Genomic DNA, 72,089 nt, shown 5'->3' on the forward strand with positions numbered 1-72,089 from the left:
TCTTTTTGTGTAGATGTGGAGAGAAAACCTAATTTTGATATTGCCACAGATTATCCACACCACTGATTATAGGAATCAAGATGTTTTGAATATCTGAGGTGTGGAGTAGACTCTCAAACAATAGGTATCTCTATGTACATAGGTTTGCAAACATTGATGATGATGTAAATGCGAGACTGTAGGATCATACAAGAGAAACCATCAAGAACGCCATACCACAAAAACAATTCCCCATTATACAACAACCAAGACATGCGAGATATAGGATGATCAGGGAAGCCCTGAACAAGTATAGTCCTAAGACACAAGATGAAAATCAAAGTGACAAGCTCAATCATGACATCTCTTGCCAAGAGTGGGACATCGATTTGGTTGGGCTGCCAGACATGGGAAGGATACATCTCAATGGGTAGGAAGATGGATTTGGATAAACTTCCAGACATGGGAAGGATGCATCTTGATGGGCAGGGTACAATAGATTGATAGATGCAAGAGACATGATGGTATGTGAGATCTCTAGGTGAGAGGATTGCTACTTGGATTTTATTAACACAATATGGATGGGTGTTTGGATTACGTGCGAGTTAGCATAAGCTTAGGTAGATGGGAAAATCTCAGTGTGATGGGAGTCATAAATGGATCGGATAAAATGGGAAGGGGATAAATGATTGAATGGGAATGGATGGGATGGGGAATATGATATGATATGATGGGATTGGTTTGTGGATATAGGATAAATGGAGGGGTACCAATGACAAGATCAAGACCAAAGATATGAATGAGGGATGAATTTGGATAAGATGAGGGATATGAGATGGAGGATATGGATAGGATAGTCAAGACCAAAGATAGGAAAGGAGGATGGACTTAGATAGGATGTGGGTAGAGGATAATGGATATGGATAATGCAGATGGTAGGATAGCAAGGATGAAGCTTGCCCCCAAGTGTAGAGTGCAAGAAGATGGGGGGACTACACATGATGCTTGTTTTAGGTATCTAGTTTTGTGGATAGTATATATGCTATAATAGAGCGAGAAGGATAAGAGATGTGAGATGAACTGGGATTGACTTGGTAAATGGGCTAGGATGGGAGACATGGATAGGTGGAAGTTGGATAATTTTGAGGGATGTATGAGCTAGTTGTGGATAATTGATAGGGTGATCCATGAACTTCCATGAGCATTTCTCATACCAAGCTTTGAAGTTTGGATGTGGATTTGGGTAGTCATGTGACCTCAAAATGTTGAGAATGGGAGGTATAAGTTGGGATTGGATAGACTTGATCGAAAAAAAGTAATGAGATGATGTTTGACGAAGATGAGGACTAGGACTTAGCAACTTTAGATTGTATTGATGGATTGATTTAATTTGATTTGATTTGCTTGGATCGAGTTGAATTTGATTAGATTGGATTGGTCCTTGGGTTAGGACAAGATTGATTTGGATTAAAATGAAACCTTAGCCCTTGGATTAGGACTTAAGTGAGGTGTTAAAGGATTCAAATGATTAACCTTCTTCTACTTAGGGTGGACCTGTGTGCCTAAGAAAAATAGGGAAAAAGGATCCAAATGATTAAGCCTTCTTCTACTTAGGGTGGATGTTCATGCCTAAGTAAAATAGGGCAAAGGATCCAAATGATTAAGCCTTCTTCTACTTAGGGTGGACTTGCGTGCCTAAGAAAAATAGGGCAAAAGGATCCAAATGATTAAGCCTTCTTCTACTTAGGGTGGACTTGCATGCCTAAGAAAAAATAGGGCAAAATGATCCAAATGATTAAGCCTTCTTCTACTTAGGGTGGACTTACATGCCTAAGAAAAGTAGGGCAAAATTATCCAAATGATTAAGCCTTCTTCTACTTAGGGTGGACTTGTGTGCCTAAGAAAAATAGGGCAAAAGGATCTAAATGATTTAGTCTTCTTCTACTTAGGGTGGAATTGTGTGCCTAAGAAAAATAGGGCAAAGGATTTAGGGTTTTGATCAACCCAAATGATTAAGCAAAGGTACTTGGGGAGATTCTTTCCCAAGCACAAAAATCTAATTGATGATTGATTAAAGATAAAGGTCTAAATCAAACTTTCACAAAGTGTTGACTTTGGATTAGGACTGATGATTAATGATTGGATTAAAGGAATATTGATTGATTGCTTGGGATTTTTGAAGATTTTATTAGGTTGATGTGCTAAGTCCTTGAAGGTGAGAAGAAAAATATTATGGATTGATGGAAGGAAGAATAAGGGGAAGACTACCTGGGAATGAATTGATGATGGGATAAAGATATTTGGTCAGGGGTTGATGGTCATTTGGATGGATGAAAACTAATTGGGAAGTTTGACTTGAACGGTGGTAGTGAAATAGGGGTTTGATAGTGATAAAGTGAAGATTGAATGGTTTGGTCAAATGTTAGGTCAAATTTGGGAATATTTTGGATGTTATCTACTCTTGGCAAGAGAAATCAAACAATGACAAGCACATTGGCCAAGGAAACTCTTTATGACAAGCGTGAAAGTGAAGGGGGCCTAGATTAGCCCAAACAAATTTTACAGGTTTTGTACAAATGAAAACACGCTTGAAGACATACAACTTAGGTTGGAAAGTGGAAACCATTCGATAGGCCTCTCGCACAAGCGATACCTCAAACAAGTGGATAGATATTCTAGTAGCACTGGCTCCCCCTTACAGCACACTCACTTCTCGGGCATACCAGATTCTCTTACCCCAAATATCCAAGGATCTATTACATGGGGAATTCCTATCTCATCTTGAGTGGGTACATGAGAGGTAACTTTGGGGTATGACCCGCATCCCCTACACTATGAATGTGAGATTTTGGGCTACTAAAACAAGGTTCTTAGTGAAATTTTTGAGGGATCACCAATCCAATGATGGATTCTCAAAGCAAGCCACTTAAGGCTCTAACTGAGATTATCATTGCAAGGAAGGCCCACACATATGTCGACTTCACTCAGCACTCCAGCCGCTTGACCATCTTATTTATATAGCGGCTCAGAAAACCCACTCGAGATTGCGTTGGGAGAGTCGATATCCCCAACATGTCCCAATTCAAGATACTCTTGTGGGGTGATGAAATCTCCAATCAAGAAATATTGCTCAACTACTAAAATGAAAAAGAGGGTGTTGTTGATCACTCGTTCTTTTACACCCAAGATCCACGAAGGCGAGGGGAGAGGATACTAGAGTGCAACGGTGGGGTCCACACAACACTAAATGTGTCAATGCATAAGACACAAAAGATAATTGTTTATTTTAGTCCCACATATATATGATTTTCTAACTATAAATCCAACAAAACAATCTACTTTAGTGGAAAAAGATGTCCTGGACAAGCGTGCTGCAGGAAAACGGGTTAGTAGTTTGGAGATTATGCCTTGGATAAGCAAAAGTACTTGCAACCACTCAAAATTTGATCAATAATAAAAAATTCCTAAGGACACAACGTAGGCACTGATCCATAGGCAGATGCGTTGAAGTGTCTATGTATGCATTAGAGCAGATCTGCACACCTAACAAAACAAAAAGCAAGACCCTTTGAAATTTGAAAATTTACAGAACTTAAATTCAAATTTTACCTAACTCACACATGTTGAACTATATCACAGGTGTTGATGCGCATGCACAAGCGCTGCTCAACAAAAAATTAGTTAACTGAATTTGAAAATTAGAAATTTGAAAAATGGTGGGCTTGTTGGCTCAACGGAGGCGCTGAACCAGAGCACAGGCATTGATTCGCCTGTGCAAGCGTTGATTTGCTTGTAAACCCAAGATTTTAACTAATAGCCTAAAGTTAGTGAAAAATAGACTAAAAATCTAATCGAGAATTGTTTTTAAGTTCTTTTTAGATCCTTTTTTTACTTTTTTCTGATTTTTGTGTGATTTTTTATTAGTATAAGACAAAAAATTGAAAATTTAAGTTTAAAACTAAGTGTCAAAAGACACTGGGGGGGACGCGTTAATGCAGGGGCAAACGCACTGATCTGTAGAACCTGCAAAAATTGGCAGTCAGAAAATTCAAATTTTAAATCAAAGGCGTTGAACCATGATGGACACGCTGAAGCAGTGGGGTGGACACGTTGAAGTGCAAACTGATGCACTGAAGCGGTAATCTACAAGCTAAAAACACTAAAAACTCACAAAAAGGTTAGAAATAGGACATGGGTCCTACCGGGCGTGCCAAAATGAAGCAAGAAAAAAACAATGCAAGGTTAGATGGTTAGGCTAAACCCAAATAAAGTATAAAACAAGCTTCTTATACCTTGCAATTGAGAGTTCTCTCTTATTCCTCTAATTGAGCTATTGGTGAAGCCAAGGATGCGTCCCTCCTTAACTTGTTTGGATTAGCTCCTTGATTGGGATGTGGATTTCTCTCCACACACAACAAGATTGGTTGGATTTGGATTGGATTTGAACTATGATGGATATGGATTAGATGAGAGAAGATTTGGGCATTATGATGGCGTGATGGATAATTTTGGATTCCAAATTAACAACATAAGATTAGATGAGAAGTGGATCAAGGGATGAAATGGACAACATAAGAATGTATGAAAAGTGGATGATTTGTGAGGAGAGGAGACTCCAATTTATAAATTGGAGGAGGCCAAAATGAAAGACCAAGATTGATTTTGGGATGAAGGGTTGAGATCGATTTGAGAGGGAGCACATGGATTGAGAGGACAAGGTGTGGGATTCAAGAGATATTCCATAAAGGTATTTCTTGTCCCCACACCTCTCAAGGTTCATGGGGAATATCTCCCAAACAAATTGGGAAGAGAAAAAGGAATATAAAATTCCTTGGGGGGAGGGAGGAGGAATTAAAAATTCCAAAATAAGAGGATGTTTGGGGAGATTCAAAGAATTTGAATTTCTTTGAAATGATCAAGGTGATTAGGGATGTGCAAATGATTAAGGGGATTGATTAGGTGTCTTAATGAGTGATTAGAGTGCAAGTGGGAAAGTTTGGAGGATGTGACATGAGGAGAGAAAATGCGGGGAGGAATATAAAATTGAGGAATGATGATAATCATACTTCTAGAAGAATTAATTAGGCTAAGTGAGGATTAGAAGAAGTGATTTATAGGAATTGCTTTAGTTAGGTAATTAACTAAGTGGGTTTTAGAAGAAATAATGGTTGAGGTGACTTTAGAAGAATGGGGAAGTAATTAATTTATTGATAAATTAATTATTGGAGTATAGTGATAAGATTGATTAAATTTGATTTAATTAACCTTTAGAAGAAGGAAATTAACACAATTAAACTGGTTAATTATGTTGACATGTTAAAATTAATTAAATATTAATTTAATTAATTTTAGGTGTCTACACTTGGTTCCATGATAGTTTCTTCAATGTCTATGGATGTGATAGATACATTGTCATTGTTATTGTTGTTTTCATTGTCTGGTATAGTACTGCAATTCTCAAATGGATAGTAAAATTTATCACCATCAAACTCATAGGTACTCATGTTGAGAGATCTTAGAGCTTCTTTGGCTTCTCTTCTAGATCTTTGGAAATGAGTTTCAACCATGATCTAATCCTTGGATAAAATGAGAGATGGAAGAAAATATGAAGACTATGGAAGATCAAGAAGGAGTATGAAATGGAAAGAATCTAGGGTTTTCTTGCAATGTCCAAAAGTATAAGTCCAAGATATGTGGGGCTAAAGTAAGGTGTGGCTTCCAAAGAGATGATAGATCTCTTGATGAGGTAAGTTGACCTTGACTAAAGAGGACCGAGTGGGAATCTAAGATGATAGATCTGATGTGGGAACCACCAAGTAATATGTTGTAGTAAGTTTGCAAGATATGATGAGGACAACAAAGCAACCTTTTGACCCTAGTTTGAAAAATGTGTATGAGGGATTGCAAATGAAGGCAAATGATGGACAAATATGTGACCAAGACTGGTTGACTAAAAATGATGAATCCCTATGAGAAATGCCTTAGAAGCTCTTTAAATCTCAAAATTTAAGTCCATTTCTCTTTTCAAGTATTTGCAAAATTTTGTTTTGAAACACCGACGCGGAGCTATTTTGCACAGATGCAGTTTCCCAACCTAGATGTATTTTAAAGAAGCATAGACGTAGTTTAGTGTCACAGACATGATTATGTAAGTCGCAGATGCAATTATTGACAATGTTTTGCTCTTATTACACAAAAATGTGATTCTTCCCTACGCAAACATGAGTTCCCAACCTAGACATGGTTTAAACTGACATAGACGTGATTTCTGAGAAAAATTATGTCTGTCCAAATATGAAAGTTGTTGAATGTGACCAAATCTTGATGTTGAATGTATTGTGGCAAGAAAACACAACAAATAATGAAGATACAATGTCTAAAGATGTTTTTGTGTATGTTCAAAGGATTTCCACTGGTATAGCACAAATTGAAGACACTTGAAAACATGCACAACCTAGGCTAGAAAGAGAAACCATTCATTGGGGGCCCCACAATAATAAAATACCTCAAACAAGAGGGCAGCTAGAGATTCTGGTAGCACTGGCTTCCCCACAATGACACTCACTTCTGGGGCATACTGGATTCTCTTACCTCAAAAGACTAAAGATCAAATGAGGAATTACTTCCTCAACATGAAAGGGTACATGAGGGGTATCTATGAGGTACGATCCGCACTCCCTGGACCATCAAATGTAAGGATTTTTGGCCTCTACAAAAAAAGGTATTTAGTGGGGGAACTTGTTTGAATTAGGGATCACTGAGAGGGGGGGGGCGGTGAATCAGTGATCTACGAGTTACCATATTTTCAAACTTAACTTTAAGCCACCGGAAAAAAATACTTGAAACTGAAATGCAGAGACATAAAACAAACAACCACAAGATCATAACACCAAATTTTTACGTGGAAATCCAAATGGGAAAAACCACGGTGGGATTTGAACCCACAATATTATTCCACTATGGATAGTAGAAAAACAATATTACAATATGGGAATGCACAAGAATTCAGGCACATTGCCTAGAGCTCACTGGTCAAATACAATAACCCGCAAGGCTACAACCCTCAAGGAAGTCTCACTAACTTACAAGATAGTTACAGTGATGAATTATAATGAATGAACTCTGAAATAGCATCTACAATACTTGGATGAGTTCTAGTTGAGTGCAAAATATACTGACTGAATTCCTTCTGTTGATTTGCTCTGTTCTGCCTTGTTCTATGTCTCAGTCAGCTACCGAATCAAGAAAGTGCATGTGAAACTGTGCCAAAATGGATTCTTGATCACCTCTTGCTCCCATACAATCACACCATCCACCAAAAAGATCATCCTCACCAAAATTATATACTATTAATCACAAAATAGATCATACATCAGTGTAACGTGTAGTCACATGTCGGCTTGATCGGATCACCTAAAATAACCAAAAAAATAATAAAATGATGTGTCGAAGTCGGCCCAATCATCCCAAACATGATTCAATGTACCACAATCATCGAAAATATTCTGGACCCAAAAATGCTCTATTCTTGCTAAAATACCGATTAACACCTACTTTTGGATACGAAGAATTATGATCACCGAATTGAATCTCCATGAAGAGTTGTCATAAATTACAACCCTAAACCAATAATCATCCACTGGATGAGTGTCAATTGCCAACAATCTCCCCCCTTGGCATTGATGGAAACACTCGTGAAAAATGATTAAGTGTTGGGCATTGTACACCGAATCAAAAGAATCAAAAGAATTTCTAAGGCTCCCTCCTAGACAAAGAATTCCACTCTTCACTACTATACATTTTTCACTATACCTCTCTCCCTTTGATAGTAATTCCAAAGATGGGGTGTTGTCCAACAGAGATATTCACCAAAAATTTACAAGTACTTGAAGAGGTCAGCATAAATAGTCTTCAAAAATCCTAGGCGAGTATCCCACCCACTCTTCAAGTTATCCAAAACCATGATGAATACACTAAATACTGTGGCATGAATTTCTCATTCTTTTAGATCAAATGACACAGGCCAGGCCATTTCCTCCATACAATCTACCTTATTACTCAACATGATGTCCAATAAGGGGCAATCAAGTTCTGGAGTTCACCAACCTTTCTCAAAATTTTGTCCTTGTCCGCTTGGAGGCTTGAGATCTGATCATTTAGAGCTATAATCTTCCCTTCAAGACTGCTTATTAGAGCTACATTTGGATCAAAGGACTATGAAATATGTACAAGCTTGCCTTGACAAACACCCATCTGCTTGTTTATGTCTACAGTGAATGTAGGAAAAATTAAACAAGACTTGTACAATTTACCGCCTTCTGGCAATGTATCAGAAATAATCTGCAGTCTATTATTTAGCCTCACTCTATCATACTCAATCATCTTCTAGAATTTCTGCATCCTAACATCCTTAAATATATCCAAAACTTTTTGAGTAGAAGACTTCTCTAAAGAATCAAAACTGGTATTTACACTATTAATTAATTGCAACAGTTTACTGGAGAGGATATTATTGGAATCCAACTATACATCTAGAGCCACCTTCTGCAAAACATCAACTGACATTAAAATAAGCTTCTTGTCTTTAGATTCAGACTTCACCATATCCTGGCTAGCTTGAGCTTGCATAGCAGCTGCGAGCATGAGCTTTTTCGTAGGAGACATCTGTCTAAGGTTCAGTGGGCCATCTATATTTATAGGGATCTGAGGTGGGGTCCCTATAACTGGAGGAGTGATAATCGTCAGATCAGCTACACCTTTGCCTTGCAATCTCAACATCCTTATTCTCTCCCTCATCCCCTTTATCATTTGCATCAGTGTTGTCACTTGGTATAGTATCAGCTTGTTGGATCTTAGGGGTTGCAGAGTTGTCCACCACTGGAGGTGTATCACCAGTCTCAACATCAAGTGTAGTGTTATCTTGATCTTTCGGATGATCCTCAGTCTAAGTTTCATCCTACTGACCACCAAAAATACCTTACTTTACTTCTAGCTAAGAGGACTTAAATGCGTATTTGTACAAGGGATCATGTTGAATTATTTTTCTCCATATATCCTCTGTCTCTTTCCTCACCTATTCCACATTTCCAATCATTAGTCTGTTAACCCTGTTCTTGCTTCCAAATTCTTTCTTATTAGCCTCCTCAATTAGCATCTTGGCTTCATCATGAGTTATATAGGTACATACATTTATTGGCTCTCTCTCTTTCATCTCCTTATCTATTGTGCTTGTACATTCATTCTCCTTGCATCTATAAGGTTGTACAAGTCCTTGGGAATGGTCTTCTCCAATTCAATTAATGTCTTACTGAAATTATGCATGTATAATACAATAGCTTCTTCAACTTTTCTCTGATCAACTTCATTTAATTTCTCATAGAAGGCTCTAAGATTCTTCAAATTCCCATCTACAATTATTTCATCAATTAAATGTTTTGCCGTCAAATTTGGATCCAGTGTTGGCTATCACCATGTCATTCGATCCTTTTCTCAAGCTGGGTATATCACTGGTTTCAACTAGGCTTGTCACGACTCAGATTTCCTGTTTGGTGATATTGTGTGGCCTATCAAGCCATATGAACTCAACATGAACACGGCTAAGAATGTATCGGATCCACTCATCTTCATTGAACAATGGAAAATGAATGAATTGTGAGAAACCCTTATCATGATTAACTTTGTATTCAGGTTTGAGATTTCCCAAACCATCCACCAAATGGTTTTTGTACAGGTCTAGCATGTTTGCATTTCCAAGCTCCTCGAGATCACATTGTATGTAAGCCCTAATATCTTCATTGTGAAGCACACCATAGGGTACCGATGAAAATGCACCTTTTGGATTATCCTCAACTGGCTTAAAAGGATGTTTCTTAAATACAAGTTGGGCCATGTCCTTAATCTTGACCACCAAAGGGGTAGCAACACTAGAAACTGAAGCCATTTTGAATGTTAAGGGTTTGTGAAAACTGAAAGCTTGAACAGATAAATACCTTGATTCACAACCGAGCACTGAAATTTGCTTTGGAATAGCTAAACTCGATGTTGAAATTGCCAAATTGCTTTTCTCTTCTTCTCTACACTATTCGCTTGATCACATTGTGACAAATGAAACTTAGAAATGCACTTTTATCCTTTGAAAACCTAATTTTCCACTGTAATAAACGCAACTGATTACCTTGAGTTTCATGAAGTCGCATATCGGAGCATCAAATCCTTTTTGAAGCTTCCAGATAACATCTGCATATATGATCAAAGCCTTATGCAACCTTCTAAAATTGATTGCAAACCATCAAAAAGGGGGTTCTTATAATCTGCATGAAAAGTTCCCCTAAGGCATAAAGCCCTAGTTAGCGGATGAAGATCATGCATCAAATTCGGGTGTAGATCCATTTTTTTCTTTAGATTCATCTTTTCTAGCCCACATCTTCTCATGTTTGTCTCTAATCTCTTCTACCTTCTCTTTTCCCTTCTCATCTGATTCTCTCTTGTCTACTAGAACACTGGTCTTGCTTCTGTAGAACTTTGCAATGTGATCGGTTTTGTTGCATGCATGACAAACAACATTATTCTGCATAGGTCTGAAGTTCATCCGATTTGGTCTCATCTTTCACTGGTTATAGATATGTCCAAACATTCTACAAGCATAGCATCTTTTTTCTAGAAGTTATTCATTTCTGCTCTACACATATTTGACTTGTGTCCAAAATTATTGTATTTGAAACACTGACCGGTAAAGGTTGGAGCTTTATTCATTTTGGTCATTCCATTATTCATCCTACTTTTGCATTGATTCACCATATGACCTAATTTATTGCAAGTAAAACATCTACCATGGAATTTATGAGCATTAGGTTTTCTTACTAGAGGATTCTAACTCTTCTTCTGATCAAGTTTTGCATTGCCTTGTCCAGATCCGGAGGATTCACCTTTCTCAAATCCAAGTCCTCACAAGTCCTTTCCAAGTCTCTGACTTTCCAGCATCTCATCAAGCCTTGCTAAGCTAGCTTTGAATTTGTCTTTGTATTCATTAGTAGTAGCAAGGTCATCACTTAAGGTAGCAATTTGTCTTTCAAGCTCTTGACCATTATTCCTTGATTGTGTCAACTCAAGCTTCAACTAATCATTCTCATAGGTAAGCCTGGAGCATTCATCAGCTCTTTCCTTCAATGATTGTGTCAGATTCTCTTCATTCTTCTTCCGATCCTCAATCTCCTTAGTTAGCCTCATCACAATGGATTGCATCTTATTCTTCAAAGCAACATTCTCTCTTTCAAGATTGTCACATTCATCAGCTTTACCCTAGTACTCCATGATATGATCTTCTTTCTCCTTCAGCTTGTCCATCAATTCTTTCCTCTTGTCTCTAGAAGTGCTCACTTGATCCTTCAAGTCATTAATGAAATCATTAGCAGCATTTAGGTTCTTCTTCAAGGTACAAATCTCATTTCTAATTGCATCATGATACTCAAGTGCCACACTAAGTTGCCTCTGAAAATCAAAATCCATTGATTTAACCTCCCGGACCTTCCTCAAGCAGTTAAGCTTCCTCAGAGGACCTAGGCTCTGATACCAATTGTTGGAATCAAGGATCACTGAGAGGGGGGTGAATCAGTGATCTATGGGTTACTAGATTTTTAAACTTAACTTTAAGCCACCAGAAGCAAATACTTGAAATTGAAATGTAGAGACATAAAACAAACAACCAGGAGATCATAACACCATATTTTTACGTGGAAACCAAAATGAGAAAAACCACAGTGGGATTTAAACCCACAATATTATTCCACTATGGCCAATAGAAAAACAATATTACAATATGGGAATACATATGCATTCATGCACACTACCCAGAGCTCACTGCTCAATTATAATAACCCAGAAGGCTACGACCCTCAAGGAAGTCTCACTGACTTACAAGATAGTTACAGTGATGAATTACAATGAATGAACCAAATATATTGATTGACTCCCTTCTACTAATCTGCTCTATTATGCCCTATTCTCTATCTCAGTCAGCTACCAGATCAAGAATGTGCACGTGAAAGTGTGCCAAAATGAATTCTCGATCACCTCTTGCTCGCATACAATCACACTATCCACCAAAAGGATCATCTACACCAAACTTATATATTGGTAATCACAAAATAGATCATACATTATGTCGCCCTACAAGTGTAACATGTAGTCACATGTTGGCATGACCGAATCACCAAAAATAAATGTAGATCACCAAAACAATAATAAAATTATGTGTCTAAGTCAACCCAATCATCCCAAACACAATTCAATGCACCAAAATCACCAGAAAGCTTCTGAACCCAAAAATGCTTTGTTCTTCCTAAAATACTGGTTAATTAGCTACTGGTTAACACCTGCTTCCAGATACGAAGAATTATGATCACCAGATCGAATCTCCATGAATAGTTTCAATCAATGACAACCCTAAACCAATAATCAACCACTGGATACCACCGGATGAGTGTCAATTGCCAACCCTAAATCATCAAAAATCTACGGTCCTTGGTGTCTACCCATGCGGTGGTGGCTCATTTAAGAACCCACTCCTACTCCCCAAAGAGGATTTTAACGCATCCAACACAAGTGTGGATACTAGGGAGAACTTTCGGTGTAGATACACGTCACCAAGTCGTCGCGACTTTCACCTAACATATTAATTTATATAGTGGGAAGAAGAAGTATCGCTTGGGTCGTGCTCTCACACTTGGCCTTATAGGCTACCCGGGAGAGAGGCCCTCCTACCTAAATAGAATATGATAACAATTTCTCTTACACAAAAGGTCCAATGGAAGGCGAGGGGAGAGGACACTTTTGTTATCACCTCCAGGGTTATTTACATAAAATGTGCAAAGCGCACCAAATACTTCAAACAAGTTCTTTAACCCCAAATGAAAAAGATGTGACCCTAATTAAGCTAAAAATCAAAGACACGCCTAAATTACCCCTGCAACAAATGATTAGTAGTTTTGATAAATTACCCCCACCTGCAAGCACACTTGTTAGATAAATTTTAGGAAATCTAAATCCAAATGTGAAAGGGGGGCCTTCGACAATACGGTGCTTTCTCCTTTTCAAGACAACTGCTCTACTTTATTAGTCCAAGCAAGGGGTTAGGCCAAAACCAAATCCAAAAACCCTAAAATGAAAAAGATAATGAACACTAAAAAACAAAAAATGCAGTTATACCGAACGTAGACGCACTTTCCAAACATAGACGCCCAAATATCCGACACATATGCGACTTTAAGATCTAGAACCTGGCAAAACAAGATCATAACACAAACACGACAATAGGATATGCAGACACACTTTCTGAGAATAAATGCGGTATGCTGATCCACAAACACGATTTCTAGCAAATTTGCACCCGCAACAGACAAAAAAGCTAAAACGCGGAAATATCCAACACAAACATGATTTTTTAATCATAAACACGATAGTATAATGCACAAATGCGAATTCAAAATCTGAGACTTGCAAAACTGATAGAAAAATGCATACACCAAAATAGAGATCGCAACACATACGCAAAAAGAACAGTCTCATACGCGTAATAAATCGGAATCGTCGCAAATCCAACTTGCAACTTTGCAAAAAAACAAATCTGCAAACAAAATGTTAGAAACAAAAGAGAAAGGAGTCCCACCAGGTGTGCCAAAATGTATACGGTGAAAAATGATGATGATAAACTATTGTAAAACCTCAAAGATTCAACCACAAACAATCTAAGTCTTACAATGAAATATTCACCATACACCAATAGAGATACCTAAGATCATGCAAATCAACAAAATAAAACAATATTACCATTCTCATGTCAAGTAGGATTTCAATCTCCATTGTCTCCTATATCCATTGATCTTGTTTGATATATTTGCTCTAGGATTTTGTATTGTGTAGAAGAGCTCAACAAAGAATAGATTGTGGTTGTGAAGTCGCTTGATTGTAAGAAGGCTTGATTGACACAGTCGTTAGGGTTGATAATGAAGGAGAGTATCCTCTTATATAGAAGACACTTTAGAAAATGGAGGGATAAGATTAAAACATGAAAAGATAAATGGTCAACTAGGATTAAAGAGTGGGTAGAAGAAATAATAAAATAGTAAGTGGGTAGGTAGAGAAAAATTAAGAGATAAATGGCGTGTGTCATAGAAGGAAAAAGCTAATGAATTAATTAAATAAATAAATACTTATTTAACTAATAGAGGAAGTGGGACCAATTAAATAAATTTCAACATGTTATATCTAATGGTAAATTGTGACTCTATAACCGAACATATAAGGCATTGGTCCTAGAATTTAGCGATCCATCATATAATACAAATAAAAAACATTGTTACAAATAATTTTAGGAGTAGGTTAGTATTTTGTATGCAACTTATGATTTAGTATCTCATTATGGAAAAAAAAATAGTGTTCCTTAAGGTTTCTTATCCTAAAGACTCATGTTTTCTACACTTTCATATTTTGTGAAATGATGCCTATATCAACTTACAGAGGTTGAGGTTTTATGTGTACAGGACCTCAGTATTTAGTCTAGTAACACCTTTTGGGATAGAGCATACATTAGAAAAGACTATAAAAAAGTTGTTTTCCCTATCTTTAGTTGTGATTAATCTTGTTGAGGATACCTCTAATAATACCAAGTATTGAGTTTAGTTGAGCTCAAAGTGAAGGGGATATTATCCTCTCTTAAGGATCCTCCTTTAAGACAAAATTTACTTGACCTAGACATGGATTGGCTTCTTAGGAGTGTGAGCAATGATTTTGGGATATTGCAAGCACTAACCTTGGGATAGGAAGACTTGAGTGTTCTAGCTAGGAGCAAACTATTTAGAAGAAAGAAATTGCTAGACTTATAGATATAGTGTTGTGTTTTGGTTGAAGTGTGTGGCTTACTAGATCTAATGGTTTTTAAGGGTGAGGATTTATTTGGCGTACTATATTTTGATCCTCATCCTTAGGAAATGACATTGAGGCTTCTAGATAAATCTTAGCAATCAACCATGGCATGATGATAGTCCTTTCTTTTGTAATCAAGAGATTGTTACCTAATTCAAGTATTAGAAAGATTGATGTGGGTCACCTTTTTGCAAAAGAAGAAGGGACCTAATCCAAATCTCCTCATACTCCTTAAGGTTACAGGTGAGCTTCACCTCAACACAAACTCATTAATGGCGACAAGTGGAATAGATTCTTTTTGGATTATGAGAATTAAAATACCTAAGATGTTGAATAATTTACTCCAAGATAGCCAAAAAGGAATAGAAAGACCTCAAAGTTTGATTAAAACAAAGACCTTAAGCAAGGCTTTCTCTAAAACCTTAAATTGTGAGAATAACCAAATAACAGCTAAATGATTTTTCACATGAACTAGCGACTAGAGCAATTTGAAAATATAAGAACTTATTGCAGGGCTTGTAATGAAAATTTAAAAAAGCCTTTAGTAAAGTTACAAACTCAATAAGCTTGTTGTCACAAGGTTCCCTAATATCCTTTATGATAGTCAAAGACTATTCTAATAGAATATGAGCAATATAATAAGTAATATACTTGAATATAAATTTTCAGATTATTTTTTATTTGCATCATTTTTCTTTTTCTACAATCAAAATTATGAAAAATAAATCAAAATAAACTTAATCCACCCTAAAAAAATATTATTAATAATAATATAAAAATAAAAAACAACAAATCCTAAACCATATCAAGACGTGGCTAAACTAGTTCCAAAATTGTGATATCGTACTATGCAAAACCTTCACGTTATGCGCACAGAAAAATTACAGAAAAGATTCAAAATGACTATAAAACTCCGCACAAACGCTTATAATCAGAAACTTTTTGAAACTAATTTAACCACAACCACCACATCAAAACCGAACCATTTACAATAGGAAATTCTCAAGCTAGTTGGTATATCACTAAGTTGCATTCCACCCAAAACTTGTAGAAGGTTTCTAAAATTTGTCAAGGTGTAGTTTTGGTAGCATTAACTACCCCCATTGAAAATTATATCATAATTTATCTAAACCTTGTCGAGGTGTGGTGGGCGTGGCTGCATTTACATGACCCCACCTCCTATTCAAACAAAAATCACATGTATTGAGTCACGGATTTAAATTTAAGAATGTGAAGTTGAGGACAACTGGGTTAATCAAAGCATGAGTTGAATTATGTCATAATGTTCAGACATACGGTCTTTTGAGTCAATATAGAGTTGTGGTTTCCACTCAGATATTTACGCCCAAATTGAACCGATACGTCCGTCCATTCTTTTTAACCTATTTTCCCGGTTTCCGACTATTTCGCCCGCGATATGAGGGTCCGTCAATATCCTGGCCTGTTCGTTGGTTTCGTTTTGTGCGCACATTATTGAATGGACTGCCTAAACGGAGTTTAAAGCGCACGGCAAAAAAAAAAAACTTAATTCTGTGGCTGATGCCCTTTGAAAGTACGAAATGTCATGTGACATGTTCTTTCGTCCTTTATTTTTCTTATGGCAATTATCTTTAATAATTATAAACGACTTGCCCCTTTCACATAGCATGGAGAAGTGATTGTTTACATTTCCAGCAATATACATACTTCCAACCCTATTTGAATCTTTATGATAACATAAAACATAACTCTAATTAAACCTTAATCTCAATCTTAAAATCAAACTTTATTCTACAATCCTAACACTAAATCTAACTGTAATACTAACCCTAATCCTAATTAAACCTTAATCCCAACCTTAAAATCAAACTAACCCTAACTCAAATATTTCCCCTAATTAAACTCCAACCCTAACCTAATCTCAACCCTAACCATCATTGTGCATGAACCATAACCCAAATTGAACTCTAACCATAATTTAATGCTAGGTTTATCTCTAATCCTAATCCTAAGCATGATGTAAACTTAATCATAATCATATTTCTAATCCTAACCTTAACCTAACCATAACCATGAACCCTAACCCTAACTATAATAATCTATCATAACCCTAAAATGTAACCCTGACCCTAAACCTTGTTACACTAACCATAATCCAAAACCTAACCCTAAAATAACCATAATTCTAAGCCTAATCCTAAATCCTAACCCTAAATCCTAACTCTAAACCCTAACCCTAAACATGATGTAAACCTACCCCTAACCATTTCTCTATTCATAATCCTGGGCCCCAACCCTAACCATAATCCTAACCCTAGCCCTAGCCCTAACCTCAACCATGAATTAAAACCTAACCCTAACCCTCACCATAACCCTAAACCTAACCCTAACCCTAACCATAATGTAAATCCTTACCATAACCCTAACCCTAACCCTTAACCCTAATATTAATCATTATCCTAACTATGATGTAAATCCCAACCCTACCCACTATGTAAACCTAACCATAACACTAAACTTTAACCCTATCTTTAATCATAATCCATACCCTAAACCCTAACTATAACCTTGATTCTAACCCTAAACTTGATTGGAACCCAAATCCTAAACCTAACCCCAACACTAACCATGATGTAAATTATAACCCTAGCCATAAACCTAACCCTAACCCTAACCATTATCCCTAATCATAATTTAACCATAATAAGTTTGCCATTAAATAAAGTTTAATATATCTTAGATTTTAGTATTTGCGTTGATCTTGCAACACATATATAATTGAAAATAGTCTAAATAGATATATTTAATTTCATATATCTCTACATAATAATACAATAATACAATAATATTATAATATAATTTATTTTAATAAAAGATGCTATATAATTATATATTGATTTATTTTATGTTTTCCATGTTGCGTGTTGCTACTGCCACTAGCATATATACCTTAAATTTTAATTTAATCTATATAAAATACACGGAGAGAAATAGGTGCCAAGAGAAGGATATCTGTCGGCGTATTTTATATAGATTAAATTAAAATTTAAGGTATATATGCTAGTTCTTATGGCAATTATCTTTAATAATTATAAATGACTTGCCCCTTTCACATAGCATGCAGAAGTGATTGTTTACATTTCCATAGTGCCATTTTGGAGCCAGTTTAATTAAGTCCCTTCAACTCCAAAAATAAGATGTGGATATTCATGAGGAATAAATAAAAGCTCTTAGTGTTTTAATTTTATAAATATAATGCTAAATAAGTTATAATATACAATTAATTTTTTCAATATAATTCATATAAATTAACATAAGTGAATACTAAAAAATAAATTATTTATATTTATATTTTTTTTTATAAATTATAATGTAAATTATTAAATTAATTTTTAAAATAATATTATAGTTATATATATTATTATATATTTTATAATTGATAATATATTATGTTTATATTTAATTTATATTATCTATAAAATGCATAATACATATAATGTTATATTTAACAAATTATAATTTTATATAATAAATATAATTTAGATATATTTTCTTACAAATTTAAATATAATTTTAAATAAATATTATTTTGTATATTTAATTATATGCTATTAAATTTATTGTAAAACTAAAATTATGATTATATATTCTATATTTTATAATATAATATGTTTATATTTATTTAATATTATTTATAAAATGTATAGTACATATAATATTATATTTAATCATTTATAATTTTATATAATAAATATAATTTGAATATATTTTCTTACAAATTTTAATATAATTTTAAATAATAAATATAAAAAATTCTAAACATATACTATATTTAACATTTTAATTAGGATATATCTATTTATGTACATCTCTCTCTCTCTCTCTCTCTCTCTCTCTCTCTCTCTCTCTCTCTCTCTCTCTCTCTCTCTCTCTCTCTCTCTCCCCTCTTCTTCTCTCTGTCTTCCTCATTCACTCCATTCATCCCTCCACCTCTCCTACTCTATATCTTTATCTTTTTACTTCTCTCTCTACCTTTGTCTCATTCCTCTCTCTATCTCTTTCTATCTATATATTTATATTTACTCATCTCCCCTAATCTCCCTATCTCTCCATCTCTTTATCTCCATATCCATCTACTCTACCTCCATATCCATATCCATCTCCATCTCTATCTCAACCTTCCTCTCTATCTATATCTCTTATCTCTATCTCTTTACCGCTCTCTCTCTATCCTCTTCCTTCCCCCTTTATCTCTCCCTCTTTCTATCTATATCTCTCTCTCCCTCTCTTCCTATAAAAAATAACATGAGCCTATTGCTAATGGAGCCTAATTATCTTCTTGATTAAGAGTTTTTTTTGTTATGTCTAGAACGATGCATGGTTGATTTGAAGCTATCACTTCTCCATTGAAACCTTTGTTGCAAAAAAAACATCATTTTCTAAATGTCGTACTACTTAACCTCATGTACTACACAAATGTCCTACCACTTAACCTCATGTTCCACACCTTGTTCATGTACCCATTGTGCATTGTGCAATTGCTAGTTCTTAATTATATAAGACCAAAAAAAAATGGTTGCCAACTGTAGACTCAATCCAATGTGTTTAATTTCTATAACTTATCAAATTTTCATTTGTATAATTTTAAATTTTAAATAATTAAAGTATGAATAATTTAATTAATATGTTGAATGAGCAGTTGGATGATGTTAATTGGCATTAGTCTTGTTTATTAGACAGATTTTAAGTTTGAGTTCTTTAGACTTTGCTATCCATAAGTGGATTAGAGTAGCAAATTACTTGGTCAAATGAGCATATGAGCCAATGGAGTAGTCGATTGCCTGGCCAAATGGGCATCTAAGCTAATGCAGGATTGAAATGTTACCAAAAGGTGACATTTATCTTATATGTTCCAGCAATTCATTGTGAAGGATATAAATGTTTAATTGGATGTTCTCTGTTAAGTTAGTGGCCACATTTAATTTTAAACTTTCTTGTGTTTAATAATTTTTTACCCTTTTCGTAAAAGAAAAACCATGAAAATTACTCAATTAAATTTCAATGAGCTGTCACATAATATCTAAGGAGTTGTTACACCTGGAATACACTGACTTATTAATGAATGAGGAAAAAATGTTCCACATTATTATACTTAAACCTGATAATACGATTGAATCACTAAATTTTATGATAATTGTTGTAATCCAAGCCAAAAGAATAAGACTATTTCATGATATCCATTCGTAGTAATTGAATGAAAAGTCTATGTAAATCTGAGCTTGTAGGTTATTCTGGTTTCAGAATTTAGTTTCCATCATTGTGTCCATACTTTCACATCCAGTGCTTTCTATATTAGTCAACACCAAAAACAACAGGAGGAATCTGCTTACCACTCAATCCAAATTGTGCTTTCCCGAGATCATGCTATATGTGTATCTGTTCTTTTGGCTGTTTTGTGACATAAGGTTTACCCCTTCAGAAAACAATATGGTTGTGTGAAGGAATCACTCATGATTTTGATGGCAGGAATTCATGCATTACCTCAGCTGTCATGGATGTTTTTTGTCGCATAGTGATTAGAATACCAGATCTCTCTTCCGACATGTTTATTGGGAAATGGATGAATAAAAGCCCATATGTAATGGGCCACTTTCCTGGATGTTTCCTCTTAAAAAGTATTAGTGTTCAGCTTAATGGGTTAGCTTAAGACTTGTGTGGAAAGTTAGTGCAATCCCCACCTATTATAGATCTTGAAAATGACTTCCAATTGCTAGAAAATGGATATCAGAATCAGCACCAGATGGATTCAGATGTAAAAAACAATGGGATTGGACCTTTCATTGAAAGTCTTTTTCATTGGCCCTTGGAAGTTCTTAATCATATAATTAAGAAAGATGTTATTGCAAAACGGAGTCGGCTATCTTATTTAGGTCTTGGATAGCCTATATATAGGAAGGCTACTTAGGCCCATATGCAGTATTTCATTTCTTTGTGCTTTTATAGGTCTCTGTTTTGGAGGTTGGAAAAACATGGAAGTAATGTCTGTTCTACTTACAGTTCTTCTGACTATTGGACTGTGGGATCAGACCAATGGAGTCTCCAATGGGATCGGGAAGACCCCTCCAATGGGGTATGTCTTTTGCATTGCCAATACCAAAACAGTTTTTTTTTTAAATGGGCGTTTTACTTAATTGTTTTGAAATTCACCAATGGTTAGAAGTCCACTGTGTGTTTAAGTGATGAAAAATTGTGCGATTCATGTGAACTCCGCAAACTTTTCCCCATTGTGTGGATAGAATTATAAGATGCAAGATTTTGAAACCATTTAAAAGATCAGTATCATAGTTGGGAAACAAGTGGCTTGAATTATCTTTAAATTGAGATTGAAAAAAAACTAGTTGAACATATATACATGCTCATCCATCCATTTGTGTGATTCTTCTTGCATTCAGATGGAACAGCTGGAATCATTTCGCTTGTTCAATTGATGAAAGTATCATTCGTGGAACAGGTGACTAAACAATTTGTTCTTCTGGTTATACGTCTAGTTAATGTGCAGCATTCAAGGCATTGATGTTGATAAACTGTGAAGAATTCGCATGATTTTGTGTTCGTAGTTAATAGGACTACTTTGCATGAATTTAACTTGCACAAAATATGGGTTTGTGGTAGTCAGATTGTTTCATCTATGTTTTATGTTTTTAAAATTTTAGTGCTGATTTGAAATGGAAATTTAACATTGATCATTTTTCTTTAATTTACATAATGCAGCTGATGCACTGATTTCCACTGGATTATCCAAGGTCGGATATGAATATGTAAATATAGGTAAGGATTATAGCGTTCCTTTTCAAATATTCCCTGTATATTCAATAGGTTAAACCTTATATTAATTTTAACCCATTTTGTCCATGAAATACCAGATGATTGTTGGGGTGAGCAAAACAGAGATGCTCAGGTATGCTATAAATAAATCAATAAATGATATGAGAATCAGATTTCACATGAATTTTTCACTTGTTATATAATTTGGCAATACCAAGAATTGTTGAATAAGCGTACTCAGAACAACTTTCATTTCTGTGATTTTGCCATATCTATGTTGTGAGTTTCTGCTGTTAAGGTTTTGGTGAAGATGCTTGAATAGCATTGATAATGAAATCAAGCTTTCTGAGGAACTGAGAATGTTCTTATTTGTTGGCAGGGCAATCTGGTTGCTCGAGCTTCAACATTTTCTTCAGGCATCAAGGCCTTGGCAGATTATGTTCACTCTAAGGGTCTCAAACTTGGAATATATTCTGATGCTGGGTGAGCAAACAGTGACCAATCAAAGCTAATCTAACCTTGAATAGGTCTAAATGCAACTGAGGATAAATAATCAATGCCCTTTTTCCTAACAAGATTATTGTGTTTGGCTTATTTTACCAGATCTTACACTTGCAGTAAAACCATGCCAGGCTCCCTTGGACATGAGGAACAGGATGCCAAAACATTTGCTTCATGGGTAACCTTTTTTAATATGATTCTCTGTTCTATTAATCAGATTCTACTATATTTACTAAACACTACTATCAAAGTTGGAATAATGATTTGATGAATGAGCAGGGGGTGGACTACTTGAAATATGATAATTGCAACAATGGTGGAACACAACCTCAGAAAAGGTACAGAATATTTGTTCGATCGTTGGACAATTGCTATTTATGTTGGTTTACTCTTTGTTTGGATAATTGAATTGAATTTGTAAACAAATCTACAGGTACCCAACAATGAGTACAGCACTGAGCAATTCTGGCCGTTCTATATTCTATTCAATGTGTGAATGGTAAGAAAGCTTTGCAAACAGGAATATTATAACTTTGAGCTTTGCAAACAGGAATATCTATAACTTTGGAATAATCAGGGACCCTGTGAGACCCAGTTTAATACAACTAAAAAATGACACTACTAACTCCTATTTGATGAGTAGGGGTGATCAAAATCCTGCCAAATGGGCACCTGCCATTGCAAATAGCTGGAGAACTACAGGAGACATAGAAGACAAATGGGACAGGTAATACACCGGATAATAGGATAGATTCTTGGGAATATGTATTCTTTTCAAATTAAAAAATATTGAGCTAAAAAAATATTTCTATATACATTTTTTTTCTTGCAGCATCACATCTAGAGCTGATCAGAATGATCAGTGGGCATCTTATGCAGGTCCTGGTGGATGGAATGGTTAGTTTCTTGCTCCATTGATAATGCTTCTGTTAATTTTTGCTTCAAATTCAAACTGCATGTCAAATGAATTTTGTCTCTGTATTGGCCAAACCAGATCCTGACATGTTGGAGGTTGGAAATGGGGGAATGACCATGGAAGAATATAGGTCACATTTCAGCATATGGGCTTTAATTAAGGTGGGTAACATAGGCCTATATATAATTATAAGATTAACAGGATACCTTAGTCACAGGCTTATGTTGTCTTGTTGTTAAGGATTAAAGATTATGAAGTTTTAGTGTTTTATGAAAAAAATGACATTCTTGGCCCAGAACATGCACACCTTGTCAAAAATCTCTGTTTGGATTTTAATTTGAAAACCCATATCCATTAATGAGGAGTTCTCATAGTCCATTTTCTTGGCCCGTAACCTGCAAACCTAGGTACTCTTAGTCTTAATTAACCATACTTTCACATACTCAAAACACTGAACTACTGAAAATAGATGCCTTGTTGACCCAGTTTGGTGTGTAGGTTAAGGATCAACAGCCATGATAGAAAATCTGCCGCCATAATTCAAATATCTTCTGCCTGTGATTATATCTGTTTTTATCTCTTGCAGGCACCATTGTTGATTGGTTGTGACCTAAGGTCTGCTAGCAGTGAGACTTTAGGGATTCTGGGTAATCAAGAAGTCATTTCTGTCAATCAAGGTCAGTTGAATTAATTTAATCAAATCAAATCAAATTATGTCAATAGTCATGTTTCGGATTGATTTTATCTGAATCTGTAACCCTGTTGGCTGTGTCCAGATCCATTGGGAGTTCAGGGGAAAAAGGTCAGCAAACAAGGAGATCTTGAGGTATGAGTTTCTTATGGATTGATAAATAAATAACATATAAGACCAATTCATTATCTGTAATCCAATCCTTTTTCTGGAAATAATCTCAGTTTTTATATGTACAATGTACTTATACTTGGCAAAATTTAGGTTTGGGCTGGGCCACTATCCAACAAAAGAGTGGCCGTAGTCTTATGGAACAGAAGTGGATCGACATCTTCTATCACTGCAAAGTGGAAAGACATTGGTCTTTCCAGCAATACTGTTGTTCAAGCTAGAGATCTGTGGGCTGTAAGTCCTGCTTTTTCCCATATGCCATTTTGTTCTTTAAGCTATTGATTACCATTACAGTGACATGGGTTTTCGAAATGCTGAGATATTACTTTTGGGTTTCTCTTAAGTATTCCATTAAGAGATTTTCTAAAGTTTGATGATGATCTTATGCTCATTTTTATATTGCAGCATTCAAAGCTTTCAACAAGTTTACAGGGCAACCTGACATCAAGTGTTGATTCACATGCTTGCAAGATGTATATTCTAACACCAACCTCTTCCTAAATTCTGCATCAGAACAAGTATGCAGCTCAAAGATTGTTCCAGTATTAATCACATGAATCATCAGTTTGGAAAATAAAACAAAAATTAAATATCTAGGTGGTGGGGCCCTGATATAATGGCTGTTCACAACACAACCATCAAGAAGTTTCTGGTTACTGTTATGCAAAGATTTGCAGGTTAGCAATGGCAGAGTACACATGTTTCCAATTCAAGTTCGAAATATATGACATCGTCGACTACTCCAAAAAGTTCAGTGGGGTTGTTGAATTATTGATGAAGAAATGTTGATTTGTCTATAATAGCTAGTCCTATGAACAAGGCAAGCAAATGTTTGTAAAACATTTTATTATTAAGAAATTAATTAAAATTTTACTTTTACTCCAATAAAATCTCTAATAATATGATACTACAATGATAATAGTAGCAATAATATATTCTTGTAAATTTGTTTATGGTGTATAAATACGGTTTTTTAAATAAATTGACAAAATTCTTAAAATTTTGTCATATTATTATTATAATAATTAATAAATAAGTAGTAATAAAAATATTAGAATAATTAGTATAAATATAAATTGAAAATGAAGTGAAATGAAATGCATTAATATAGGTAATGTAAATTTGAATTAGTAAATTGTCTTAATTTAGAAATATAAATAAGTTGACGAATTTCAAAAAATGTAAACAATAGTTAATTTTGACAATGTATATTGTAAATTTGGAAATATTAGTGTGATGAATTATTTAATTTTGTTTATTTTTTATGAAAACAATTCTTCTCAGTTTTAAATTGAATTTATTGTTACAATGAAGAACAAAAAAAGTCATACTATAACTTCATTGTTGTTTGCTACACCTTTCTCATAAGATATTGTCTAAGGTTTTAGGAAATGAGAGTACTGAAAAAATATTACATAAAATAACTGTGACAATTAATATTTAATGCATACATAATTATTGTTTATGGTAAAAATGGAATAACAATATTGAAAGACTAAAATAGATTCAATCACGAAACCCTGGCCTAACAACAACAAAGATCCACCATAACATATGAAGATTACCTAAGACAATGCAAATCAAATGAAATCACAAAGATTATACCATCACATGTCCAATAGGGTTTGGATCTCCATTCTTCCTATCTCCATTGATATTGCTTGATATATTTGCTCTCAGATTTTATGTGTGCACAAGAGCTCAACAAAGAACGGAAATGTGGTTGCAAGTAGGTTTGATCGCATATGAAAGTTCGAATGCTAGAATGCTTGAAGGGATTGATTAGGGTTGATAATGAAGGAAACATCTTCTTATATAGAAGACACTATAAGAAATAGAGGGATAAGATTAAGAGGTGTAAAAGATAGATGGGTGGCTAGGATTAGAGGGTGGGTAGAGGAAATAAGGAAATAATGAAAGGGTAGGTAGTGTAGAAATTAGGAGATGAATGACATGTGTCATGGGTAGAAAAGGTTAATGAATTAATTAAATAAATAAAGATTTATTTACTTAATAGAAGAAGTAGGATCAATTTAGGAAAAATGATAATTTAAATAAATAAATATATTTATTTAAATGAGAAATAAGGCTAGAAGAGGATAAATAAATAAATTTAATAAATAAAGATTTATTTAATCAATAGAAGAATTAGGCTTGAAATAATTAAATGAATAAAGATATTTATTTAATTAGACTAGACAATTTTAGGTGTCTACATTTTGCCCCTCTTTGAGACAATGCAGCTTGTCACGTTGTTTCAAAGAAGATAAGATGAATTGATACAAAGTTGCCCCAAGATGGGAATGATATGCCCCCCTCGAGAGATTGGATAAAAATGTCTGAAAAGATCATAGACAATCTCTCAATAAGAAAGAACGGATAGAACAGACTAACAAGATAGAGTAGAGTGACAGAGTCACGGGATAAAGAAGATTGACACGAGAAAATAGGGTTAGGGTAGTCTATAAGATAGACTACGAGGGAAAACGTCCTCATTGTCATCCACACACCTAAGAGATCAGAGTGCAGAGAGAGCAGAGAGCAGTCAACAGTTAGCAGCGATGGCATTGGTGCATAGATTCGATCGCGTTCGCTGATATCAAAGGCCAGTAGATGCAGAAGAGCCAGTGAGTACCACAAAACCTCCTTGTACTTTGTTGCATTAATTGTTGTCATAAATGCATGTCAAGTAGGGTAATAAATGCACATTAGGTAGGTCTAGAAAAATGTCAAGCGGGGGGGAAAAACGTTAAGGCATGTCTGCGTTGGTGTCAGGCGCATCTGGGTAGGCTAGGCATGTCTGCGTTTGTGATAGGCACGTCTATGATTCCAATAGCATTTGTGTTCAATTCGAGCGTGTCTGTGTCTTGCAGGCATGTTTGTGAAGGACAAGCATGTCTGTGCAGATTAGAGGCACGTCTATGTGTGTCAGGTGCATTTGTGTAGAGCAAACGCATTTAGGAAGGATGCAAGTGTGTTTGTGTCATGAATGCGTGTTTATGTCTTCAAGGCCAAATCGTCAGTTCTGTGATAAACATACGATGTCGATTGGATAAGCTGGTGAGAGGATACACTCAAGCAAGTCCTCTGGGGAAGACTAGGATTGCAAATAGGGCTAGGATTGACAATTTTGCGATAGAACATACATTGCCAATCCGGAAACTACTCAAGAGGATACACTCAAGCAGAGCCCTAGTATAGGATAGGTCAAGGCACTTTGTGATGAATAGGGAGTACCAAAGAAATTGACAATTCTATGATAGAACATACGTTGTCAATTGGGTTAAGCTAAAATTGGCAATTCTGTGATAGAACATACGTTATCAATTGGATAAGATACTCAAGAGGATACACTCAAGTAGGTGCCCTAAAAGATAGGATCAAAGCAACACTTTGTGATGAACAGGGAATGCTACTAGGATAAAAAGAAACACTTTGTGATGAACAGGGAATGCCACTAGGATTGACACAATTGATTTGCTTGACTGCAGGAGGACCTACCGATGCTGGAGTCACTGGAGAGATTCCCTTCAACTCGAGTTTACGACAAGAGCTGACATTTGAGGATAGAGCAGCAGTTGAGGTCATGGGACTGCGATATATTTTATATGTGCTTGAGTTTCAGGCTAACATGGGATTGCTGACTACACTAGCTGAGATATGGCACTCAAAGACTTGCACATTTCATTTGTCGGTAGGTGAGATGATAGTCACCTTAGAGGATGTATATAGGATACTGAGGATACCGATCGTTGGGGAGCTAGTTCCTTATGATTGAGATGGAGACAGGGATGCACTGAGACAAGTGTTTCAGGATCCAAGACTAGAGATGAGGGATGGACATGTGGCTTGGGACACTATGACAGCTACATGATTGGCACTATCGACGGTGCTGGCGGGAGTTATCAGTGGGTTGGGGGAGGAATCTGGAGACATTGGTGACCGAGCACACCAAGTTTGCATGGGGGTCATGTCTGCTGGCACACTTGTATTATGAGATGCATTAGTTTGTATATCATGGATTAGCAAGATTAGGATGCGAAGTGACACTACTATAGGTATGGGCATATGAGCATCTGCTGATTACACAACCAATACACTTCAAAGGCAGAGGACATGGGCGTAGCTATGTACATTTATATGATATGATTACGTCATAGCCACGGATTGGGAGACTAGAGTATTGGCGTCGGGTTATCGATGAGGTGGATAGTGTGGTAGGGATCTCTTACTTAGACTGTGAGGAGTGGGAGGATGACGCAGTGGAGCTACCATATGTATTCAGAAGCAGGTATCTAATTCGTCGGACACCATATATTATCAAGAGGCAGTTGATAAACAAGGTATGCAGGCAGTTCGATAGGATACACTAGATGCCACGGGGGTCGGGGATGTATGCGCAGATAGTGAGGGATCAAGTGCATTTAGGGCCATTATTGTCTTATGATCAAGTAGTGACACAACTGCTAGAGATGGTTCCCATGCCTTGAGACATATGGGAAGATGTAGAGGATGTAGGGATGGATGTAGAGTACACTGCATATTGGGGAGAGCATCCATTTCTATGGCTGACGGATCCAAGGGAGTCAATAAAGGGTGATGGTGGAGGTGATGGAAACGATAGTGGGGATGGTGGAGGTAGAGGTCAATGATGGAGGTGGGGTGCAGTGGTAGAGAGGAGGGTAGCTCGGAGGAGAGAGGGTGGAGAGGAGAGATAGGTGCATGTAGTGAGGGGTAGAGGTGGATTTCCTTTACAGGTGCCAGCAACATATGTTCCTAGACAGGTATAGGGACGGGGACAAGGATAGGATCAACCACAGGGACAGGGTGAGGGGAGAGAGGAGGGGGATGAGCTACTATCCTTGATGGAGATCTGTCAGGGATAAGTAGATGAGATCCAAGATCTGGAGAGGGATACAACTAGGCTCAGGAGACAGTTGAGGTATACTAAGCGGGAGAGGGATCAGACTATTTAGCACTATACAAAGGTTGAGACAACACTGAGGGCAGGGAGGCAGACAGCAAAGGATATAGGAGCCAGATACGCCTATGTTCTACAAGAAGGGGAGGAGATAGCTTACTGGCGAGACCTGTACTATGGAGTGGTGCCACCAAATCAACGGGCTAGGAGCTTCTGGAGACCATCGCGGACTACGACGAACATTGGAGGGAGAGACAAGAGATAGGTTTCTAGTGGTGGGTTCATAGGTCCTCCACCACCACCAGATAGAGGGGGTAGGAGAGATGATCCTGGGGCAAGGCCTTCTAGGGCTCAAACTCCATCGAGGCCAGCTGGCTCCGAGGGAGGGAGTTCATCATAGCCTTAGAGGGCTCCCTATGTATCAGTTTTTGTACCATTTTGTATGATGATGTAGACACCTTCGAGTGATTTTGTAACCATATGATTTTGACATCATTGTATCATGACACTTGTGATTTTGATATATATATGAGATGATTCATCCTTGCAGAAACCATATGCATGTGTACCTATGTGATGTTGGTTCTATGTGATGCTTATGACATGGATGCAAATGTGTACATGATGAAATGCAATATGTTTTTTGTGCTTTTATGTTTTATATGTTATACATGATGCAAATGTGAATGTATGAAATAAAGATGAATATGATAATGCAAATAACTATTTACATGATGAGAATGCAAAATGTGCTAAGATGTGTTGTGTGCAAGATGTGATGCAATTGTGATATCTATATGTATGTATGTATGAAATGCTTAATATGTGGTAATACAAGTGCAGACTACATGAAATGCAGATATTTTTGGCGTATCATTATACTCAGTCATGTGATAGCAGGCTACATGGACTCAAGAAGGATGATGGAGGTCAATCAAGAAAGGGGGATGAAAGATAGAAGATATGAAAGTGAAAGATCTTCTTGTGCTATTATCATCATTGAGCTTTATTATGGAAAAATAGGTTATGACAATCGAGGAATATGTTCGACCCAAAAAGTCATTGTACCCATTTGCATGGAGATCAGACAGTTGCAAACAAGGAATGCCCTAGTTCATACTAGACTCACAGTGTCCTCATATCCTTGGACAAGTCATAGCATTACTAAGAGACAATCCACAGATAGCAAAGAAAATAGGTGACGATACCCCATCCTTGCCTTTCTATTCAAAGACATCTTGGAGATAAAATCTCTAGTCAGAGACATCCCGGAAAAGATAAAAGACATGTCACCAAAAAGATAAAATCAAAAGAAAACCAAGACTCGACACTAACATCCACTGTAGTCCTGAAGTTTAGTGTCTCTTGTCACTTGTATAAGTCTATTTGATTGTGGTCACAATGTTTTTATTTACAAAAAGGATAGATAGCACTGAACCATAATGTTGTCTGAGTCTGTTGAAAAATTTGATTTGTTGAAGCCCATTGTTGCTGCTGGTGTCTCATCTGAAATTGATTGAATCCATGAAACTGATACTTTATTACGAAGAAGATGGAACTACAAGTGGATGAGGAATGAAGGCTTATGATTGCAAAAAGAAGTGAAAATATCATGACATGATGGAGACTTAGGATCAACAAGTATTCTTTTTGGCTTGAAATTGTAGAACTTTTGCCCTCAGTTATTTTGATATTAGGGGAGATCATCTCTTTCTCTTTTTTTTTCATAGGATTTTTATCCTTGACCTTGATTTTTGCAAAGTCCAATAGCTTTTGATTAAAGGACTTTTCTTTATTTTTGACTCTTAGATTTTTCTTTTCAAAGCTAATTGTTTATCCCTAATGAGTAAGGGCTTTTGTGATTCTTGTTGATCTAAGTCTAGGAGAGGAGTGGAAATGGAATGAGTGGATGAAATGGTAAGGCTATGTGAGTTCTCAAGAGGGTTGATGACATGTTCAATAGATTCTTTGTTGGAATCACTCTTAGGACTATTGATATTAAGAGTTGCTTGCACCACTAGAGGAGATTTGTAGTCAAACTTAGTAGCCACAACACTAGGTGGTTCACACCCAATTCCTTACAAATTGTTTATAGATTGGTCGACTGAATACCTTAGGAGATAGTGGGAGTTGATCAACATGAAAGATATACTCACCACATCCCATGTCTTTAATCTTGAACTTTTCTTTGATCTCTTCTTGCTTTGATGTAGAAGCTTTTAAGGATTTTGGATCCACATATGTTGATGAAAGAACAAATTCTCTGTTGACTAGGATTGTTATTTGTGATCTAGGTCACTGATTGTTGCAATATATGAATGGGTTAGGATCACCATTAACTGTTACTTCAACTCCATTATGATGAAACTTAATATATTGATGGTATGTAGATGGGACTGCTCTCATCTCATCAATCCATGGACGTCCTAGCAATATGTTGTATGTGAGATCCAAGTCCAGGACTTGACAAACCACATCCTTTGTAACCGGCCCAACTCTGAGAGGTAAGGTGATTGTGCCTTTGGATGAACACTCTTCATCATCATATGCCTTGATGGTAATTTTGATTGTAGCATTCACAACTTTATCTGAATATCCCAATTGTGTTATTGTGTTCAAATTACATATATTGAGACCAACTCCTCCATCTATCAGGACTCATTTTATTCGATGTTTGTGTAGGAAGGCTTCAATGTGTAAAGGTGCATTATGTGGTTGGCTCATGAAGGCATCATCAGCTTCTGTGAATGTAAGAGAATGTGGAATGGAAAGGTATCCCACCATGGCTTGAAACTGGTCCATGTTCAGATCAGTGGGGACAGTAGTGTCTCTCAAAGTTTTGTCAAGAATGGCCTTATGTGTGGGGGATATGCGTAAAAGCTCAAGGATGGAGATAAGCGCGGGTGTCTTCCCTAACCGTTCTACCAGATCGTACTCAGGTTTGGTTGGTGAGGAAGTGGTGGTTTTAGTTGGAGCACCTTGCAAAGTGACCTTACCTCGTCAAGTTGTGACATTACATTCAGAGGTAGATTCAGAAGAAGGTCCAATGCCTTTTAGGACAACTTTGGGTCTTTGGGTAGAATTTTCAGGTGTTTTGTCCTTTATGATAATGGTAGAGACATAATTATCCATCGAAATGTGATTAAGAGTTGAATCATAGTTATAGGATGCTCTAGTATAGTTGGTTTGTTCATCTGTGGCAAATCTGTGGCTTTGGATTTTCCCTTATCATGTTTAGGGAATGGTTCCTTAAACATCTCATTTTCTTGATTGGATGAATGTCCTTCGATCTCGATGTCTCCTCTATCAATAAGATCTTGTGTAATGTTCTTCAAACGATGGCAATTTCCTATTTTATGTCCCTTGCTCTTATGATATTCACAGTACTCATCATCAATCCACCAATTTGGTTTGATTTTTGGTTCATATGGCAAATTGTTTGTAATTGTTATTGTAGACATATAAAAATAACCATATTCCTAAATGAATATTTAATGTTCATTTTATTCTTATTCCTCTATTTAGTTAAATCCAATTTAATTAAATCATCCACATTCCTCTATTTAATTAAATAAATTATTCAATTTATTTATTTAAATTCACTTAAGCCTTTTATATCATTTAATTGAATAAATCATTTTATTTAATTAAATCCCTTCTCTCTACTTTTAATTAAATTTACATTTAATTAAATAAGTTCACCCTAAATAAATAAATCTAATTTATTTAATCCTCCACTTGCAACCATAATTGAAATAAAGCAATTTATTTTAATTAAATCATATTATCCCTCACCCACTTGCCTCCTAAACCCTCTTCCTAAATTCTTCTAGAACCCATCTAATCCTAATCAAATTAGCCTAAATCCTTCAATTATCCCCTTTCCCTAAATTTGAGGATGTCACTTCTCAAATTTGGAGTAAAGTCTTCCAAAGGCATTAAAGTCTTTATGCCTTCAACAAGCTAACTTGTTGAATACCCCAAATTTGGAAGGACTCTTACAAATTTGTCCCCAAAGTCTTTTAAACCATTAATAGTTAACTAACCCTTTATGGCATGGTTAGAGACTTTTTGCCTAACTCAAACCTCATCTAACCCAGGGGTCTCAGCAAGCATTCATTTCTTTGACCATGGTTATTCCTTTAACCCTTGCACAAGAGTTTATCCTTTGGGTAAAAGCTTTATCCAATAGGTAATCTAAACCTAACCTTAACCCTTACCTCCTGAGGTAACCATGAGGTCTTCTCAAGCATTTAATGCTTCTTACATCCCCTCTCAAGTAGTCTTATGTTGACAATTGTCACCATTTCATTGGTGAGAATTGTAAACATGGATTGATAACTTTCAATCCTGGCCCTTGATAAGATTATCCAATCTTGACCATCCATTGCCCTATTTTTCCTATAAATAGAGCCCCCATCCCTCCATTTTATGATCCAAGTCTTTAAGCATCACACTTATACTCATTTTTAGCAAAGCATTTAATCTCTCTTTGGAATAGAAATATAATCTATTAATCATTTTTAGAAGCATTTCCATTATCTTAATTAATCATATAAACTAGTATATCATGTTAGGATAGTATTTTACTAATCTTGTCATCTTATCATCACTAGTTTAGTTCATATCTAAAATCATGCATAAATAGGATGCATTCATACTAAGATTGATAAAAAACATCCTTCATTCCTGCAATTGTCATCCCTAAGTCACTTTGCTAAGTGATCTGAGAGAAAAGGCATTGGCTTGAGGGTTCTTGTGAGATAGAGAACAATGGAACACCCCTTGGGAAGTTGAGCTATTCCACATAGCTCCATAACTTGCACCAAGAGTCCCATTGGTGTGTGGGTAAGTCTTTGAATAATTTTTATAATTTCAATTTCATTGAACCACTTTTCTTGCATACATTTTTGGCGCCCACCATGGGGCATAACCCCATTAATCAAGTCGGTTTTTGAATATGACCAACTTTGCGGGTACGCGAGAAACGAGAATCAGTGCATAGGGAACATCTCTTAGCACATCTGGTTAATACTTCAACACATCTGGTTTACTATTTAGCGCGTTGGACTCATCTCTTAGCGCGTAGGAACCCATCTTTAGCGCATAGCATTTTTAAATATTTCCTATAGCTTTCAACACCTGAATTTAATAGCCCGGTGCATCTGGCAAACTGTTCAGCGCGTCGAGTCCTTTTGGTAGCGCATCACAGGTTTTCTATAGTGCATCTAGTGCATTTTGTAGCGCATCACAGACAGAAAGCAGGAAATAATTTGTAACAGAAACCTCAAATTAGACTTGTGGAAGTCCACGAAACCATCTTTTTTGCTAACTGATTAACTGGTTTTGTGCAGGTGACTAACCATTTGATTGCAAGTTGGGAGGTTTATTTTTACTTAAGGATTGAAGTAGTTAAATTTTATTTTTTTACTAACTTGGCTAAGTTAGTTAAAAATTACAATTTCTTTCATTTCTTGTTTAACTAAAACTGAACCCACCTTTTACTTTGGAAACCTAAAAAGAACAACAACAAAGAACATTTCTTGCTTTCTTAGGAGAAAATCTTCATTTTGGGCATCTAAAAAGAACCAACAAAATTTTATTTTTGCAAAGAGCTTTAAAAAGAACCTCACCATCCTTTTGTGTTTAAAAGGATCAATTTTAATTTTGCAAAGGAAAAGAACCTCACTTGTCAAATTTTATTCCAAGTAAAAGAGGGAAATTCTTCCCCTTTGTCGATTTATTTTTGTTGACCAAGTCAAAATATTTGCTTTGTTAACCAGGTTTCTTTTCACTAGATTAGACAATCATTGATTTGGGGCAATAAAATAAACACCATGTTTTTGTGGAGCAATATCTCCATGTAGACTTTAAACAAATCATTGTGATAAAAGGGTAAAAAGAACACTTGTGTGCCTTGCTTTGAAAGTGGAAGGTATATGCTCTCCCCTTAACTAGGTGATCAAAAAACCAAACTACTCTTACACTTTCAGTGTTTTAAAATCATTTAAATCCTTTAGCAGGCCTGCCTTCCCGAGGAGTTAACAACTCTTAAAGCCATTTTTTTGGCCTGTGTGAGGGGAATGACCTAAGTGGGAAATGGCTTTGACGCCAAGTGTTCCAACCCACTATAATCAAAAGTGGAGGGTGACAAAAGTCCCTTTCAATGGTTGTGCGCAGTGATTAGCCTTCCTCCAATATCTTTACGATATGTAAAGCCTTTGTTCTAAAGATTGGGAAGCCTCTTGAGGGAGTTTATCACTAACGGCCAAATAGAAAGCCTGATTACAAACCTTAGCATTAGAAACTTTAAGTTGAGTCAATATCCAGACATTTGCAATATCATAGTGCAAGGGTGGGGAAGAATCTACCCCCAAGATTACTCACCATATATCTCCCAAGATAACTACTCAATTGTGAAGTAATTCACTTTGAGTTAATTTCTAGCAAAAGGCAAAATAGCAAGCGCCCCCTAAGGGTGACAAGGCTGTTTGAGCTGACGGAGTATCGAGACTATTGGGCTATGGTATTGTCGATGACCCTTGAATAAAGAGTCTGACTGGATTGTATTATCTATATGAAAACTTGTTAAAACACTAGGGATTTGAACACATCCTCGCAGAATATACACTCTTTGTTTAGACTAAGCAAAATGGTTATCTCTTTTATGCTGTGTTTTCATGTTATACTTCAGAAAATCATCCATCACAGTTGAGAAAAAATTAAAAATCATAGAAAAACCACCAAGACAAAACAACTAGGACAGTTTAGCATGTAAGAGCAACATCTTAGCACTTTGAAACCATCTTTTAGCACGTACAAGCTTCAACATAGCACATCAGTTCCGAATTCTAGTGCATAAACAATTCCAACATTTAACAGTTCAAACCTTAGCGCTTGTTGAAAACAGCATAGCGCGTTGGAGCAACAGCTTAGCGTGTTGAGATCAAACATTAGCGTGTTGAGGTCAAAAGATAGCGCATTAGTAGGACATATTAGCGTATAGCATTCAAAAACAAATCAAAAGAAAACCATCTGAATTAGCGTGTAAAAAGGGTAGCTTAGCGCATTGAGATCATTCTCTAGCGCATTGGAGACATTTGATAGCGCATTGGGTTTTTGGCTTAGCGCATAGCTGAAACTGAGAAAAAAGAGAGCAAAACAGAAACTTTATTTTGAAAATTCTAAAAACAGTTTAGGAAGCCATTTTTCCTCACTTGGACTCCATCAAACAGAAATTCAAAATCAGAGTATCAAAACTACTCCAAAAACAAGATTTCCTTAGAACAAAGTTGTCAAAAGCCAAAAACTAGTCAAGAGATTAACACATCTTTCCTATCAGAATCTAGTAACACCATCACACATATCAAAAGGTCCTCCAATCAAACGAATTTTATTCCAAAAACATACTTGTTTCAAACTCAAAGTTGTCAAATTGAGTTTCCATATTGGGAAAGCTCTTACTCCATAATATTTGATGCACTTTGTCGTGAGGGGGCATCTAAACTTTCATTTGATAAAAGTAGACTTAAGTTTCTAAACAAGGTATCTTCAATCCAAAACAAATCAAAGGAAACCATTGATCACCTATGCATGACTAATCCTCATATTCTAAGAAGAAAGAGTATTTATCACAACACCAAGTTAAGGAAACAACAACCTAGTTCTAACAAACTTGCTAAACGAAATAGGTTTTTATACATCAATCGCCAACTCTTCAAATCTCATCGAACATTCATCTGTCATATGTGCTTGTATCTTCAAGACAAAACAAATGAATTTGACGAGGAACCATTGAGGAGTAGAGCATTATGTCAAAAAGAGTCCTTCAGCCAAAGCCTGAATCGTGGAGGAAAAATCAATCTGGCTTTCTTCCCAGATGTTTGCATTACTTACAACGTACCTCAAGTAGAGCCGCCAACTCCTAAACAAAACACATATGAGGAATTTGTTCCCTTCATCAACGAATTTTTTTACTAGATTCCCGCTATCAATCGCTCTCAACGAAACAAACAAAGCGAAACACAACCAGAGTCCAGTATGGGGCGAAGATTATCAAATCCCTTCGACTATCTGAATTTTGAAGACACGGAGATTACTGAAGAGCTTCTCCAAGAATGTCAAGAAAGTGCCTCATTTCAAAGACTTATGGAAAGACTCATAGAGGCTGACAAAGAAAAATACCTACTCATTCTCACAAGCAAAGTAGTTAGGATTCCTAAAGACTGATACAAACACTTTTAGAACAATGTCTCGACTCTATACTTATCAAAAATAACAACGAGAAGAGGACACATGCGACCCTAAGAAAAACATACCTGAGCAAAACATACCCGAGCAAAACATCCCTGAGCAAAACATACCACTACACATGCCATTCCAAACTAGAAACAATGAGAGGGAAGAACTCTTCCCTCAACAAACAAATGCACCCTTGGTTGCTCTTACACAACAAATGAAAATGATACAAAAACAAATGCAAGACTTGAAACAAGGATCAACAGTACGGTATTCCTTGAATGAAATTTGTCCTTATCCTTTTGACAGAAGATTAAACATGGTACGTTTTCCCCCAAATTTAGATATTTCCAAATTTGACAAATATGATGGGAAAGCAATCCGCGTACTCATGTTCAGGAATTTTGTACCATGAGCTCGGAATTTGCCCATGATGATACTTATTTAATGAGATTATTCCCAAGAAGCTTGGGAGGGCAAACAATGGAATGGTTATCCAAAATCACACCTCTTGTCAGATCCTTTGATGAATTAGTCAACAAATTTATCACTCAATATTCCTACAACATTCAACATGCCATCACCATGCTAAATGTCTGCAATACCAAACAGAAGGACAACGAAACATTCATGGTGTTTCTTCAATGTTGGCGATGAATGGTGTCAAGATATCCTCAAGATGTGCCTGAAAAGGAAAAGATGGAAATTTTCATCGACAATTTGAATAGCAAGATGAGTTATATACTTAGACTCCAATGCATACCATCTTTTGCCAAATTGACTAAAAATGGCATCCAAGTAGAGGAGGCCTGTGTAAAGAAAGGAACATTGAAATTCTTCAAAGAAGGAACAAATTCATCCAACTCTCATTACAATAACCAAAACAACAATAACTTAGACAAATCCAAGCTCTGGACCAGAAACAAAAATATTGGAAATGAAGGAGGAAATGAAGCTAATGATGTGAAGTCCAAAAAACCAGTGTTAGCTTTATTAGGAAATCCTCAGACTACCAAGAATCAAAAGGGTGCTAACCAAGGTACTAACACTTATGCACCAAATATCAATCCAAAACTTTCAAATGCGAACAACACCAACAATACCCAAAACAATAACATCAATCGAGGACCTAATACAAACTCACGAGGTAACACCAACAACTTTCCTAAATGCATATACACACCATTATGGCAATCATTGGAGTCCGCATTCAGAGAGCTTCTGGCAAACAAAATTATCTCCTTACCAGCAATCAACAACTTTGAACCACAAGTCAAACCACCTTGGTGGAATGACACACTTTTGTGATTTTCATAGAAATAAAGGACATCAAACAAATGATTGCATGAGACTGAAAAACATTGTTCAAGACATGAATGATAGAGGCGATTTAACAGTCGATGGTCTCAAGACAAATGGTGACAATGGCACCTTTAAGAATCCTCTTCCAAACTACAACAAGGATGGAGCCTCAACATCAAATGATACATGCAGAGCTCGTATCAATCACATATACAATAACACTATGAATCATATATCAGCCAATGACAATCAAGTAAATGTCATTACAATCAAGGACAAACATGAACATGAATCAATCAATGTAACCACTAGAGCTCAAAAATATGTCTTGAAGGGACATACATCAGTGGCAAACACCATACTCAAGATTCAATATGACTTGGTCAGTCAACTACGCAAAACTCCTGCTCAAATATCTATGCTTGAGTTGCTGAAACTTTCACCAAAACACAAGGACATCTTGGAACAAGGACTATTGGAAACAAATGTACCCTAGGATCTGGATACTGACAAATTCCAAGCCATGGTGGCTCACATGATAGGGCCTCATAATCTCACCTTTTCTGAATAGGATAATATTTCATTGAGCCATCCACACAATACTCCACTCCACATTGAAGTCGTGGTCTACAAACATAGAGTTAAAAGAGTATTAATAGATGGAGGAGCTGGACTCAATATCTGTACCTTAAAACTTATCTGTGCATTAGGCTTCTTTGAACAGTCTATTTATCCACGTAAAAAGATCACTATCAAAGCATATGATGATGAAGAAAGATCATCCAAAGGAACAGTGGTGTTGTCAATTCAAGTAGGACCGATACAAAGGGACACTATGTGCCAAGTCTTAGACATAGACCTCACATATAATATCTTATTGGGTCGACCTTGGATACATGAAATGTAAGTAGTACCCTCAACATGTTGAAATGTGGTGACTGATCAGCAAAGTACTATACACTCAGCACGTATCCTCGCCGGGGTCCGGGGTCGGGCCGGGCCCTAGGCAGGGGTTCGGGGGCGACAGCCCCCGAGAATTTTTTTTTTTTTGCCATTTTTTGTTGATGAAAACCGACATTGTAATAAAACCCTAAAAAAGGCCGACTTTGTTTGTTGCCCTAAAAATGCATGTTATAAGTGGCTGGGATGCTTAAGGCATTGGAAGGTTGATGTACTGTTTTTGCTGGATAATAAGAAAGATTGGACGGCTGTGTATGGTGGACGTAACCCATTCTGGGTGAACCACGTTAAATCTCTATGTTATCTGTGTCCTATTTTATTTCTTTATCTTTTGTATTTAAATCTGCATATAATTGTTAGTTCATATTTGCTTCGGATCTGCTTGAAACCCTAACACAACGTACCACCAATGTGTTAAGTTCCCATACAATGGGCAAGAGATTTCTATATCAGCAGATCATAACCCTTTTCAATATTGTAATGCTATGGGGTAGCCCAAGACAGTTTGGTTCCACATAACAGAGAAAAACAAATTACCTCAGCACTAGATCTTCAGCAAGAAAATCTTAAATCTCTATCTATGGATTTCAAACAAAAAATGAAAATCAAAGAACAAGGCATGGGAGAGTACTCTTTGGAACCCTTGTGTTTAATCAACTTACCAGCATCACCTAAATCTCATGGGTTACCTTTATCATCAATACATCAAGCAACACAACCCATCACCAAGTTTAATGGCAAATTTATTCAACTAGGCACACTAGCTCGTGAATCAGAGGAAAAGAACATCCTTAGTTGGCTATACAAGGATGAGGAAGAAGACAAAGCAACTACTATGGAAGTAGTTATACCAACACAACTGTATGGAAAAGGCTACCTGATCATGCAAAAAATGGGATACACTGGCAAATGACCTATCGGTAAGCATCGGGAAGGTGTCACAGAACCATTGGATCCTCCTTCCTAGTTTTATAAAAGCAAAACAGAATTGAGCTATGAACACACTCTACCCCGAAAGAAGACACCAAGTAAATATCAAAAAACTTAGTGGAAAGCAAAGAAGAAATACAAGGAGGATTCATGACAGGAGGCACTATTTGAATCAGCAGAAACAATACGAAAAGAACGTGAATACCAGGAAAAAGAGAAACAACACGAGGAGTTGGCCATTCAAAGAAAAAAAGCACATTGTGCAGAAGTACATCATGTTCAAGAACCTGTTTCAAACAAATAAGAATCACCCCCTAATAACATCACTACTCCCTAAGGAGAGACAATATGAGCAGAGGCAAAGAGTAGAAGCAGGATCTAATACAAAATCACAAAAAACTATCAGACTAGTATCAATCATCAAGGACCTATTTTCACCCTACAACATACTAGTCCATAGCACTGAAAGAATCTGGGATAATACCTCTGAGATTGATTCAAATGAATATGAATGGAGCATTTGTTCCAATGTTACTAAAGATATTGCTGCAAATGCCAGTCATACACCCCTTTCTCAAGAAGAACAAGGCACAGAGCTTAGACCACTTGAATTTGGTCCACAAAATATCTATGACGCCAAGGAAAATGAGTAGCGACATTACGAGCAAGTCTACATGGAAGATGATACCATTGAAGACCTCGACAAAATCATTAACTTATTTAATATCCCAGCCAACCTTGATGATACCTCCATCCTAACACTTACAACAGTTGAACTTGACCCACCCAATGACTCCTTACCACTCATCTTTCCTGACCTCATAGACTGGGATGAACCTGAAAATCATGATATACCAATTTTCCCAAATGATGATTCCATTATCCATTACTTATGTACCGTCAACCCGGAAACAAACTCTACTAGTGAATAAAATAACGACATCTACAATTAGGGGAGCGCCAAGTTTCTCAGTCATAAAAATAAATGAAATAAAGGATCTACTTCTGAAAACCAGTCAATGGCAGCACTATATCACAAAAAAGTAAAATCAAAGGACGCATCTACATGTGAAAACCTTTTTAAGGCACCTAAGGATGAGAGACTTGACACTCTTCCTAAATATTATCATGAGCGATCACTCATATTGATTGAGCCCACTCAATCAATCAACATTGGTACCACAAAAGAAACCAAAAGCATACACCTAGCAGCATCTTTGTCAGAGGAAGAAAAATCAGAGTTTATCCAATTTTTCAAAGAAAAGTAAATCAATTTTGCTTGGTCATAGGCAGATATGCCCGAGATTGATCCACACTTAATCATGCATCACTTATCCATTGCTTCGGGAGCCAAGCCACTTAAGAAAAAATTGAGAAAGATGAATCCACATGTAGCACTCATGGTCAAAGCTGAGCTAAAGAAACTATTAGATGTCGGATTTATTCGACCTATCGATTATTCTGAATGGATTTCCAACATTGTACTAGTTTCAAAACTAGATGGCAGTATCCAGATATGCACCGATTTTAGAGATGTCAACAAAGCTTGTCCAAAGGATGACTTTCCTTTGCCCAGTATCAACATAATTGTAGACCTCACAATAGGCCATGCAATGCTATCACTAATGGATGGTTTTTCTGGCTATAATCAAATCAAGATAGCTCCAAAGGATCAAGATAAAACAACGTTTACTTGTCCTTGGGGAACATACTGTTGGATTGTCATGCCTTTTGGCTTAAAGAATGTTGGGGTAACTTATCAATGGGAAATGACAACAATCTTTCATGACATGATGCATACCTTCATGGAGGACTATGTGGATGATTTACTAACTAAGTCATTTACCCGAGCAAAACATCTGGGCATATTAGAGAAATTTTTCTGAAAGGTTGGAGAAATTTCAAGTCAGGCTCAACCCTAAGAAGTGTGTCTTTGGGGTAACATCAGGCAAGTTGTTAGGCTACATCGTATCAGAAAAAGGCATTGAAGTAGATCCAAAAAAATTACAATCCATCATGGAGATGCCACCACCTAAGAACATCAGCCAACTCAGATTCTTGCAAGGACGGCTCTAGTCAATCAGGCAATTCATCGCTCAACTAGCAGATAAAAGCCTACCTTTCAATCATTTGCTACACAAGAATGTACCATTTAGATGAGAAGCTAAATGTGCAGAATCATTTTATCAAATCAAGCAATACCTAATGAACCCACCAGTTCTGGTACCACCAATCGCAGGGAAGCCACTTATTCTCTACATATCAACAACAGACATATCATTGGGGGCACTATTAGCATAAGAAAATCAAGAAGGAAAAGAAAGAGCTATCTATTACATCAGTAGAACATTGAATGGATATGAGCTCAATTAGACATTCATTGAGAAGGCTTTTTTGATAGTAGTATTTGCTTCTCAAAAGTTCTGACACTACATGCTAGCTCACACAATCAAGCTAGTAGCAAAAATTGACCCTCTGAAATACTTACTTAGCAAAGCGGCTCTCACAGGCAAATTGGCTAAATGGGTAATGATTCTCAGCGAATTTGATATCCACTGCACCGAGCGTCGAGCTATCAAAGGACAAGTGATTGCAGATCAATTAGTCGATGCACCACTCCTAGATAAACAACCAATGGAGATTGAATTTCTAGATAGGGATGTTCTTACTATTACCACCAAGCAATGGACCCTATACTTTGATGGTTCCTACACTCAACATGGCTCAGGTGTTGGCATCTTGTTCATCACTCTCAGAGGACACACCATACCAAGATCATATAGGCTCATCTTTCCATGCACAAATAAGATTTCTGAATATGACACACTGGTTATAGGGATCAACATGGCCGTGGAATGGAGAATAACATAATTAAAAGTCTATGGAGATTCACAACTAGTCATCAATCAGATCAACAATGACTATCAGATGAAAGATGACAAGCTGCTACCATACAAACGAATGATGGATGATTTCAAATAGTATTTTGTACACATCACCTTCGACCAAATACCCAGGTTGGAAAATAGAGAAGCCGATGCAATGGCTACTATCGCTTCACTCCTACAAATTCTAGAACAACATAATTGTTATGAGTTTCTGGTAGAGCAATTGTTTTCCCCAGCCTATGATAATTCTGCATCCCATGTTATCTATGCCCTAACCAGTTCAGACCCTCTGTTATATAGAACAATTTATGACTATCTCAAAACCAATACCCTACCCATTGACCTATCTCGAAATCAGAAATGTAACTTTATCCAGCAAGCTACCTGTTACACTTTGACTGCTGATACTCTTTATCGTCGAGGTCTAGATGGTACTCTTCTTCGTTGCCTTGATCGTAATGAATCTAACTCTGCTTTACAGGAGCTTCACGAAGGTATCTGTGGCACACATTCAAGTGGTCCTACTCTTGCTAAAAAACTTCTAAGAATGGGATATTACTAGTCGACAATGGAAAAGGATTCTTATCATTTTGCAAAGAAATGTCCTAAATATCAAATCCATGGCAATCTTATACATGCACTAGCACAGGAATTGCAACCATTTACAACATCCTGGCCCTTTTGCCAGTGGACACTTGACTTAGTCGGTAAAATACACCCTTCATTTTCAAATGGACACAAGTTCATTATCACTGCAACATAATATTTTACCAAATGGATTGAAGCGGTCCACATGACCACAGTGACTGGAAAACAAATTGCCTCTTTCATTCTTAATTATCTAATTTGCAGATATGGTATTCCAAGTTCCATCATCACAGATAATGGACGACCTTTCAAAAACTAGGATGTGCGAGAACTATGTGAACGATTCAAAATACATCATTTCTCTACACCTTACTACCCATAGGGAAATGGTCAAGTCGAGGCATCCAACAAAACAATATTAAAAATCCTCAAGAAAACAATAAATGATGTAGGAAAAGATTGGCATGTGCAACTCAATCCAGCACTTTGGGCATACAGAACTAGGATCCACACACCTACAAGTGCTATTCCATATTCCTTGGTTTATGGATTAGAAGCAATTTTACCCCTGGAGGTAGAAATCCCATCTCTCAAAGTCTCTTTGAAAGGCCTCATTCCAGATGAAGAGTATCGAGTAAACTGACTGCAAGAGATAGAACTTCTAGATGAAAAGTGACAACATGCCTATACTCACCTCAAAGCATATCAACAACGCATGTACCGAAGCTACAATCACAAGGTCATCCCTCAAATTTTTAAAATCGGTGATCTAGTACTCAAAGAAAATCCCAGAAATCAATAGGATCGAGAAAAGAAAGGGAAGTTTGAACCTAACTGGTTAGGTCCTTATGTCATCATATCAGCCTATGGATCAGGTGCCTATCATCTAACAACTTCAGAAGGTGATGTGCTTGATGAACCAACCAACAACATCCGTTTGAAGAAATACTATACTTGAGCAGTCTAATGCACGAAAAAGTCAAAAAATAAAAAACATAAAAAAAATCAAAAACTACAAAAAACAAAAAAAATCAGAAAAGGCAAGGTGCAATAAACACAACTGGTGAAAACCTGGCAACAGGCGTTATTGTGAGAGGACAACTCCTCTATCTATCTATACTCTCACATTTTTATATCCACAATCAAGCACTACCGGCCATCGCCCAACACTTTATCAAAGTAGCATTATCTAGGATATACTTAGTGTAGTCACTATCCTAGTTTATTCAAAAATTATTTCGTTGTATCCCACCATGGCTTGGTAATCACTGTACATATCCACATCAGGAGGAAAATTTAGCTAGGGGCAATATTGATCAACATTCCATCCTAAGTCAAAACTTGCAGTAGACTAAGAGCATCATGTCCAACAAACAAATCAACAATCATGAGAACAAAACAATGATACACTTAATAGATTCACAACACATGATAGATGATTTTCTGAAGTATAAATGTTTGTATCTTGCATGAAGTGCTGACTTTTTTTGCACTTGAATATTTTTTTGGAACTATTGGATCCTCTAAATTTTCTCAACAATGCATTGAGCTAGAGAAAGTAATTGGGACTCAATTATTTTTTAGTTTTATGTCTGTGAAGCGATCACTTGTACTGTGCAAATACTTGTCTTGCGACGTGATTCAAAGCATATCACTGAAGACATGGTTCCACTTTGCGCATACAAATGGTTTAATCTTGTCTGTTTATATGCAAGCCACACTCAGGTCATCTTGGTTCAATTATACCTCGACGTTTGTGCCATCTTGCCAAATCAAAAATCATGTAAATTTTTCTCAAGTCATTATGGTTCAATTATACCATTATGCTTGTATAGATTTTCAACATATCCCAACTGATCAATGATGATAAACACAATGAAAAGCAACAACATGTGACTATATAGGAATGACAAACGAAAGAATGAGGATGATCAATTAGTTGCATATCATTTTACAATTAGTTTCATATCATTTTACAATTAGTTGCATATCATTATCATACATCTCATTTTCAAGATACATCTCACATATCATATCTAAAGCATCATCGCATCATTCTCCATCAAACACATCACATGTGGATCAAAGAAAATGGTGTCATATATATATATATATATATCTAAAAAATGATCAAGTATACAAAATGTGTCATGTCTGTCCCAAATACAACAAAATGATCAAAATACAATGGAGACAAGGTCTCTTAGGTATGACTATCTCCTAAGGGTGACAGTCTCACAACAGATGTCCCAGCACCTGGATCTCCAGGTGGATCCCGACGAGTCGGCCCAGTCACACCTCTACTCTCTATCCTCGAACTGGTCTACCTAAATCGACTCAATCTCATTGTTGTAAAACTAGGAGCTCTGCGCTCCCTAGGCACCAACTCCTCATATAGCAGCCGGTAGTACTTAGCCTCCTTGGTTGTATACTACATCTCCCTCAAAGTGTCTCTCATCGAGCCACCAGTCACTACTCTCTCCAGACTATCTGCTCGAGCATCCACTCGACCCAAGGGCTCCAACACTGTATCATGCTCTGTGGTAGGCTGTGTAATCTCACGCTGATACGCCAGTAACTATGTCTGCAGATGCTGCACTGACAACTGTAAGGATCTAATCTAAGCATCGTCTCGGTGAGGGGGAATCTGAATCTAGAGGGGTATCTATGCCGTGGTACCCCTGTCCCTCTCCCTATCCTCGGTAATGGTGGGGGTAGAAAATCTGATCTCCTCCTCTGAGTAGGTCATCTGAAATTATCTGTCCCACCCACAGCTGCTATCACCTCCCCTGCTTGCCCACCACCCCTAGCTCCAATTGCCAAACCTTCCCTGCCTTTATCCTTCACTGCCCGTTGCACTACTCTCTCAACCCATATCCCTCTATTCCCACCACCTCCACCTCTATCTCCTCTCCTCCCCCGATCTCCTCTCCCTGCTCTATCTCCATGCCGACCTTGACCACCTCCTCCACCATTTCCATTGTCATCGCCTCCACCATCCCCACCTCCCTCATCAAACTCCTCTCCCTCCTCTCTCCGTCTCCCTAGCCTCTCGGGCTGCTCATCCTCATTGTCATCAAAAGCGAGAATCATCTCCATTGGATCCAATATCCAAGCTACAACATGAGCCACAAAGAGCGCTGCGAATTCCTCAGTCATCTCTGCATCCACTACCCCGTAGGCGTAGTCCCATATCTGGCTGGCTAGGTGCATATACTCCTCAATCGCCGCAATTCTATCAATGATGGGTCCTCACTCTGGCACATCCTACCTCCGTCAAGCATATAAGCATGCTCCCTGTAGTATCCCCTGTTGTCATCCATACTACTGCTGAACTCGGCTATGTAGGAATCTCTCAATAATAAAGGGCATCCGCCCTATCAAAAATTGGGACATACAGACATAGGGCATTTCCATCCCATCCTCCATCCACACCTCACACTCCATATATGGTCTCTAGACGACTGTATCGATATCATCAAGCACCCTCCTCCTATGCTCTAGTTTGCCCAGCTTACGCTGGACAACTATCCCTGTATATCCATATGCATAGGCCCGCCCAAATGGCCTATTCCTGTCTGCAAGTGGCCTTGTTGTGGGAATGTGCTCCCATGCCCATACCTATAGCAACGTAACCCCAGCTGATAGACTCCCATACCCCAAGTATACCACCTGATGCAAGTCCATGTATAAGTGGGCCAACATAGAAGACCCCCATGCAAACCGGCGACCCTGTGTAACCATATCCTCCAAAACCAACCCACTACCAGTCCCTTCGACCTACGGTTGGGACGTAAGAAGCCACCTACAAAACCTGCTAGTACTGATCGTAGTGGAGCATAATCTAAATCAATGAACTCCTACCACAGGATCTCATATCCGCAAATAGGCTCATCATACAAAATCCGATGAAGAGCCTCTGTCTCGCCCTCCTCAGTCTTCTCATATGCAAAAAGTGCACCTACCACAAGAATCCGCATAATCCGATAGCAATCCTCTGGTGTCACTGTAATCTCACCTGTCACCAAATGAAAGGTGTTGTTGTCGCTATGCCACCTCTCTGCCAAACCTTGGTTAATGATATACTGGGGCATCTCTAACAAAGAGGATAATCCACATCTCTCAATGATGTCCCTGTCTGCCTATGTCAATTGTGGAATCAAAGACCATGGTCTCAGAAATTGCTCTCGCGACTACACAACCCCAAGCTGCTCCTGTCACAAGCAAAACATGTCCAATATTAGTTCCACTATCATATAAAAAATCCATATCAAAACATTATATCCACATCAACTTGAAACATTGAAAAACAAATCAAGTTTTACATCAATTTCATATCAACTTGAAACACTGAAAAATCAAATCAAGTTCATATCAAACGTCCATATCAAAATCCACATCATATCAAATCCATATCAACATCAGATCATATCAACTTGAAACAATGCAAATCAAATCAAGTTATCTATCAAATCCATATCAACTTGAAAACAAATCAAGTTTCAAATCCATATCAACTTGAAAAACAAATCAAGTTTCACATCCATATCAACTTGAAAAACAACTCAAGTTTCACATCCATATCAACTTGAAAAAAAACTCAAGTTTCAAATCCATATCAACATCAACTTGAAACATTGAAAAACAAATTAAGTTATCTATCAAATCCATATCAAAAATCCATATCAAAACACCATATCAGAATTCATATCGGACAATAACAACACATAGTAAGCACATAGATTGACTATCACACCCATCAAAGAAAACTTGGCAGATGCCTACTTACCCCAACCTATCTTTATTCATCTCAAAAATCCCTCACAAAATCTTATTTTCTCCAACGTTTTCCGCCTATGCACTAAAAACTTTTATCTACGCACTAAGCTGCTAGCTATGCGCTACCCAAAATCCACTATGTGCTACCAAATTCACCCTATGTGCTACCCTGTCTTATCCATGCACTGCCACTCTAACCCTATGTGCTAAAAAAACCTATGCCTTATCCCACTCCACCCTTGCGCTGCCGATTTTACCCTATGCGATAGGTTTCACTATACGCTATCATATTCTACCCATGCGCAACCTTGTTGACCCTATGCGCTAGGTTTCACCTACGCACTACCCTTCCCCCCCTAAGCGGTAGCCTGTTAGCCCTCAGCAGTAAAAGTTTTAGATAGACCATCCTAAACTGCCTATGCGCTATTCAACCCAACTTGGACACTACCCTAGTTTTTAACACTCTACGAACTACCCTTTTTATCGTATGCACTAGGGTGCAGACTCTACACACTAAACCATTAAATTTTGCGTTGAAAAATGAAAAACATGACCAAAACCGACAAAACGAAAAGCAAAATGGGGCAAAAATTGATGACTTACTAGTGGTCCATACATGGCGGGCCTTTGGTACCGACGAACACGTTCAAATCGATGAGAAGCATGGGGAACCAGTATTTTGTCTTTCTCTCCAAGTGTTACTTTCTCTAAAGTCAACAAGCACAAATGATACAAATAAAACCACTTTTTACCTTTTTATAGGGTAAACAGAAATTAGGGTTTAGCGGTGGAACATGTAAATTTCTCATGGTCTCGCTTTTAATCCTAACAAACATCATTATCGGGAGATGAATCAAATTAACGCATTCAACATAGACCAAATTTTAAAATGCGATGAAATTTATCAATAATTATCAAAATCAAATCAACTTTTCAATTTTTTTGATTCATCTCCCGAGGGGGCATTATCAACATCATTTATCAAATCTGGGGCACTACATGAACATCTCAATACACGACATCACACTGACCATGATCAAATTTTGACGACACATCAATTTTCTTTGAATCAACATGTGCACACACGTCACTTCAAAGAGGGGCAAAATGTAGACGTATAAAAATGACCATATTCCTAAATGAATATTTAATGTTCATTTTATTCTTATTCCTCTATTTAGTTATATCTAATTTAATTAAATCATCAACATTCCTCCAATTAATTAAATAAATTATTCAATTTATTTATTTAAATTCACTTAAGCCTTTTATATCATTTAATTGAATAAATCATTTTATTTAATTAAATCCCTTCTCTTTACTTTTAATTAAATTTACATTTAATTAAATAAGTTCACCCCAAATAAATAAATCTAATTTATTTAATCCTCCACTTGCAACCTGTTGTAACTAAAATCTGATTCCCTTCAATGTCCTTAGAGTAATATGATTTAAACTGGGTGCAGAAGAGACATCAAAGATAAGGAAATCTCAAAGACAACATATGACAAGGTTTGATTAAACCTTCTACACTTCGGGCTTCCTTGGAGCCCAGGTGGGTATACCTTTGTCAACTAAGTTCACACTTTCAAACAATAAACCCACAACAAACCAGTCCGGAAACCAGTGGATTTGTTCACCTTGAAATCAACTGAAAATAAAGAATGGAACAATACTTAACTTCAGCATTTTGATCAACAAATCATGCAATAAACAACCTCGATTAATACCAGTGCTTTATCCAGGGTTTCAGAGTCACCTAAACTCAAATAAAAATCTTAAAACAATATATCTTTATGCTTCCTATCAGCTTGGTTTCCACTAATCCTTGCATATGCCTGACACATACAAGAATTCAATCATTTCAAACTAAACTATGGTTCTCAAAATTCAAAGTTCTTTCCAGAGAATTTACTGGTATAAGTGATCCCGCATATTTAATTTCCCTCCTAAAGAGAAAAGCTAACAAACACTTATACTGAGATTGCTTTGCAACTCCATTCAAACAGAAAAATCCTGGATTATTCAGAATGAAAATAGTAAGTAAATTTGTGAACAAACTTGAAGACAACACAAAGCTCTACACAAAACTGATAGCCTGTATATTGATATTCATTTGAAGAGATGTTACAAGAAGTTCTGATTCTCCATTTATTTTGGAAAAGCTCAGATAAATTTCTGCAGCGTTTTCTTACAAAATTTTTGTGACCTCTTACTCTCTAGTCCTGGTATCCATTTATAGCAACATGGATGCACAAAGCTTTGGACTTCTCGAGGAAATTTTGTTACAATTATTTCAAAAATTGAAGAGGTTACAATTTTTATGTAAAAACAGTTATGCACTCTTTTCAGCCTCTGCAGTCTGTTCAACAGGTTGTTCGGTTGCAACCTCTTCTGGCTTTTCAGGGGTGCTCTCCAACTGCTCCGGATCATGGGTGGAATATTTAACTCCCCACTCATTATATGTCTCTTCTGTCGGCCATGAAAAGTTAATCACACCATTTTTAACTTTAGTCAACCTTTTCCAGGAATTTCTCAGTTTGTTGACTTCTGAATTAAGAAAACTATAATGTGATTTAATTTTTTCTATTTCCTGTATTGTTATAACAAAGAAAGAGGTATCATCAAGATCAATGATTCCCTTAACCCTTGTTGACAATTTGACTTCTATCTCTTTGAGCCATATTTGCTTATCTTTTAGGTGATCTGGATTGGCAAAAATTCCTGGGAGCAACTCAAAAACCTGATCAGTGTATTCCTTCTTGCATAAATTGACCTTCCTATCCACATTATCTACATCTGGTGCCAATTGTATTAAAACTTTAGCGACATCAGAGGTAGATTTGATAATGGGATTGGCCCTTGCTTCATCACAGGATACACACATGAACTCTAAATCTTGCTCCCTAGGCCTCCATCTGTCAAAAATAGGTGTCAAAATGGCCTTATCTCTCCTCAATTCATTCCATATCTCCATGACTTTGCCCACATTGTTGTAAAGCAAGGAGGCATTTATCGTATCTGCAAAACTGGAGATTGTGGCCTTTATTTTCTCCTCATATTTCCCCGCATAAAAGGCCTGAGCTTGCTTCAGGTTCTCTAGTTCTTGGGGAGTAATCTCAATCATTTGGGAGCTGGAAGGTGCAGGAGATGGTGGAAATTCAATAATGGGGCTAGTAGGCGGAGGTCTTGCAGGAGAAGAGGAAATCATCAATGTTCAAGACTCACCTTGTTGGTGTTGTCCCATCAGCTGGCTTTGCAATTTGGCAATGATGCTATCTTTACCTCTTACCTCCTCCTTGGCATTGTTATAGGCCTTCAGGACTGTTTCCAACTTAATTTGGAGGGCCTCCTTTTCTTGGGCTTCCTTCTCAGCCACTGCAACACTGAATTTTGCAGTTTCTAGCACAGTGCTAGCAGCCTCTACTACCCCTGTACTCTACACTCTTTTTACCATCAATCCACCAAGGTGACTTGACCCTGGAGTGTCTTTGCCCTTTTTGCCCTCATTTCTCTTAAGGGACCACATAACTAGTGCAACATTGTCCTTACTGAATGTAACCCCTTCTAGGGGTTTAGTTTCTTTTCTTACTGCATCCAACACCAGAGCATCAGCAATATTCCATTCTGACAAGATGAGCACTCCAGCTTGTGCTACTAGATCTCTTCCTTGTTCAGGAGTGATGGTTTTGAATTCTTCCATCATCTCTTGTTTTATTTCTTCCTCCACTGAGGCTAGATCTTTGTTGGGTTGGTCTGCCTTTCTTGTCTCACATCTAGCATTATATCTATCTATATGCTGCTTCCAAATGAATTGCATGAATGCTTTAGATGTGACAAAGTTGTCATCAGCTAAAAAGGCACTACTTGCCTTTTTTATCTCAGGGTCCCACTCCTGGCCTTTAAGTTCAGTTGAGGTAATGTCCATTTTAGCTTCAATGGGCTCTTCTGGCATCCCTTCTTCCACTTCATCATAAGTGTATGCAATCTCCCCCAAGCTGCCCAACTGCAAGAGGTGTGCAGCTGCTGCTTGTTCATCTCCTATGTGGATGGGGGATTGGGATGGGGAATACAAGGGTGTATCTGATTGCACTTCCTTCCCCACCCTTTGCTTCTTTGGGTTGTCTTGGATGTCAATGACATCTTGTACTTTCCTCTTTCCTTTGGATGAAGAGGGCTCCCTTGTTGTAAGCACCAGCACACTATAACCTGATTTCTTTCGCAGTATGTAATCACCAAGAGGAATTGCTTTGGTGGAAGTTGACCTGCTCAGAATCACTTTGGCTTGTTTCGGGTCATTTTTAATCACAGCTTCCCTCTTCTCCTTCAATGTCTGCATCACATCTTCAAAACATACAATCAAAAATTTTATTTTTTCTTCCAATGGGAAGAAGCTAGACAATGGGTCATAGCTAGCATCAAATTGATGCACAAAATCCAAGGCTTTCTTGTAAGCCACCCACTTTTCTTTCCTCAACTCCTGCTCATCTAAATCAAATTCATTTATGGTGAGGTCTTCAGGAAATTGGAATTGATGAGGCCTACCTTTGCATGCTACCTTCTTCCTGAACACACCATTGAAGAAGTCCTCTGGATCAGCACATCTGGACACTGCAGTGGATAAATGGTAGGGTTTGAGGAAATCCTCAAAGCAATTCCAGCCTCCCTTTGTAATTACAAATTGGTGGGCTATGGTAGCTGTAGGGAAAATGGTCCCTTTACCTCTGCCTGTTAATTCTGCCTCTTGTAGGCCACCAATTTGTCTGAGGATCTCAGCTATTCCCACTTTGAGAGGGACCTGGTAAGGTAACAAAAATGGAGTACCCCTGAAACCAAAAACTCTGAAGACTGTGGAGACTGGATACAAGTACATGTCGCCCCAGTTATGAACAATTTTGATGTTCTCTGCGAATTCTTTTGGCCTTAGAAATTCCAGAAGAACCTTGGGGACTCTTGGGTTATCAGAGCAAAGGAGAGTCCTTATTTTAGATGCAAAATATTTATCGAACTTTAGGAAACTAGCATCCTCTCTGTCCCATGACAACACAGTACTCCATAATTGTACTGACATTTTCTCTCCTTCCTTCTCTTTAACCAGGTCCAGTCCACTGGCGAAATAATCACCACCTTTGAAGAGAAAAAGGTGCATTCAGAGTGAATACCATCCGAAAGGTTTATCCACCTTTCCATTTTTTATTCCTACCAACCCTCCATGGATAGCATCAGCAATGTAAGAAGCATAATCGAATGTGATAGCAAGAGAAGGATTCAAAATCTGAACAATCATTAGCAAATAATGATTTGGCATATTTACTTCAGGATCTTCTCCTAGAACTTGGCAAAGTTTAGCTCTCAAGGTAAACATACTCAATGAAAAAGGCTCTTGTGTGTTGGGCGCTACAACTGCTAACCCTCCTATTTTCAGAAAAAGTTCTTTAAGAGGCCCATTCCTAAGATGACTCCTCTGTGCACTGTACACTTGAGCTAATTGTGTGAAATTTATGGGTTCCAAGAAGTTTGTGAACTCATTGAGCCCAAATGCTGTTCTGAATTCTTCTGCATTGATTTCCACAAGGGTTTTCCCATTTACATCCTAGATGCATCTTGTGACTGAATCATAGTTCAACGCCATTCGGGTTAGAAAGTCTGTATCCATGAATACCCCTGGGCCTACTAATCTCCCAAAATCTAGTTCCCAGATACTGTTTTGAGGAGCAGGAGAATTCCTCATTCCAAATCCGACTCTAAACAGCCCCAACCCTGACAGTCCAACCCGTGGGTCTCTCAGCCAATTACCTTTGTCATATAATCCTTCTCCTATCTTCAGATGGGGAGCCCTGGGCACTAACTCTTTGGCCTTTGATGCCTGGTTAGTTGACAACGTCAACTGTTCTAAAAAATCGTCACATACACTTCTTTCTAAATAATCAACCTTGCCAGAAAATTCCCTTTTAGGAGCCATTTGAAAATGCAAGAAAATGAATACACTCTTAAACAATTCTGCAACACGAGAATGATTCTTATTTAAAACACCACACAAGAATTGCTACAAAACATGAAAGAACCTGATGCTTGTTTGAAGGAATTTTGCTCTGCAACTGAACCTCTTGCTCTGTATTTGAAAAAGATAACTCTGCGTCTACTCTCCTGCAAAATCTTTTAAAAGATATCTTTACTAGGTTGTTAGAAAATCAAATACTTGTACTCAAGGCCTTAACTATAACATTGATTCCGCATGCTCCGGATGTCCCTTCAAAATCAAATTCATACAAGAATTCGTATTTTTCACTCCAACGGGTCATAACATTCTTGCAAGTGTTTCACTGTTACCTTTCGTTATTGACGGCTTTGTGTTTATTCTGGTTCCCGCTTTTCTATTGGCTACATAATACCACGCAGCACCCAACCATTGGCTTTAGAAATCCCTTCGCATTCTACTTGATACTGACTGCATGTCTTTCTTTATACTATGACGGGCTCACTTTTTGACCATGTCATCATCATGACACATGGACGGCTCTTGTTAACTCTCGCTATTTCATGGGCTTAAAGGGTGAGCATTTTACCCTTGCGAAATAGCGCGGGCCGTTGGATCATTTCTGCAGTTAATCGACATTTAACCCTTTTAAAAAAGCTTTTAGGAATGGTGGGCCCGCTGACCCGTCATGGACACCTGGCATCCAGTCACCTGTGGCGCCGACTTGTCATTTTCTCATTCGCCCAAAAGAAGCCACGAGGGGCCCCACTTTTGTCTCAACAGGTCTATCTCTCACGTCATCATCATGACATGTGGACGGCTCTCGTTAACTCTCGCTATTTCGCGGGCTTAAAGGGTGAGCATTTTACCCTTGCGAAATAGCGCGGGCCGTTGGATCATTTCTGTAGTTAATCGGCATTTAACCCTTTTAAAAAACTTTCAGGAATGGTGGGCCCGCTGACCCATCATGGACACCGGGCGCCTTGTCACTTTCGGAGCTGACTTGTCACTCTGTCATTTGCTAGAAGGAGCCACAAAGTCTCAATAAATTGTTAACAACTGTACCTGCCAGGTCATCTCCACCTGCGTCCCGACTCATTTCTGGGGCCCACTTTGAACCTTTAATGCTGACCCGCTGACTGTAGTGACTTGTGCCACGTGCTACCTTTTAATACGCCAGAAGAAAGCCACGGGGCTCCAACCACCTCTGACAGCTACACCCTTTACTTTCTCCGTCATGACACATGGACGACCCTCGTTCATTCTCGCTATTTCGCGGGCCTAAAGGGTGAGCATTTTACCCTTGCGAAATAGCGCGGACCATCGGGTCGTCTCTTAAATTGATCGGCTTTTACTAGCCCGACGAGTTTAGAAGAAAAGCATACAAGGCATAAATTTTTCAAATAATCAATGTAGCCGCCTAGGCCAAAAAACAAGGGGGGACACTTCCTACGACCCCGTGACCCATAACTTAAGTGAATAAAGTAACAGAAGATTAGAAACCAAAGGGTTTAACAAAAGGATAAAATCTAAAAAATCAAAACCCTTAAACCCCTAAGGTTTAGAACAAAGCTGAAGCACTTGGGATTACACCTTATTTGGAAAATTTTCAAGGTACCATAGCCAATTATGGGAAAAGAAGAATCCAATTTTAAAATAGTGATAACAGCGGCTCTGACTGGGGATGGTTGATTGTGAGATCAACACAAGAAAACTTAGAAACTCTGGAGAAACAGACCAAAACACAGACCAAAACCAGGAAAGCAGGGAAGAAAACAAAATATATACAAACAAAGGACCTACCGTGCATGGACATTAAGAGAAATAATGCTTCAAGAATTGTCCATGCATTGGAAATTCCTACATTTCATCGTTCATATTCTTCAAAAAATATGAATCCTTACCATTCAAGCCACAAACCACAAAAGGGCCAATCCATAATGATTCAAATTTTTTATGCTTTCCTTTATCCTGTCCTTTTGCATTCCACTGAAGAACCATGTCATCAATTTGAAACTTCCTTAAGGATGTCCTTTTATCAAAAAGATACTTTGACTGCAACTGGATCTTCTGATTTTTCTTATGGGCAGAAGTCCTAAGCTCCTCCATTTCTACAATTTGGATCATTCTATTCTCCATTGGTTCAGATATTTCCATGTCCTCATCCTGCAAAAACTTATATACTGGAAGAACGTTATTTACTGGTAATCTGGCTTGGGTACCATAAACCAACTCAAAAGGTGATATTCCAATGGATTTTTTAACTGTTATTCTATCTGCCCACAGAGCTAATTTCAACTTTTGATCCCAAGATCTCTTGTTTTCTTCTAAAATTTTCTTGATGATATTCAACAGGCTTTTATTGCTGGATTCTGCCTGTCCATTCCCCTGAGGGTGATAAGGTGATGAGTATGACATGAGTATACCGTGACTATTGCAAAAACTTACAAATTCTTCTGATCTGAAACACATAGCATTATCTATTACCAATTTCGCAGGTCTTCCAAATCTAGTCACAATATTATCCATCAGGAAATCAATGACAATTTTACTAGTAGCTCTTTTTGTAGGGATGGCTTCTATCCATTTGGTAAAATAATCAGTGGCCACGATAATCCATCCATGACCTCTTCCTGACTTCTCAACAATTTCTCCAATAAAATCAATGCCCCATTGGACAAAAGGAGCTTCTACAGAGACTGGATTTAAGGGTAAGGCTCCTTCATACTTGAGCTTAGAAGAAAATCTTTGACATGGATCACATCTTCGAACATATGCATGAGTATCTTTAAATAAAGTAGGCCAATAATACCCAGCCCATATTATCTTACTAGTAGTAGTCTTAGCAGAATAGTGACCTCCACATACTCCATCATGCATTTCAATTAATACTTGTTTAGCTTGAAATTCATCCAAACACATTAGTAACTCCCCATCTCTTTTTTTCCAAAAAAGATCACCCTGAATGAGTACATACTTTTGAGACTTGAGCTTCAAAGTTCTCCTCTGATTGTGTGTCATTTCTTCTGGCAATATGTTACCTTTCAATACTTGGATTACCTCTATGTACCATGGTTGTCTCTCAATACTAGTAACCAAAGTATCTTCAACCTCAACATTATGTATTTCTACATTCATGAGATTTGACTCAGTCATGAGCTTAGCCAAACCTAACCGTCTCACCAATTTAGTGACCTTTATCTCCAAATTGAACTCTTGAATTCTATTAATCCATCTACATCTCTTCCCAGTAACCTCAGACTGAGACAAAATATCTTTAACTGCAGCATGTGGAACATAAGCAATGATGTTTGCATTCACCAGATATGGCCTAAAAGCTTTAACAGCTTTAACTAAGGCATAAGCTTGTTTTTCCATGGTTTCATATTTTAGTTCTGTCGCTTGCAAAGATTTACTATAGAAAGCTATGGGATGTTCATATCCTTCATTGTCCTTTTGTAATAATACTGCAGCCACCGTGTGATATGAGGCAAAAGAAAACAGAGAAAAAGGCTTACCATAATCCGGGGATTTCAACACTGGTGCTTCCTGGATTGCCTTCTTAATCTCATCAAAAGCTTTTGAAGCTTCTTGATCCCAATGAAACTTTGCGTCCTTCTTGAGCAACTTGACAATAGGCTTCACTATCTCAGCAAAGTTCGCAATGAATCTCCTGACAAAATTCACTTTGCCTAAAAAAGACTAGATTCCTTTCACATTTTTAGGTTCAGGCACTCTGTTGATTGCTTCAATTCTCTCAGGGTCTATTCTTATCCCTTCCTTGGAAACTATGTGTCCTAGTAACTTTCCTTCAGTGACCCCAAAATGACATTTCTTGGGGTTCAGTGATACACCAAATTCCAAGGCTTTATCGAACACCTTCTCTAGATGTCCACAATGATCATCAGCTTTCTTTGAGAAGTAGGTTAGATCATCTTGGTAAACCACCATAATGATATTTATGAATTCCTTAAAAGCCACATCCATAGCTCTCTGAAATGTAGCTCCTGCATTTTTTAATCCAAACGGCATTCTCACATATACATAGGTTCCCCATGGAGTAGTGAAAGTTGTTTTAAACTGTTCAGACTCCTTTACTAGCACTTGATTGTATTCTGAAAAACCATCCATCATGGATAAAAGATCACATTCTGTCACTCTTTGTAGCATTGCTTCCATATTTGGGGATGAATAATTATCTTTTAAAGAAGCAACATTAAGATTCCTAACATCAACACACAATCTGATGTCTCCATTCTTCTTTCTTACTGGGACCAGATTAGAGACCCATGAAGAATGTCTTATTGGTTTGATAATCCCCCCTTCTCTCAATTTAGTCAACTCTTGTTGCATTTTAGTTTCTAATAAGGGGTTGATAGGTCTCTGTTTCTGTTTGAAAGGCTTAGCATCTGGAAGTAAGGGAACTTCATGCTGAAAAAGATCTTGTCTATACGCCTTTAGGTCTTCATAAGACCAAGCAAAAACATGCTTATACCTTTTCAATAAATTGATAAGGTTAGTCCTAACATGGGGGGGTAATTTCTTTCCAATATATACCAACTTGGGGAATGATTCTGTCCCCAAGTTCACCTCCTCCAACTCCTCTAACTTGGTGGTAGATTGCTGGTGTAAATGACTATCATTATAACTGAACATACTTTCTAGCTCCACCAATCCTTTAGGTATCTCGTTGGTTTCCAACTGGGCAATATCATTTCCAAACACTGTCTCCCTGTCATCCACCACTTCCACCAATGCATTGCAATCAATCTTCTATCCATCATAATCATCAACACATTGGATGAACCTAAGAATATCTTCATCATCAGCAAAAACTTGCCAATTATATACATTATCAGGGATGGCCGGCCTAGATTTTATTTCCACAGTGGAAATACCAGTTAGCGTTGCATCATCATTTTTTAAAGCAACATTAGCTAGGAAATCTGCCATGATATTTTTTGTTCGCTCTATCCAATTGATAGAAAATGCATCAAAATATTCAATAACATCCCAAACAGCATGCTTATATTGCTTCAATTTATCGTTCTTGGATGCATATTTAGATCTCACCTGAGAGACAACCAACTCTGAATCCCCCATTACTTTCAACAGTTGGATTCCATGCTTTTTTGCTACCTCAAGTCCTAATAATAGGGCTTCATACTCTGCAGTATTATTCATGCACTGGAATGCCAATAAGAATGAATATTTAAAAGTTATACCTGATGGGGACACAAAAAGAACCCCTGCTCCAGATCCTTCTTTGGAGCAAGCTCCATCAAAATACATCTGCCACAACCCATACTACTGTGCTTGTAGCTCTACTACGATTGGGTCAGTGTTCCTCAATTGAGATGATACTGGTTGAAGTCTGAAGTTATCTAAATTCACATCAATCATACAATTAAGCATACCAGGGTCCACATTTTCAATTACCTTAGGAGCTCGTGGCTCCCTGTATAGTTTGACCTGATTGCCACCAATAGGAATAGTAGCATAAGACAAGTCTAGTTGAACATTTCCCCCAACTGCTGCTGCCCACTGCCTAGAAAGTAACATACCATAGTGGGGTTTAGTATAAGTAACAATAACATCCATTTTATAAGTGGCTTCAGGAAATGCAGCTATTTTTACTTCTACATCTTTCATTGTACTTATCACAGGCACTTCTCTGTTATCCATGGGATAACATTTCCCATACACAGTGGTTACTGATAACCCTAGTTCTTTCATAACACCATAGGGCATTACATTAGCAGCTGCTCCTGAATCTATCATGCAATTTTTAATCAACCGGTTATTAACTAGCAAAGTAACATAGAAGGGATCTACCTGAGAAGGCTCCTGAGTGATAGTGGTTCCCACATATACCTCTGGGGTTTGGAACTCTTGATCCTTTCCAACTTTATCCGAACCAGTGGGTAATACCGAGTCACTATCAGATATACCAGAGAATAAAGACAAAGCTACATCCTTATGTTCTTTAATCTTTAGTAATTCTATTAATGGAACAGTGACTTTCATTTGAGTTAAAGCTTGGGCCATATCAAATGTAGAATTATTACATTTTTCAGTATTAACCTTAACCTTTTCTGTTTTGAATTGACTGGCCTTTTTTATTATCTCTGCCTTTTGTACTTCACCATCATTTTTGGCATCTATACCTTTAAGTAAGTCTTTAACTTGTTCCTCTTTTTCTTGTCTATCTTTGGGAATAGCAGTAACACTGCTGGATGCCCCTTTCTTTGTAACTTCTTTTACAAACATAGAACCTGGTTCACCTTGATCAGTGTCTCTCTTGGTGCTTCTCAGATTGTAATTATGTTTTGCTTTGGTGATTGCAGCCTTAGTGAGATTTTTAACTTCTTCCTCGCTAGGCCTCCTAAGATGAACTTCTTCATCTTCAATTGTTACCACATTCAATGTAGGATGCCAACCTAAGGTTAACTGTCCTTGCACTATTCTTTCATCATCTAGCACATCACTGTATTCACTATGCATAGATTCCTCATCACTTTCTATGATGGTTTCAAACATATTAATGTTAGGTTCTGCTTCTGGCCTCATAGATTCTTCCAGAGCTTGAGCTACTGCACACTGATGAGGAGAATGTGGTCCATCACAAGCAATACACCAAGGAGTATTTTCTATATTATTAACAGTTTTCCCTTTTAAAGGATCTGGTGTGTCTTGGCTTTGAGCAATTTTAGGCTTCTCAACTTGGGGTTTACCATCCTTCCAATTTGTATTGTATGGCATGTCATGTAATCTAGGAGGTCTATCTTGCCAGTTATAATGGGGCTTATCATTTTTGTTGACCTTAGCAGTCAAATCTTTCATAGCCGTAACTAGTTTTTCTATTTTATCCTCCTCTTTAGCAACTTTGTTAGGTTGCTGTTTGGTTTCATGCCATAGTCTACCATCTATCCTTCTTCCTAATTTTCCAGACGCTTTTCTATTACTTTCTACATTTATGGCAATTCTAAAGGCATCCCTCAGGTTATAAGGATTTTTATCTCTCAAGATATAAGCCATTTTGGAATCAAATGCATTGTAGTATGTATTAAGACACATATTGTCATCTAGCCTCATTACCTGATACAATCTATGCATAGCTTTCTGGAATCTAGCATTGAAATCAGTGACTATTTCATTTTCAGATTTTCTAATGTTATTGAACTCATTCAACATGAAACTCACATTAGTCTTATCACCATACTGTTCTTGAAAGCAATTTTTGAAATCTTCCCATGAACCTATGCTAGCTACTGGAAGACCTTTGTACCAATCCCTTGCATCATCAACCAGGGATTGAACAAACAGTTTCATAATAACATCTTCATCTGCTATCTCATAATCATTTATCAAATCCCCAAAAGATTTCAAATGTTCCTCTGCACTGACTGCATTGTTCCCAGCAAACTTGTGGAGTCTGTCTCTTAGCTCAGTAGGGACATGATTCGGATACCCTGGGATCCCATCAAAAAACAATTGCCTATATTGTTCTAGATTAATTGGCCTTCTTTGAAAAGGGGAAATAGTACTATTATTTCCCATGATCATTTTAGCTTTTGGAATTGGAGATTGAGATGTTTGGGTGTACTGTGTATTTGGGGGTCTTTGGCTTGCTGAGGCAATATTAGCATGTACTGCAGGTTGAGTATTGACCTGAGGAAAAGAGATGTGTTGGGGATTAGGCTTGCTAATATCTTCTGATGGGAATGTAATAGGGGGAGCTTTTAAGTAACTAATCTTTCTTTTCACTTCCTGATTTGCTGCTTCTAACTTAGCCTTTTCCAATTCCATTTGGAGGTCTTCCTTTTCCTTTCTCATCCTTTCCATCTCTCTCTCATGTGCTAGGATTCTATGAGAAATCCCTTCTGCAGTTTTAGATTCTACTTCATCATCTACCCATATCTGTTTTCCTTTGTCTAGATTGACTTTAGGAAGCTGGGAGTTATTAGATGCTTCCTTAATTGGCTGAGCTATTGATTTAGAAGCTAGTCTAATCTTAGGGATTAGGATCTCCCTAACCACTGGGTCTTCTTCATCACTTTTTTCCTTTTCTTTAGCAAGCACTTCAAGATCAGCTATTTGTCTAAGGAGCCTATCTCTTTCCATCAATTTAGCTTTAACTTCCTTTTCCTTATTTGCCTCCTTTTGGGCTCTTAGGGAGATTAAATGATGGACTCTTTTGTTTAAATCTTCAATCTCTTGAGACATTTTATACTCATCAGGGTAGTTTTCTTCAGAGTCTGATGCATTAATTTGATCTATGTCAATTAAGCTAATGTTCCCATCTATTGTCCTAGGAACAGAGTGCCTAATTGCATTTGAACTGGTTCTGTCTTTTGCAGAAACACTAACATGAGATAGATCTCGATTTAAAGCAGGCGCATCATCAATATTTCCAAACAATCCTGAATGGAAACCTAAAATATCATGCTCTGGATCTCTAGAAGATGAATTTGACTTTGCATAGACAGGTCGATCAGGTATCTTACCAGTATTATTGTTTTTCTGCACCCACGCAGCATTTGATGGCTCATGCATCACAGATCTCTTCTGGCCTCTTCATGACTGTTCTGGCAGACCTTCTTGCAAGGTTTCACGAGGATGTTTCTTCATGAATGATCTTGTGTTCTTATTTCCTTGCATCTCGCTTGTCTTTCTTTTAGAAAATTTATATCTCACAAGGACTAGTTCAAAAGTAATAGAGTCGCCACCCACAAAACTATGGGGAAAATGAAAACAAGCAGTCTTACCCACAAACACACAACGATATTGTCCAGAAGTCTCGGCATAGATCTGTGTCTATACATTTCTTATAACTGTCCCCAGCAGAGTCGCCACTTTTGTTGTAACTAAAATCTGATTCCCTTCAATGTCCTTAGAGTAATATGATTTAAACTGGGTGCAGAAGAGACATCAAAGATAAGGAAATCTCAGAGATAACATATGACAAGGTTTGATTAAACCTTCTACACTTCGGGCTTCCTTGGAGCCCAGGTGGGTATACCTTTGTCAACTAAGTTCACACTTTCAAACAATAAACCCACAGCAAACCAGTCCGGAAACCAGTGGATTTGTTCACCTTGAAATCAACTGAAAATAAAGAATGGAATGATACTTAACTTCAGCATTTTGATCAACAAAGCATGCAATAAACAACCTCGATTAATACCAGTGCTTTATCCAGGGTTTCAGAGTCACCTAAACTCAAATAAAACTCTTAAAACAATATATCTTTATGCTCCCTATCAGCTTGGTTTCCACTAATCCTTGCATATGCCTGACACATACAAGAATTCAATCATTTCAAACTAAACTATGGTTCTCAAAATTCAAAGTTCTTTCCAAAGAATTTACTAGTATAAGTGATCCTGCGTATTTAATTTCCCTCCTAAAGAGAAAAGCTAACAAACACTTATACTGAGATTGCTTTGCAACTCCATTCAAATAGAAAAATCCTAGATTATTCAGAATGAAAACAGTAAGTAAATTTGTGAACAAACTTGAAGACAACACAAAGCTCTACACAAAACTGATAGCCTGTATATTGATATTCATTTGAAGAGATGTTACAAGAAGTTCTGATTCTCCATTTATTTTGGAAAAGCTCAGATAAATTTCTGCAGCGTTTTCTTACAAAATTTTTGTGATCTCTTACTCTCTAGTCCTGGTATCCATTTATAACAACATGGATGCACAAAGCTTCGGACTTCTCGAGGAGAGTTTGTTACAATTATTTCAAAAATTGAAGAGGTTACAATTTTTACGTAAAAACAGTTATGCACTCTTTTCAGCCTCTACAGTCTATTCAACAGGTTGTTCAGTTGCAACCTCTTCTGGCTTTTCAGGGGCGCTCTCCAACTGCTCCGGATCATGGGTGGAATATTTTACTCCCCACTCATTATATGTCTCTTCTGTCGGCCATGAAAAGTTAATCACATCATTTTTAACTTTAGTCAACCTTTTCCAAGAATTTCTCAGTTTGTTGACTTCTGAATTAAGAAAACTATAATGTGATTTAATTTTTTCTTTTTCCTGTATTGTTATAACAAAGAAAGAGGTATCATCAAGATCAATGATTCCCTTAACCCTTGTTGACAATTTGACTTCTATCTCTTTGAGCCATATTTGCTTATCTTTTAGGTGATCCAGATTGGCAAAAATTCCTGGGAGCAACTCAAAAACCTGATCAGTGTATTCCTTCTTGCATAAATTGACCTTCCTATCCACATTATCTACATTTGCTGCCAATTGTATTAAAACTTTAGCGAGATCAGAGGTAGATTTGATAATGGGATTGGCCCTTGCTTCATCATAGGATACACACATGAACTCTAAATCTTGCTCCCTAGGCCTCCATCTGTCAAAAATGGGTGTCAAAATGGCCTTATCTCTCCTCAGTTCATTCCATATCTCCATGACTTTGCCCACATTGTTGTAAAGCAAGGAGGCATTTATCGTATCTGCAAAACTGGAGATTGTGGCTTTTATTTTCTCCTCATATTTCCCCGCATAAAAGGCCTGAGCTTGCTTCAGGTTCTCTAGTTCTTGGGGAGTAATCTCAATCATTTTGGAGCTGGAAGGTGCAGGAGATGGTGGAAATTCAATAATGGGGCTAGTAGGCGGAGGTCTTGCAGGAGAAGAGGAAATCATCAATGTTCAAGACTCACCTTGTTGGTGTTGTCCCATCAGCTGGCTTTGCAATTTGGCAATGATGCTATCTTTACCTCTTACCTCCTCCTTGGCACTGTTATAGGCCTTCAGGATTGTTTCCAACTTAATTTGGAGGGCCTCCTTTTCTTGGGCTTCCTTCTCAGCCACTGCAACACTGAATTTTGCAGTTTCTAGCACAGTGCTAGCAGCCTCTACTACCCCTGTACTCTGCACTCTTTTTACCATCAATCCACCAAGGTGACTTGACCTTGGAGTGTCTTTGCCCTTTTTTCCCTCATTTCTCTTAAGGGACCACATAACTAGTGCAACATTGTCCTTACTGAATGTAACCCCTTCTAGGGGTTTAGTTTCTTTTCTTACTGCATCCAGCACTAGAGCTTCAGCAATATTCCATTCTGGCAAGATGAGCACTCCAGCTTGTGCTACTAGATCTCTTCCTTGTTCAGGAGTGATGGTTTTGAATTCTTCCATCATCTCCTATTTTATTTCTTCCTCCACTGAGACTAGATCTTTGTTGGGTTGCTCTGCCTTTCTTGTCTCACATCTAGCATTATATCTATCTATATGCTGCTTCCAAATGAATTGCATGAATGCTTCAGATGTGACAAAGCTGTCATCAGCTAAAAAGGCACTACTTGCCTTTTTTATCTTAGGGTCCCACTCCTGGCCTTTAAGTTCAGTTGAGATAATGTCCATTTTAGCTTCAATGGGCTCTTCTGGCATCCCTTCTTCCACTTCATCATAAGTGTATGCAATCTCCCCCAAGCTGCCCAACTGCAAGAGGTGTGCAACTGCTGCTTGTTCATCTCCTATGTGGATGGGGGATTGGGATGGAGAATACAAGGGTGTATCTGATTGCACTTCCTTCCCCACCCTTTGCTTCTTTGGGCTGTCTTGGATGTCAATGACATCTTGTACTTTCCTCTTTCCTTTGGATGAAGAGGGCTCCCCTGTTGTAGGCACCAACACACTATAACCTGATTTCTTTCGCAGTATGTAATCACCAGGAGGAATTGCTTTGGTGAAAGTTGACCTGCTCAGAATCACTCTGGCTTTTTCCAGGTCATTTTTAATCACAGCTTCCCTCTTCTCCCTCAATGTCTGCATCACATCTTCAAAACATACAATCAAAAATTTTATTTTTTCTTCCAATGGGAAGAAGCTAGACAATGGGTCATAGCTAGCATCAAATTGATGCACAAAATCCAAGGCTTTCTTGTAAGCCACCCACTTTTCTTTCCTCAACTCCTGCTCATCTAAATCAAATTCATTTCTGATGAGGTCTTCAGGAAATTGGAATTGATGAGGCCTACCTCTGCATGCTACCTTCTTCCTGAACACACCATTGAAGAAGTCCTCTGGATCAGCACATCTGGACACTGCAGTGGATAAATGGTAGGGTTTGAGGAAATCCTCAAAGCAATTCCAGCCTCCCTTTGTAATTACAAATTGGTGGGCTATGGTAGCTGCAGGGAAAATGGTCCCTTTACCTCTGCCTGTTAATTCTGCCTCTTGTAGGCCACCAATTTGTCTGAGGATCTCAGCTATTCCCACTTTGAGAGGGACCTGGTAAGGTAACAAAAATGGAGTACCCCTGAAACCAAAAACTCTGAAGACTGTGGAGACTGGATACAAGTACATGTCGCCCCAGTTATGAACAATTTTGATGTTCTCTGCGACTTCTTTTGGCCTTAGAAATTCCAGAAGAACCTTGGGGACTCTTGGGTTATCAGAGCAAAGGAGAGTCCTTATTTTAGATGCAAAATATTTATCGAACTTTAGGAAACTAGCATCCTCTCTGTCCCATGACAACACAGTACTCCATAATTGTACTGGCATTTTCTCTCCTTCCTTCTCTTTAACTAGGTCCAGTCCACTAGCGAAATAATCACCACCTTTGAAGAGAAAAAGGTGCATTAAGAGTGAATACCATCCGAAAGGTTTATCCACCTTTCCATTTTTTATTCCTACCAACCCTCCATGGATAGCATCAGCAATGTAAGAAGCATAATCGAATGTGATAGCAAGAGAAGGATTCAAAATCTGAACAATCATTAGCAAATAATGATTTGACATATTTGCTTCAGCATCTTCTCCTAGAACTTGGCAAAGTTTAGCTCTCAACGTAAACATACTCAATGAAAAAGGCTCTTGTGTGTTGGGCCCTACAACTGCTAACCCTCCTATTTTCAGAAAAAGTTCTTTAAGAGGCCCATTCCTAAGATGACTCCTCTGTGCACTGTACACTTGAGCTAATTGTGTGAAATTTATGGGTTCCAAGAAGTTTGTGAACTCATTGAGCCCAAATGCTGTTCTGAATTCTTCTGCATTGACTTCCACAAGGGTTTTCCCATTTACATCCTGGATGCATCTTGTGACTGAATCATAGTTCAATGCCATTCGGGTTAGCAAGTCTGTATCCATGAATACCCCTGGGACTACTAATCTTCCAACATCTAGTTCCCAGATACTGTTTTGAGGAGCAGGAGAATTCCTCATTCCAAATCCGACTCTAAATAGCCCCAACCCTGACAGTCCAACCTGTGGGTCTCTCAGCCAATTACCTTTGTTATACAATCCTTCTCCTATCTTCAGACGGGGAGCCCTGGGCACTAACTCTTTGGCCTTTGATGCCTGGTTAGTTGACAACATTAACTGTTCTAAAAAATCGTCACATACACTTCTTTCTAAATAATCAACCTTGCCTAAAAATTCCCTTTTAGGAGCCATTTGAAAATGCAAGAAAATGAATACACTCTTAAACAATTCTGCAACATGAGAATGATTCTTATTTAAAACACCACACAAGAATTGCTACAAAACATGAAAGAACCTGATGCTTGTTTGAAGGAATTTTGCTCTGCAACTGAACCTCTTGCTCTGTATTTGAAAAAGATAACTCTGCGTCTACTCTCCTGCAAAATATTTTAAAAGATATCTTTACTAGGTTGTTAGAAAATCAAATACTTGTACTCAGGGCCTTAACTATAACATTGATTCTGCATGCTCCGGTCGTCCCTTCAAAATCAAGTTCATACAAGAATTCGTATTTTTCGCTCCAACGGATCATAACATTCCTGCAAGTGTTTCACTGTTACCTTTCGTTATTCACGGCTTTGTCTTTAGTCTGGGTCCCGCTTTTCTATTGGCTACATAATACCACGTGACACCCAACCATTGGCTTTAGAAATCCCTTCGCATTCTACTTGATACTGACCGCGTGTCTTTCTTTATACTGTGACGGGCTCAATTTTTGACCATGTCATCATCATGACACGTGGACGGCTCTTGTTATCTCTCGCTATTTCATGGGCTTAAAGGGTGAGCATTTTACCCTTGCGAAATAGCGCGGGCCATTAGATCATTTCTGCAGTTAATCGGCATTTAACCCTTTTAAAAAAGCTTTCAGGAATGGTGGGCCTGCTGACCCGTCATGGACACCTGGCATCCAGTCACCTGCGGTGCCAACTTGTCATTTTCTCATTCGCCCAAAAGAAGCCACGAGGGGCCCCACTTTCATCTCAACAGGTCTATCTCTCATGTCATCATCATGACACGTGGACGGCTCTCGTTAACTCTCGCTATTTTGCGGGCTTAAAGGGTGAGCATTTTACCCTTTCGAAATAGTGCGGGCCGTTGGATCATTTCTACAGTTAATCGGCATTTAACCCTTTTAAAAAACTTTCAAGAATGGTGGGCCCACTGACCCATCATGGACACCTGGCACCTTATCACTTTCGGAGCTGACTTGTCACTCTGTCATTTGCTAGAAGGAGCCACGAAGTCTCAATAAATTGTTAACAGCTGTACCTGCCAGGTCATCTCCACCTACGTCCCGACTCATTTCTGGGGCCCACTTTGAACCTTTAATCCTGACCCACTGACTGTAGTGACTTGTGCCACGTGCTACCTTTTAATACGCTAGAAGAAAGCCACGGGGCTCCAACCACCTCTGATAGCTACACCCTTTACTTTCTCCATCATGACACATGGACGGCCCTCATTCATTCTCGCTATTTTGCGGGCCTAAAGTGTGAGCATTTTACCCTTGCGAAATAGCACGGACCGTCGGATCGTCTCTTAAATTGATCGGCATTTACTCGCCCGACGACTTTAGAAGAAAAGCATACAAGGCATAAATTTTTCAAATAATCAACATAGCCGCCTAGGCCAAAAAACAAGGGGGGACACTTCCTACGACCCCGCGACCCATAACTTAAGTGAATAAAGTAACAGAAGATTAGAAACCAAAGGGTTTAACAAAAGGATAAAATCTAAAAAATCAAAACCCTTAAACCCCTAAGGTTTAGAACAAAGCTGAAGCACTTGGGATTACACCTTATTCGGAAAATTGTCAAGGTACCATAGCCAATTATGGGAAAAGAAGAACCCAATTTTAAAATAGTGATAACACAACCATGATTGAAATAAAGCAATTTATTTCAATTAAATCATATTATCCCTCACCCACTTGCAAAATCCTACATCTCCCACTTGCCTCCTAAACCCCCTTCCTAAATTCTTCTAGAACCCATCTAATCCTAATCAAATTAGCCTAAATCCTTCAATTATCCCCTTTCCCTAAATTTGAGGATGTCACTTCTCAAATTTGTAGTAAAGTCTTCCAAAGGCATTAAAGCCTTTATGCTTTCAACAAGCTAACTTGTTGAATACCCCCAAATTTGGAAGGACTCTTACAAATTTGTCCCCAAAGTCTTTTAAACCATTAATGGTTAACTAACCCTTTGTGGCATGGTTAGAGACTTTTTGCCTAACTCAACCCTCATCTAACCCAGGGGTCTCATCAAGCATTCATTGCTTTGACCATGGTTATCCCTTTATCCCTTGCACAAGAGTTTATCCTTTGGGTAAAAGCTTTATCCAATAGGTAATCTAAACCTAACCTTAACCCTTACCTCCTAAGGTAACCATGAGGTCTTCTCAAGCATTTAATGCTTCTTAACCCTTATTTCATGATGCAAGTCTTTAAGCATCACACTTATACTCATTTTTAGCAAAGCATTTAATCTCTTTGGAATAGAAATATAATCTAATAATCATTTTTAGAAGCATTTCCGTTATCTTAATTAATCATATAAGCTAGTATATCATGTTAGGATAGTATTTTACTAATCTTGTCATCTTATCATCACTAGTTTAGTTCATATCTAAAATCATGCGTAAATAGCATGCATTCATACTAAGATTGATCAAAAGCATCCCTCATTCTTGCAATTGTCATCCCTAAGTCACTTTGCTCAGTGATCTGAGAGCAAAGGCATTGGATTGAGGGGTCTTGTGAGATAGAGAACAATGGAACACCCCTTGGGAAGTTGAGCTATTCCACATAGCTCCATAACTTTCACCAAGAGTCCCATTGGTGTGTGGGTAAGTCTTTGAATAATTTTTATAATTTCAGTTTTATTGAACCACTTTTCCCGCATACAGTTATTATATTGTTTTCTACTAGCTTCTTTGAAGCTGATTCATGTGGTTCTCCCAATGGGGTATATTTCCTTCATGGTTTGGAAGTTGTTTGAGTATTCACTTGGTTATTTGTAGAACTTGATCCAAAAAGAATGATTTTGGGTTGCACTATATTAGCATCAACAACACCATCATTTACTGTGTTCTTGTTTTTGTTCCAAAATCTTGGCTTGTCTTTTCCTTTAAAGACCTCTTTGTTTTCTTTGAATATCTTAATTACTCCTTGTTCAATTAGGACCTTCTCTGTTGCTAAGCCTTTTTCAATGACATCCTTTAAAGTGAACAAGAAAGCTTTTCTTAGATCATAACCAATTTCTCTATGGACATTTTGTGTGAACATCTCTACCATTTATTTTTTGTGGAATTTCACAAGAGCATCTACTAGCTAAATTCCTCCATCGTTGCAAGAATGATGAAAAAGACTCCCCATCCTTTTGCTTGGTGTTGCACAAAGTGGTGACTGATATATCTGTCTCTATGTTGTATGATAAATGTTGGATAAAAGCTTCTACTAGATCACCCCATGACTTAATTCCAAGTGAAAGTTTGGAGAACCATTCCATAGCTTGATCACCTAAGCTTTGTGGGAATAATCTCATCAAGTATGTTTCTTTTGCTGCTACCTCAATGCAAGCTATGAAAAATTGTCTTATATGTGCCTTAGGGTCTCCTTTGCCTCTATACTTATCAAACTTAGGTGTCACGAAAAGTGTAGGAAAAGGAGGCATTGAAATGCTTTTGTCAAATGGATAGGGACATATGTCTCTCATTGTGTAAGTTGGCTTTGGTGTATTTATGTGCTCCATTTTCTTTTGTAAATCTTTTATTTGTTGTTCCAAATTGTTCTTAGGTGGAGATCGACTTCTTGGACCATATCCCATGCCTAAGCCACCGGGTGGAGGAGGAGGATACTGCATATATGGATGGTATTGACTGTAAACATGTTCATATGGAGGTCTATAATGATACTGCGTATAAGAACCACCTAGTATAGAGTCATAATAAGGAATGAAATATCTGCTTTGTCCATGCATATCATATTCTATAGGCATGTCATGAGTTTGTTCTTGTGTAGTGCCCCCAAATTTGACATGGGGTTTTCTTGTGTCCATATTTTGAGCATGCCTCTAGATATCCAATTATTTTGGAGGTTGGTCCTTAGCATTGGTATGTAATTGTGTGTACTTATCTACATAAGACTTCCATAAAGGTATGCATAGACGGAGTTGTTCATGAGATTCTCTTTCATGAGTATCGTAAGCTTGACCATGTGTATTTGGGACCACGGGTTTCCGAAACAAAGATGATGGTGACTCAGGCACAAAACGTGGTCCTCTAGTACCTCCACT

General features: G+C 37.5%; 1 protein-coding gene across 1 annotated transcript; it reads left to right on the forward strand.

Annotated features, from left to right (window-relative positions):
• The first annotated feature begins 20,074 nt into the window (after nucleotides 1–20,074).
• LOC131067285 (alpha-galactosidase) lies at nucleotides 20,075–24,860 on the forward strand. The gene is made up of 15 exons (XM_058002239.2): nucleotides 20,075–21,007; nucleotides 21,330–21,388; nucleotides 21,649–21,705; nucleotides 21,801–21,835; nucleotides 22,082–22,185; nucleotides 22,306–22,381; nucleotides 22,483–22,541; nucleotides 22,637–22,702; nucleotides 22,847–22,930; nucleotides 23,036–23,100; nucleotides 23,198–23,280; nucleotides 23,706–23,796; nucleotides 23,896–23,945; nucleotides 24,075–24,215; nucleotides 24,387–24,860. Exons 1-15 carry the CDS (start codon nucleotides 20,907–20,909, stop codon nucleotides 24,480–24,482), a joined length of 1,167 nt encoding a protein of 388 aa, XP_057858222.2. The 5' UTR covers nucleotides 20,075–20,906; the 3' UTR covers nucleotides 24,483–24,860.
• Nucleotides 24,861–72,089: the final 47,229 nt, after the last annotated feature.

The sequence above is a fragment of the Cryptomeria japonica genome, chromosome 7 (genome assembly GCF_030272615.1).
Source record: "Cryptomeria japonica chromosome 7, Sugi_1.0, whole genome shotgun sequence".
NCBI classification, from domain to species: domain Eukaryota; kingdom Viridiplantae; phylum Streptophyta; class Pinopsida; order Cupressales; family Cupressaceae; genus Cryptomeria; species Cryptomeria japonica.

Coding starts and splice junctions, on each gene's coding strand:
- LOC131067285 (XM_058002239.2), top strand. CDS start 20,907: ATGGAAGTAATGTCTGTTCTACTTACAGTTCTTCTGACTATTGGACTG. Junction 21,008..21,329: donor GGGAAGACCCCTCCAATGGG/GTATGTCTTTTG, acceptor TCTTGCATTCAG/ATGGAACAGCTGGAATCATT. Junction 22,186..22,305: donor GGAATATATTCTGATGCTGG/GTGAGCAAACAG, acceptor TTATTTTACCAG/ATCTTACACTTGCAGTAAAA.